This window comes from Podarcis cretensis, assembly GCF_951804945.1.
Source record: "Podarcis cretensis genome assembly, chromosome: 7".
Taxonomy (NCBI): domain Eukaryota; kingdom Metazoa; phylum Chordata; class Lepidosauria; order Squamata; family Lacertidae; genus Podarcis; species Podarcis cretensis.
Genome location: NC_137176.1, coordinates 69,433,044 through 69,505,132, shown reverse-complemented (window position 1 = coordinate 69,505,132; position 72,089 = coordinate 69,433,044). Strand labels below are relative to the sequence as shown.

Below are 72,089 nucleotides of genomic sequence, written 5' to 3'. Positions count from 1 at the left end.
GAAGAGACTGCATACACATACCAACATATCCATGATTTTATTGTACATCTGTGTGGATTTTAATTGCAAGTGACTTTGTAAGCTAATCTTGGCTGAAAAGCAGGATATAACTCACTGACTCCTTCTGCTCTCTACTGTAACTAAGACTGAGCACATGCAACTGAAATGTTTCTCTGTTTACCCACACTTCACTCATTTCTGCTACTCCCCCCCCCGCACCCTTCCTCTGTCATATTCCCTGCTTAGAATTGCAGACTGTAAACTGGTGGCACTGTGGTCTAAACCACGGAGCCTCTTGGTCTTGCTGACCAGAAGGTCGGTGGTTCAAATCCCCACAACGGAGTGAGCTCCCGTTGCTCTGTCTCAGCTCCTGCCAACCTAGCAGTTCGAAAGCACGCCTGTGCAAGTAGATAAATAGGTACCGCTGCCGCGGGAAGGTAAATGGTGTTTCCATGCGCTCTGGTTTCCCTTACGGTGTTCCATTGTGCCAGAAGTGGTTTAGTCATGCTGGCCACATGACCCAGAAAGCTGTCTGTGGACAAATGCCGGCTCCCTCGGCCTGAAAGCAAGATGAATGCCGCAACCCCATAATCGCCTTTGACTGGACTTAACTGTCCAGGGGTCCTTTACCTTTTACCTTTTTACCACAGAATTTCAGACTGTAAGCTCCTTGAGGCAGGGACTTTTCCTTTTGTACTCAATAAAGGGCCATGCACATTGTTGGCACTAAAGAAAGGGCTGGAAATAGACTTGCAGAGACCTTTACAACAGGGATGGAGAACCTGTGGCCTTCCAGATGTTGTTGGACTCCAAATCCCATCAGCCCCAGCCAGAATGAACAATTGTCAGAGATGAAGGGAGTTGCAGCCCAGCAGTAGATGGAGAACCTCAAGCTATTCCTTCTCCGACTTCAGGACATGTGACAGCCATGACTGGAACTCCCAAATGTGCCGTTCTTTTTTCTAAAAGCAGCTACATTGTGTGCATGCCACAACTGTAATTCAAACCTCTCCCTGAAAACAATTATTAGCCACAGAGGAGGAAACATACAGGTGCAAGGGCCTGTGTGTTTTAGAATCATAGAATCATAGATTCATAGAGTTGGAAGAGACCACAAGGGCCATCGAGTCCAACCCCCTGCCAAGCAGGAAACACCATCAGAGCACTCCTGACATATGGTTGTCAAGCCTCTGCTTAAAGACCTCCAAAGAAGGAGACTCCACCACACTCCTTGGCAGCAAATTCCACTGTCGAACAGCTCTTACTGTCAGGAAGTTCTTCTAATGTTTAGGTGGAATCTCCTTTCTTGTAGTTTGGAACCATTGCTCCGTGTCCGCTTCTCTGGAGCAGCAGAAAACAACCTTTTCCCCTCTTCTATGTGACATCCTTTTATATATTTGAACATGGCTATCATATCACCCCTTAACCTCCTCTTCTCCAGGCTAAACATGCCCAGCTCCCTTAGCCGTTCCTCATAAGGCATCGTTTCCAGGCCTTTGACCATTTTGGTTGCCCTCCTCTGGACACGTTCCAGTTTGTCAGTGTCCTTCTTGAACTGTGGTGCCCAGAACTGGACACAGTACTCCAGGTGAGGTCTGACCAGAGCAGAATACAGTGGCACTATTACTTCCCTTGATCTAGATGCTATACTCCTATTGATGCAGCCCAGAATTGCATAGGCTTTTTTAGCTGCCGCGTCACACTGTTGGCTCATGTCAAGTTTGTGGTCAACCAAGACTCCTAGATCCTTTTCACATGTACTGCTCTCAAGCCAGGTGTCACCCATCTTGTATTTGTGCCTCTCATTTTTTTTGCCCAAGTGCAATACTTTACATTTCTCCCTGTTAAAATTCATCTTGTTTGTTTTGGCCCAGTTCTCTAATCTGTCAAGGTCGTTTTGAAGTGTGATCCTGTCCTCTGGGGTGTTAGCCACCCCTCCCAGTTTGGTGTCATCTGCAAATTTGATCAGGATGCCCTTGAGTCCATCATCCAAGTCGTTGATAAAGATGTTGAATAAGACCGGGCCCAAGACAGAACCCTGTGGCACCCCACTAGTCACTCTTCTCCAGGATGAAGAGGAACCATTGATGAGCACCCTTTGGGTTCGGTCAGTCAGCCAGTTACAAATCCACTGAGTGGTAGCATAGTCAAGTCGGCATTTTACCAGCTTCTTTACAAGAATATCATGGGGCACCTTGTCAAATGCCTTGCTGAAATCAAGGTAGGCTACATCCACTGCGTTCCCTTCGTCTACCAGGCTTGTAATTCTGTTAAAAAACGAGATCAGGTTAGTCTGTCATGACTTATTTTTCAGAAATCCATGCTGACTATTGGTGATCACAGTATTCCTTTCTAGGTGCTCATAGACTGTTTGCTTAATGATCTGCTCCAGAATCCTCCCTGGTATTGATGTCAGACTGACTGGGTGGTAATTATTTGGGTCCTCTCTTTCCCCCTTTTTGAAAATAGGTACAACATTTGCCTGTTCTCCAGGAATTCTCAAAGATGACTGCCAGTGTTTCTGAGATCACATCTGCCAGTTCTTTTAATACTCTTGGATGCAGTTCATCTGGCCCTGGAGACTTGAATACATCTAAACTAGCCAAGTATTCTTGTACTATCTCCTTAGTTAATCTGGGCTGTGTTTCCTCTGCTGAATCATTTGCTCCAAATTCTTCAGGTCGGGCATTGTTTTCTTTATCGGAGAAGACTGAGGCAAAGAAGGCATTGAGGAGTTCAGCCCTTTCTGTGTCCCCTGTTTGCATTTCACCATCTTCTCCTCTGAGTGACCCCACTGTTTCTTTGTTCTTCCTTTTGCTACGAACATACCCATAAAAGCCTTTTTTGTTGCTTTTAACCTCTCTAGCAAGCCTGAGTTCATTCTGTGCTTTAGCTTTTCTAACTTTGTGTCTACACGTGCTGGCTATTTGTTTGAATTCCTCTTTGGTGGTTCCCCCCTTTTCCATTTTTTGTACACATCCTTTTTTAATCTTAACTCAGTTAAAAGTTCTTTAGATAGCCACCCTGGCTTCTTTAGGCACCTTCCATGTTTCCGTCTCATTGGTATTGCCTGAAGTTGTGCTTTTACTATCTCCCTCTTAACAAACTCCCAGCCATCATGAACTCCCTTTCCTTTTAGTATTACTGTCCATGGGATCTCACCCAGCACTTCCCTAAGTTTTATGAAGTCGGCTTTTGTTATGTACTGATTTGAATAGGATCCAAACTGCAGCATAGGGTCATCTCCCGGGTCCTGGACTGGGTGTGGAGGGGATGGCCCAGCAGCAGCCCTGGGCCAGAATTCGCTGGCTACACAACCCGCAAACATGAACTGTCGGCCCACAAGGGGTGCCTGTTATGGGGAAGCAGGGTCGTTGTTCCCCAGCCCCTCCGCAAAAGGGTCCTCACAGCCCTACACGAGACACACCCAGGGGTAGTAAGAATGAAGGCCCTGGCCAGGAGTTATGTGTGGTGGCCGGGGATCGACGGAGAGATAGAGGCCTGGGTCAAACACTGCCAGGCCTGCCAAGAATCCCGCCCAGATCCCCCAAGGGCCCCAGTCCAGTCCTAGGAGTCCACCCGAGCACCATGGTCACGCCTGCATGTGGACTTCGCTATGAAGAAAACATTCTTCATAGTGGTGGACTCCTACACCAAATGGCTGGAAGTCGCACTGGTACCATCCACTTCTACATCCGCAGCCATCCGGGTACTATGCAGGCTGTTTGCAACCCACGGGCTCCCTGACACTCTCGTCTCAGACAATGGGACTGCATTTACGTCAGGAGAATTCCAAACCTTCACAGCGCAGAACGCCATCCGCCACATCCGTTCGGCGCCATTCCACCCTGCCACCAATGGCCAAGCAGAACACATGGTGTGGACCACCAAGGACACCCTTCGCCGCATGACGTAAGGGGATTGGGAGTACCGCCTTGCCACATTCCTCCTAGCACAGCACAGCACCCCCAGCTCAACGACTGGCCGGAGCCCCGCTGAACTACTAATGGGTCGGCGCCTTGCAATCAGATTGGACCGCCTTCACCCCGATAGAGCTCAGGATGAGGTAGTGGTGGGGGAAGGCAGAAACCCCCGGACCTTCGAGGCCCAGGACCCAGTGTACACAAAGAATTTTGGGGCAGGCCTAGCATGGGTACCCGCCACAGTCACCAGGGTCACTGGCCCCGTGTCGTACGAGGTGCTAACTGATGAGGGGGGGCAATGCTGGCGCCGCCACTGCGACCAGATACGGCGACGATTCCCGGGAGAAAACCAGGAGGATGAAAGGTCAGAGGAGTCCCAAGGGAACAGAGGGGCAGTGAGGCCCATAGAGCAGGAGGGGCCAGCAGGAGAGGCAGAATCAGTAAATACAGAGAGGACCCACGAGGCCGAAAGGACACTGGAACCAGAACCACGACTGAGCGAGCTGGTTGCGCCAGACCAAACAGGCCCATCACAGCCAGCATCCTTGGAACACAAGCCAGAACCTGAACCCCAGACCAGGGAACACCACAGGCCGCAACGCACATGTAGGCCGCCGGCATACCTCGAGGACTATGAATGCGACCTCCCGGGCAGGACTGGAACTTAGAGGGGAGGGGTGTTATGTACTGAGTTGAATAGGATCCAAACTGCAGCAGTCTGATTGGTCCTAGAACAATAGGATCCAAATTGCAGCACTCTGATTGGTCCTAGAAAAATAGGATTCAGAATGCAGCAGTCTGATTGGTCCTAGAACAATGCAGCAGTATGATTGGTTGGCAGGAACCACCCAATCATGCTCCAGATATAAGTGAATCCACAACCTGATTGGCTTACAGTAGAATTCCAGAATTAGCCATTCATGTGCAGCCCATTGTGTAAATAATGTATATAAAGCAGATACTTTGAGGGGACTTTCATTCATTCCTCCTCACCACTATGAGCTGAATAAAAAGCATGAAATCACTTTGCGACTCTGAGTATATTTCAGCTTTCTTAAAGTCAAGAAATGGAGTCCTAGTATGCTTGGCTGCTCCTTTCCGCTGTATAGTAAACTTCAGAAGAGCATGATCACTCGCGCCTAATGATCCTTCCACTTCTACCCCACTAACCAGGTCATCAACATTGGTTAGGACCAGATCTAAAATGGCTGTTCCTCTTGTTGCTTCTCCCACTTTCTGGACAACGAAGTTGTCTGCAAGGCCAGTGAGGAATCTGTTTGACCTTATGCTCTTGGCTGAGTTTGACATCCAGCAAATATCCGGGTAATTGAAGTCCCCCGTTACTACTATCTCCCTTCCTTTTGCATGCTTGGCCATCTGTTCCAGGAAGGCATCATCTATGTCCTCTGTTTGGCTTGGGGATCTATAGTAAACTCCCACAATGAGGTCACTGTTATTCTTCTCTCCCTTATTCCTCTCTGTGGCTAATAAAAACTCTAGGAAAGGGACAATTTGGGTACCTGAGGCAATGAGGAGGGAGAGAAAAGGGTTAGACCATCCCTGCACCACAGTCCCAATCCAAAGTGGGTGCCCCACAGATTCTTTGAGAAGAGAGGAGTTGCTGGATCTATGTGCACCTGCTCTGCAAAGTAGGGACAGGGTAGAAATTTGATTCACTTCCTGTTTAAAGGTGAGCCTGTCAAATCTCCACTATCTGGTACAATTCAAGTACTGAGACACAAGTGTCCTTCAAAATTCACACTTTTCTGAATTTTGCAATGCAGTTCTTCAGCCAAATAACATGGAGAGAAATGCATATAGTAGGTAAAGTGCCCATAAAAATGCATGTGTTAGTGAAAATAATATACAAAAATCGTAAGGGTGCAAGATTTCAACCCCAGGTGCTGCCTCAATCTAGCTGTGTGCTTCCGTCGCTGGGCTCCATTGAATACGCCTTCGCCATGCGAACCGATAAGTGTTCTCTCCAGACAATGGAATGACTCTTCTTTTCTTATCTCTGTGGCTGCAATCTCCTGGGTGACACGGATGCCGTTAGTGTTTGCCCCACAAGAGACTGGATACTGAAGGCAAACGTACACACAGACTGTGGTTCTTTATCAGGGAAAAGGGGCATAATGCAAAAGCAATTTCCTGACCCTTGAAGTGGTTACGGATCCCAGATCAGATAAACTGCAGTTTAGGAGGCCGTTCTATATAATCTGCCCAGCTAGAGTTAGGATGCCAGCTGTCCCCTCCCCCAGTGAAATATATTCAGGGTTCAGCTCTAAACGGTAATGTTTGGGGAAAGCACAATCTAAAACAGACAAATCTGTATGTGTTTAGGTTTTGCTTTCTTTCCACTTTTAAATATTAAAAATTGACTCCAGCTGTGGGGTAAAGTAACGCCCAGCCTATAAAGACATTGACAAATAAATCACAGTGCAATTTGCTGCGCATTTTTGCGAGGTCTAAACACCAGTTCTTGAAGGGAATTTTCCATTATTACATCTTGGGAAGAGGTCTCTGCCACCAACAATTCATTTGACTTTTATACTTCATAGAATCATAGAATTGTAGTGTTGGAAGAGACCATGAAAATAATAATAATAATCACTGGATTCCAGTGGGACCAGCTTCTGCCATTACTCTTCTGGAAGATGGGTCATTGTGTTCAACTCCCAAGCTTGTAAGCCAAACTCCACAGAGGTGGTCACGTTAATCTTCTGTAGTGAAAGCAACAGACAGTCTAGTACAAGGGGAGTTCATGTAGTGCCTTCTAACACCCACCAGCCCCAGCCAACATGGCGAATGGTCAAAAATTATGAGAGTTGTAGTCCAACAATATCTGTAGGGCACCACACTGGCGACCTCTGGGATGATGAGGACTCAGGACTCCTGTAGAAACGTACAACTGAAAGTAGGACCTTGAAGGTTTTTCTGTTTGTTCTTTAAAAAGGAACAAAAAGCTAGGAGGAAGTTAGGGCTTTCAGTTGCATGGAACCACCTACATTATGGGAGAGGAAGCAGCGGCTTTTTATGTCAATAATGTGAAAAGAAAAATCCTGTGAGATTCTTTGTGAAATTTCATTGTCAGTCCATATCATACATTTAAAGCATATGGCTCCTCCCAAAGAATAATGGGAATGTAGTTTACCCCCACAGAGCTACAATTCCCAGAATCCTTAACAAACAACAGCTCCCAGAATTCTTTGGGGTAAACCAAGTACTTTAAATGTATGGCTTGGGGGTGACCTAATATTGCTATTTAGTGACTTTTGGTTTTTGTACAGAGAACCTGTTTTAACTATTAAATAAGTCCTTTGCTTTGGTTATTTAACTTTAGGGAGGTTAAATATTCATAGGGAAGATTTTCCTTCAGGTGAGAGTGGGCTCTAATTTCACTGAAATACCTTGGCAATTCTGAGGGATAAAACTGACACCAACACATTGTACAGGTACATTGAGAACTTAAGTAGGACTGAGTGGGCCTGGGTAAGTCAGGCCAATGCTTCATCTAGCTCAGCATTGTTTGCACTCTAGGGTTTCAGATGGTGGTGGGGAGCATTCCCAGCCCTACCTGATGATGGCAGGGCTTGAATCTCTCCAGCTACTGCTGAGCTACAGCCCTTCCATAACTCTATGGCAGACCATTCATTTTTTCTTTCTTAAAAACCCCATAAACCACCATAAGAAAAGTTCTCAGAATGGTGTTCAAAGTTTATAAATTTCATCCTTCTCCCAATTCTGTTCCTCAGATGAACTTTATTATTGATCCTTTTCTACTGAAGATGTAGCTGAGATGATGGCTTCTTACTATGACTGAACTATTATTTGAATGGAGAACCAAACCCTAAACAATCTACACTGAAGCACACTCTTCTGAAGCTCCGACAGACAGACAGCTGTACAAAAGCACTTATCATCAAATCACTATTTTCTTTTCGTGTCCACTTGGATACGAAATGCAGAGTTGTGGGGAAAATTGTGCAGTTGGGAAGAGGATAGTGTCCAGACTGGAAAAGCGAGGGGTGGAGAATTAGACATGGTAGGTTTATGTGGTTATCAAACACTGAATGGTAGGCAATGTCAGCAACAGCATGTACACAAATTACATACGGGTAAAAAGGTAAAGGTAAAGGTACCCCTGCCCGTACGGGCCAGTCTTGACAGATCTGGGGTTGTGCGCCCATCTCACTTAAGAGGCCAGGGGCCAGCGCTGTCCGGAGACACTTCCGGGTCACGTGGCCAGCGTGACATCGCTGCTCTGGCGAGCCAGAGCTGCACACGGAAACGCCGTTTACCTTCCCGCTGGTAAGCGGTCCCTATTTATCTACTTGCACCTGGAGGTGCTTTCGAACTGCTAGGTTGGCAGGCGCTGGGACCAAGCAGCGGGAGCGCACCCCGCCGCAGGGATTCGAACCGCCGACCTTTCGATCGGCAAGTCCTAGGCGCTGAGGCTTTAACCCACAGCACCACCTGCGTCCATACGCCACATACGGGTAGTGTGCTCATTTTCATACTATATTAAAATGCCTTATTCTTCTGGGCCAGAACCACCGCATCATCTTGCAGCAGGTGACACCAGAGCAAGGACACCAGTAGAGATGATCAGCCACCTTTCCAGAAGGAAAATGTCTTGTGATTTGTGACCACACAATTCCAAGTCAATTTATATCTGGAATGACGCAACCTTTGCTTGTTTGTCTCCCAAAGCGAAGACAAATGAGAGAAGATCAATTGGTCCTTTCCTCTCTTTGTCTGGCGCTGATTAAAACAAAGAAGAAGTGGTGTCTGGGTTTTGGCTGCTCAGTGCTGGGATCAAAAGGGCACCCAGTCCTTTTAGTCAAGGATTAAAATGGGTGGGGCGGGGGATACTGTGAAGCAGCCTGCTATGATCTCGACTGTTTAAAATTCAGACCCTCTTTAGTGGCAAAGCATCATCTGCTCCCCACCATCTGGCAGCTGTGAAGAAAATAAAATTGCATGTACAAGTACTGTCAATTTACAATTTAAATAGGGTTCTTATGTATGGTTAAAAAAACAAACAAAAAAGTTGGGTAACAAGAGATCTGTTTATATTAGGTTAATTACGCTTCATATGTATCATGGGAGGTGAACACTGTTCCTTTATCCCAATTAGCTTTCTCTATGAGGAAAGGTTAAGCAATTTAGGCTTTTTAGTTAGGAACATGGGAACATAGGAAACTGTCTTAGACTGAGTCGTACCATTAGTCCAGGCATAGACAAACTCAGCCCTCCAGATGTTTTGGGACTGCAACTCCCATCATCCCTAGCTAACAGGACCAGTGGTCAGGGATGATGGGAGTTGTAGTAACAAAACATCTGGAGGGCCGAGTTTGCCTATGCCTGCATTAGTCCATGTAGATCAGTTTGGTCTCCAGCTCTCCAGCAGCATTCCAGGATTTCTGAGATAAGTTTCTCCTAGCTCTACATGGAAATACTTGGGACTGAGCCTGGGATCTTTGGCCTACAAATCACAAGCTCTGCTCGTGAGCCACAGCCCTTCCTACTTTTCATTTGGTTTAGAAAAACAGAAGTAGGCAAACAGGTTGTTTTCACAAACGAGCATTAAATCCCTTCAGTTGGATGTGTGATTGAAATGCAAGCCCACATTGGACAGAATGCCCATTTATTTTTGTGTTTGTTTATTGGGCACCCTCAATCTGAATAGTTCTTTACAATAGGGACTGGGAAATTGTGTCGTCGTCCCCCCAACTCAGATGTTGAACTACAGCTCCTGTATTCCCTAACCAATGAGAGCACCGGGATGAAATTGGGATGAGGCCATCAGGGTAGCCGCTAATGGACTGCCGGGGGGAAAAAAGAGGGAATGCATCACCCGAAAATGATAAAGGCAAACGGAATGCAGATTTGCATAAATATTTCCACATGCTAATGAATGCAGATTTGAAATTATTATTATCATCCTCTTGTAGGCTACATGTGGACTTTCTCGCGTGCTAATGGTTGGTGAACATGTTTCCAACCAAGCTCCTGTGCTTAAATATATACCAGACTTGGGGCAAAGAGGGCAGCCCTTCAAACAGAGAACTGCCCTCCTGACAGTCCTTCAAATCAAGAACTGTAAAGGACATGGAGGACTTATGCAGGATCTTGGAGAAGGCAGGAGAAGACAAACCACAGAAAATACTTCTTGACATCATAACAGGATGTTTAGATAGTTTTTTTTCACAGAGCAGAAATCATTAACAACTAGTTGTGATGATAGCTAAATTAAACACAGAAGTACAGAAGCAGTGTTTCTATACCACTGGAACATATGAAGCTACTTTGTACTGAGTCAGACCCACTAGTTTTTAGCATTGTCTATCTTGACTTGCAGTGGCTCTTCAGACAGGGAGTCTGTCTGAGCCCTACCTGGAGATTTCAGAGATTTGAAGGGCTCCCTTCTTTGTCCAAGTCTGGTTTGCCCATGATAAAGAAACACAAGAACAGTGGCCTGGAAGTTGCTCAGCAAGATCTATCTGGGACCTTCTGCATGGGAAACAGATGCTCTACCATTGAGATTGGCTCTTCCCTGCACCAGATGATGGGACAAACACCTAGAGATGGCCTTCACGCCCTGCTTGTGGGTTTCTGGAGGCATCTGGCAGGCTGCTTTTGGAAGCAGAAATACTAGGATAGATGGGCCTTGTTTTGTTCCAACAGGGAAGTTCTTATCACAGCATCAATATACATAATAGGGCCTGAATGTGCTTGTGTATGCACATTTTTTCATACTACCGTCATGAAAGATCGTGAAATAGCACCTTTTCTTTTCCTAGCCCCTCAACATGTGCATAATTTAAAAGGTGCACAGCAAAGGTTTTAAGGGGAAAGATGAAAGTAGTTGTGAGCTCGGAAGACAGCTCAGAAATATGGCTTGGGTACAGCAAAGCACATGTGTAGTTCTCTTCAAGTCCAAGGTTCCATCAGATGCAGAACGATGTAGATCAGATAAAAAATGACTGCCATGTATATATATGTAAAGATTACAAGTGTGCTTCGCTTGTTTGATGAGACCAAGAGTAGTTAGCATAGATGCTTTAAATGAACAGATAAATGAACAGATGCTAAGACAAATGTAGGTACAACTCCATCCATCCACAAAGCAAAAAGATTAAGAGGAACAGATTTCAGGGGGAAAGGCAGTGTTCTCTAGATGGATGTTATGTTGAGCATAGATTACAAGGTGAAATAGAGGGAATATGGGTATCAAGATGTTTAGCATGACTAAGGCACAGATCATAGAGAGTGCTGTGACATTTCAGTATGGGGGAATGAGATTTCCGCCATATTGCACCCATCAGCCCCTGACAACATGGTAAATGATCAAGGATGATGGGGTTGGAGTCCTAAATATTTGAAGAGCATTGCAGGAGACAGATATAGCCAATTCCAATGGATATCTGCAAAGTACTCACCCACAAATTAAATTCAGGGTGCAGAGAGAATACATGACTGTGAGGAAAAATGACCCCATAAAAGATTATGTCCAAGATGTTAAGAGGACATCTTGCAGACATCTTTACATGTAACATACACAACTATGTGCCACTTCAAGTGTTCCATGTTACCCAGGGGAAACATTATTGGGCAGGAAATACTGTGGTGCCATTGTGCAGATTATCTTTTAAACACATATGGACGTCTGAGAAGCCACAGCTAATTGGCGGCTGGTTTGTGATAAGATCTAAAAAGACGTAGCCCCTTTTGCTTCTGGGCACTCACTCCAAAGAAATGACTTTTTAAATCATCACCTCACAATTTTAGGAAATATATTCCCTTACCATAAGTGGTAGATTCTCAAACTACCTTTAGATCTCCTTAAGGCAATTAATTTATTAAAAATAAAAAAAGACATTTTGCTAAGTTCCACCTACGCAATAGCTGTAGAAGCCAAGTTTTGGGGTTGTTGTTTTTTTAAAGATAAATGGGGCCTTTGTTTTGTGGGGGTGGATTCATGGGAGCTACATTTACATTGAAGATCTGGATTTAGGGCCTCCAAGAATAATTCCCAGCAGCTTAAAAACATGGGAGCAAGCCCCTTCCTCGCATTTGCACAGCTGTGATCAGCGCTTTAAGTTTTTAATGATGCTGTTCTACCCTTGCACTCATATGGCTGCTGCTTCTGACTTAAAACCACTCTCTCTTTTCAATCTGCTTTATTCCTTTGTGGTTAGTGTCATGCACAATCTCATCAAGAGGAATCTCATCAAAAGCCACTTCAAAGACAATTCCCCCCTTTTTACAATGGTAACATCATCTCTCATGCTTCAGCAGCGCTAGCATGCACTGGAAAACATCTATGTGTGATGGGAGGGGTGGGGTAGGAGAGCAGAGAAAACACTGCATCACGGAGGGAGTCCTTAAAAGGCATCAAAACCAAACTGAAAGTCCGTGATTGCAAATGCTTTCAAGGCCTGGGAGTGGTGGACAGGATTCCAAGGGAGCAGCCAGATGCAAATATTGCTGCAGCTCTCAGTACTGAAGTTATGTCCCCATGGTTTTAAGCACCAAGATTACCATGGTCTGCTATGAGGCTGTCGATTCCCAGGGTTTTTTTTTAAATTAAAATGGGGTAAGTGGGAAGCATTCACTTGTTTGCAAGTGCAGGATGGATGGGATGGGAGGTGCTGGAGTAAAGGGTGTGCTATAGAGGTATCCTTTTGCAGTATTTTTCTGGGAGGAGAAGGTATACTATGGTAAATTATAGCATTCAGAAAAGCAGAGGGGGCAGTAATGGCTTCAGGCCATCTCCTCTACTGATCCTACCTTGCAGGTAACCTGGTGACTTGGCTACAGAGGCTCCTGGTCCGGTGCTGCTGCAATTCTTATTATGTGCCACTTCAGCACATAATAAGGCCATAGTTTAGCTATGAATGAGGGAGCTCACCTGACTTGTATAGCTGAGACCTGGGTGGGTGAATTGGGTGGAGTGGATTTTAATCAGTTCTGCCTCCAGCTACCCCCAGGTACTTGGTGCTAGAAGGCTGCTGTGGCCCATAAGACATCTATTCTGCTCACCAGAAAGTGCCTTTGTCTTGGAGTTGGCTTTTTACCTGTTGTGGGAAAGATTGGGGATGCTGTTGGTGTTACCCAATGTTCTCCTTTACTGAGCTGGCAGAGGTTAACTTGAGTGCGGTGTTGTATAACCCCAAGTCAGTGTTGTAGAACTGGCAACGTTCATGCTGAGCCTGCCTTGTCTGGAGCAGCTTGGGACTTCATGGCTGTCCTATGTTGTCAGTGGATTTGGTCTTCACTTCAGAGAGAGTGGGAGGGTGGTTTGGCTATTGGAAGGATAAAGAGCATCACCTTGCCTTGGCCAAAGCACTATCTGGTAATGTTTTGGCTTATGACAGCAGTTTTCTGTCCCCTGTCCCCTCACAGGAGCAGGGCCGTCTTACCCATAGGCACTAGGGGTGCGGGGCACCTGTGCGCCGGGCTCTCAGGGGCTCCAGGCCAAAAGTCTGGGGCCCGAGAGTTGAGTCGGGGGAAGAGCCCGCCCATTGGTCAGAGCACCGCGGTGGGCTCTTTTGCTGTGGGCAGCTCTGCGCCGCGAGTTCGGGGGTGACCGAGCCAGCGAGACGCTGAGGCGGCTGGCTGGCTCCGCCCTCCTGCATGCCTGGGAGTGGGCAACCTGGGGGGGGGCACTGGGCAGATCTTTGCCCCCCCAGCGCTGCATATGCTTAAGGCAGCCCTGCTCAGGAGGGATGGGGAATCACTTCAGGTGGTTCGTCTCCTGAGATATATAGAACTAGACAGAATCCTAAAGCCTCTCATGAATTTTCTTTCACCCAAAGCTGGTGATTCTGCTGAGGCATTTTAAAAATGAAATCCTCACAGGGCTCTGGCTTTGGCATTCGGAACCCCTGTTTATGTGCTGTTTATTTCATTAATTAAATGCTTTTATTCTTCTCTGTGATGGAAATGTTTATGCTGCGAATTGTTATTTTATGATATTGTGCTTTTAATTGGATGTTATTATTTCATGCTGTGAGCCACCCAGGGAAATTTTTTATTGGGTGGCTCTATTTAAATATAGTAAATAAAGAAAATAAATAGAAGAACGGAGCTTACATTGCTCCATTGCTTACAATAATGAAATAGTGTGAGGTAAGAATGGAACCACCTTTCCCTCCCTTCTGCCTGTGGACCAGTTGGACTACAACTGTCACGAAGAGTTGGACACGACTAAACGACTAAACAACGACGACGACAACTTCCACCAACCCCGTACATACTCACTGGCTGCTGATGAAAGTTGGAGTCCAACAACAACTGGAGGAACAGAGTTTCCCCACCTCTTTATAAACAGAACCTCATGTGCTTCATATGTGAATGTGATAGAAATGTCAACAACTGCCTCAAGACATTTAGTTTGGTTCTCCATCAGTCAAAATCCCAAATGGAAGAGGAAGAGTGCAAAACACAAGGTCATCCACCAACTGGGAGCGCGAATGCTTTCTGCAAACGAATAAGGAAAAGTCCAATTCACAATTGTCTTTTTGCAAAGACTCCCACACGCCAAGCTCTCTTTGTGTGTTCTCCAGCAAGACTAGAATTGATAGCCATCCCATTTCCAGAGGGCACCACTCACCCCTAATGTTGAAACAAAACCAACTTTAATAACTTTACTTTATATATACTCCATACTTTAATAGTGATTTTATAACCTATGATAATCAAATGAGAAATTCTTGAACTTGCCAAGCTGTGCCTGTTTTATGGAAGAGAAACTATTGCACTGGATTATATAGATTCGTCATGTATTTCTCCAAACTGCTCTGCATTGTTATTATTGTTTTTAAAGCCCAACCCAAAAATTCTCAATCAACTAGAAAGTGAACTTGCCTCCCCCGCCCCACCCCACTATGCATATGTGGTGGGATTACTGTCCTTCAAAAAAACACACAAAAACTTTTTCTTGTAAGAGTAAATTACAAAGCTAAAGAAAGCCTTGGGGGCTTGGAATTTGGGTAGATTCCATTTATTCCATATGTGTGAAAACTGGACATGGAACAAGATGATCCACAACAACCAGCTCTATGTGTTACGCCCATAAGCCTCTCCGATTGAAATCCCCATAAATCTTTTCCATCTATAATCAACTTCCTTGTCTGGTACAGCTTGATTTCAATTTAGGACTCTCTCTCTCTCTCTCTCTCTCTCTCTCTCTCTCTCTCTCTCTCTCACACATTATTCTTTCCATCATGTTTATACCCACAGTAAAAAGCCAATCTCTAAATACTGTATATCAAACGACCTTTAATACACACACACAAAAAGTTATTTTCAAAAGAAAGATCAGTTCCTGATGCCTAAACAAGCCAAAAAAGGGGACACAGCCATGAAATATGGAATAAACCACTGACCTTTTAACTTTAAAATTGTTATAATATGGTGGAAACATAATAAATATGATAAGGAATGTTCTGCAGATTCTAAACACAGAATCAAATTCATGACAAGAAAAGATTTACCTCCCCTGAAGGAAGGTAAATCTTGCGTGGCATTTCTGCAAAACATATTTTACATACCAATTGTTTTCAAAAAGGGTTCAGTAACATTGTTAACAGAAAACTGGTGTGTGGGTTGTGTGCCTGAGTGTGTGTGTGTCTGCACATGTGTGCTTGAAGTAAGCAAATTATGCACCTATCCAAGTCATTTCATTTGGTTTCTTACAGTGGGCTGCTCAGAAAGTACTCTGCCTTAAGGGAGCAGACAGTATAAACTGAAGTATGTATCTACATATGATTGCCTTGTACTAACAAATATTATGGTAGTGTCAGTGACATGATAAATCCCCCTGGCAGTAATTGGTTGAACCACTCAAATGTCACAAAGGGATGTGGCAAGCAGGACATAACAGAGGGGTAACCAAAGCTTAAGAAATGAATAGCCTGCGGAGGCAGCAGAATGTTACAGCCTCCCTAAGAGGCTACTGCCCATTGGGGCTGGTGGGACAGAAGCCAAGGAGACCAAAAGTAGATGGAACCAGAGCCAACAACAGATGCAAAAAAATAATAATCTACAGATGTAAACCATGGTTTGTACAAATCATAGTTTGCCTCTAAACCAAAACTGAAAATGCCAGTCAAATTATTTGGATGTAACGGCAAGCTATGGTTGGCCACAAAAGTAAAAGTGCAAGAGCAAATTGGTGTGTATGTGAGAGAGGAGAAGGAATTTTTTGAGCCCAAGGCTCATTCAAGTAATGTTGAACTATGGTTTGGTGTTATGTCTAAACAGAGCTAATGCCATGTCTCTGCCAGTCAAAGTAGGCCAGGCTTTCCCTTCCAGATATTATGGACTACAGATTTCATCATCCCTGACCGTTGGCCATGTACCTGGGGCTGATCAGGGTTGTAACCCAAAATTTCTGGAGGGCACCAAGCTGGGGGAGGCTGGTGTGGCCAGTTTTGAGCTAGATGGACCAAAGATCTGCCATGTATAAGGCAGCTTTCTGTGTTCTATATTTCAAAGCTTTACCCTTTTAAAAGTTAGCTCTGGACTACGTTTAAGCACATTCCACCAGGTTTAACTGCTGAATCAGAGTTAAAAAACACTGAGTTGCTGAAGAATTGTGTATTTTCAGGAAGCATTTAAGCATTTTGGTTTCACTGAGAAGTGATCAAGGTAGCTTGACAGTGCTTACCATCTCTCAAGGCAGCTAAACTCTTGCTACTTTGCCTGCACAGTGGGTGGAGTACAATGGCATGCTATGGCAATTGCTCCATCAGTGCATGCATATCAGCTTGCCAGATGGAACAATTCCCCCTCTCTTCCCACTGTGCACTGCATTGTGGGTTCTCCTGACCCCTGCAAGCCAACCTGGGGCTCATAGGGGGCACACAGGGAGGAGGGGAAAGCCCCATTGAGCTAGGGAAGTCCTTGCACAGGCTTCTTATAGCTGGACTCCTAAATTAATCTGGCCCACTCCCTTCAGGCTGCCCAAGCCCATTAAAGGTAAAGGGACCCCTGACCATTAGGTCCAGTCGTGACCGACTCTGGGGTTGTGGTGCTCATCTCGCTTTATTGGCTGAGGGAGCCAGTGTACAGCTTCCAGATCAGGTGGCCAGCATGACTAAGCCGCTTCTGGCAAACCAGAGCAGCGCATGTAAACGCCGTTTACCTTCCTGCCAGAGTGGTACCTATTTATCTACTTGCACTTTGACATGCTTTCGAACTGCTAGGTTGGCAGGAGCAGGGACCGAGGAACGGGAGCTCACCCCATTGCGGGGATCCGAACTGCCGACCTTCTGATCAGCAAGTCCAAGGCTCTGTGGTTTAACCCACAGCGCCACCCATGTTCCGCCCAAGCCCATTACTGGGGCTCATTAATTAGCAGCGTCCTGAAAGGGAAATCACTTGCCATTAGCCAAGTTTCCTTAGCAATAGCAGATCCACAGAAGAGAGCTGGGCATGTTCTAAGGTGCACTAGGGATCTGAGCAGATGAAGAGTTGGATGCAACATCCCTGGTCTTTACTCTGTGAGGCAAATGGAGAGCTCAGTCCTAGAACATTCACCATTCTAGAAAACAGCTGAGAATCCTTGCCAGCGCATGGGAATGCAGTGGCAAACATGCAGGGGTTCCTCAGTAGACAAATAAATGTAGAAAAATATTCTCTGAGTGCAGATTGTTTGAAAACCACCAGGATAGACAATATGGCTTGTATTTATATGCCTGCCATATGGCTCTATAGCTCCTTCTGCAAAGCTATTCTTATTTTATCATCTCCGTATTCTTCAGCAGAAGCGTAGAACTTCCGAATATGTTTTGCAGATTGGAGTTTCGCCGGAAAAGATGAAGGCATCAGCTGAGAAAGCTTAGGCTGGGAGAGCATTGGTTTGAAATCTACCTGGACTGTTTTGCATATATATTCAGGCTACATAATGTGTGGCATTTGATATATGGACTGAGGCAATCTTCTCTCTGTGGGGCAGCACAGAAACAATCCAGTTTGTCCAAAAAGAGGGACAAATTTGCACAACTCTGCGTGGATGGAACCTGCTTTGCTTTTAGGATTTCACTGTGAGAAAGTCCCATGTTTCTTTTTAGTCAAGTAGTGTATGCTGACATCTGGTGGCACTAGGGAACCAGGTCTTTGGTGAAGAAATAGAGCACGATAGGCTTTCAGAGGCTCCTGTTCTTCATCCGTTTCTCATTTATTATTCAGCAGTTCCTTTTTTTATTATTGATTTCAGAACTTAGTGCTGCGATGTTAACTGCATTGTGCTTAGAAGCAGTGAACTAGCTTAATGATAGTAAAGAGTAAATTGCCCCAAATCCAACTAGCTTCAGCTGAATGCATGACATTGGTTAGAACAGAATTTTTGCTGGGAAGGAGCATTCAGTTACGGTATATATGAAAGGACTGCACACCTGCAATCTAAAGTGAGACAAAGGATGCTGGGAATGGTAGCTTGCTAAGGATGTTGTGAGTTGCCAGGTGGCCCCTGTATCCCTTGCAGAGCTAAAGTTCCTAACGTTCCCTTGGAAGAGGTGTTGCTTGTGAAACCATTCTGGAAAAGTGGAGCCCTGAACGTGCATTGATAAAACAAGGCAACCAAAGACATCAAGGAGGTTACAATTTCTCAAGTTTACAAAAACCTCTCAACAAAGCCCAAATAATTATCAGATAAGAAGCAGTACAGTTTGAGGAATATATTTATAATACTATTCAAACTGACATTTTAAGACACCATCTGAATAAGAAGGAACCTTACCATTTTGCTTGTTTGACAATCAGTTGTCAAGGTTTACAAGAGATCCATTATAGGACTGTTTCTTGCATTAAATTTTGGATTAACGTTACATTTAAATATCACTTCCTTCACTCCTACCCTGCTTTTGATTAGCTTTAAGAGTAGCTGATGGTCTTGTGACTTGGATTTTTTAAATTTTAATATTTTGTGTACATGGACTGGAATTTTATATGAAATTGTGGGTTTGATCTCTGACCTCTGTTTACTAGAATACTGATTTCCCACTAATTTGATAGCATAGGTCCCTACCAGTATAAGGGTCTACTGTAAACAAGCTGCTCACTTTACATAGCTGTGTTTGGCTCCTAAGTGAAGAAGTATGCATGGTGTATACTTTGGATACTGTAGTCTACTACAGGAATAATAAAAACCACATAATAGCTGTTCAGCTTCACAGGTAGCATACACATTTGGGGGGGAAATGCTACATGACTGTTAGGGAGAGAAAGATCATTTTCATACAGTCGGAACCTATGATTACTCAGAAGTAAGTTCCACTGTATCGAGTTCAATGCGGTTTACTTCCATACAACTGCATGTGACGTTTCAGCCTTAGAACTCAAGCATATGCATATTTGCACAGAAGTAAATCCCATTTAGCTTGATAAGCCTTACTCTCAGGTAAGCCTTAGTCGCTTGATGGTGGGATGCTTGAGAGCTATAATCTGCTTCATTTGTTTGTCATTGGGATGAGTTGCTGTTGGCATTAGCCAAAGGAGGAAAACAATGCAAGGACTAGCCAGAAACAAAGAGCTTTGAAATCTAATATAATCAGCTCTTGAAGAATAGTCTTTTCTCATTCCTTGTTTTAGCTGCACCTTGAGCAGGATGGGGAACCTGTGGTCTTCTTGATGGTTTACAGCTCTCATAACCCCTGACCTTTGGCCATGCTGGCTTGGACTGATGGATATTGAAGTCCAACAACATCTGGAAGGTCACCATCCTTGAACTTGAAAGTCAAGCTGATCTTGGTTAGCTATCTGTGCTTTACCAAGCTCAAGTTCTCTCATGTCCATCCTGACCTTCTGGTTGGCCAGAAGAAGCCCTGTAGGAACCCCTCTCGGTCAGCCTCAGTTCTGAACTTTCTCTCTGCATCTCCTTGCAAAGAAAACAGACCTTCCTTGCCTAAGCCTGTGCAACCGTTCCATCTTTTTTTCCCTTGTGACCTTGCCTTCCATTTACTTTTGATATAGATTCCCTCTCTAACTGTGACTTCAGTTTCCAATTAGCTAAAGAAGAGACCTCACAAATCTGACTCAGCTACTAGACTCAGGTACAAAGTTAACTGGAATCTGTTGGCCAGGTTCCTGATACTACCTGCAAGCATAGTGGCCAACTCCCTGAAGCCCTGGGTGTCCGAGCACCCACAAAATTCCCCATGAAGTGTCCGGGCACCCACAAATTCCAGTACCAGGGCCATCCATGCTGCATGGCACTCATGGCCCTGGGCACCCACAGACGTGGGGCCAATTTGGGACTCCTGACTGCACAGATTATCTAGATAAGAGTCAATCTTCTGATGCATTCTAATCAATGCAGGTGTGGAAAAGAACAGGTAATTGATTGCACCTCATGGGATGGGCAGGGACCACCGTCAACAGAAATACTGTTTTTGGTGGCATCAATGTGCTTCAATGAAATGGTAAAAAGGAGGATGCAAATGAAAAAATCTTTTCATCCTTTTCTCACATTCTTTGTTTTTACCTCTAAGTTTGGCTTGATTTTCCAAAAGGAGAAGAAGAAGGGTATTTAAAACAACGAGGCACTTTAGATACTGCAGCTGCAGTGAAAGGAGTTTAATAAGAGGTGACAGAACTGGTCCAAGATAGGACTTTGCCTGGGGTGTCAAATTCCAGGGGCACCAAGTTTAGCTATGCAAATGTATTGGATGGAGAGTATCACTGCCTCCATGTTTAGAAGGTGTGCACAGTTTAGCAGTGCATGTGGTGGTTAATATCCTCTCTGTTCAGCAGGCACTGTGGAGTGACATTGGGTAGGAAGACACGGCAGGCTGTACAAATGAAAATGAGAATACAATATCCCGGTCAAGGCTTGATCATTTAATGGGCTATTGTTATGCTCAGCATAAAATAAGGCACAAGAAGGCAAACCTTTTAATATGCTGCAGGGAAGGGCAGCCATGACTGGAGCCAAATAGCTTGCAGTTTATTAAAGTTAATGTGACCCTCCTCTGGGGTCATAAGCTGGTTCTCTTAAGAATATATTAACAGAGTTTTGAAACTAATCTGCATAAGGTGCCAGAGTCAATTTAAAAGTGTCAGAATACTTTCAAGGTTTTAGCAGCGAGGAGGCTGGGACTGAAGTACCTGAACTGAGGTTACACTAAGGGTTTGAAGTCGACTTCATTAGTGATATCTCACTGAAAGCAAAATGTTGTCTGATGAATCTGGCAACTTGTAATATATAGTTGACATTGGGGACTTTTAGTTTGTTGTCTCCAATCCCAGCTGCATGACCTACCACTGACCATTTCTATCAGATCTCACCACTCTATTCAATGAGTCTTACTTCAAGTTAACCGTGTAAAGGATTGCAGTCTAAGGGGACAATACAATACTGCTGTTTTTGTCTTTCCCTTTTGATTTAGGACTTCCAACCCCACAACACAAATGCTGGTGTTTTTGGTAAGGTAAAGGTAAAGGTACCCCTGCCCGTACGGGCCAGTCGTGTCCGACTCTAGGGTTGTGCGCCCATCTCACTCTAGAGGCCGGGGGCCAGCGCTGTCCGGAGACACTTCTGGGTCACGTGGCAAGCGTGACGAGGCTGCTCTGGCGAGCCAGCACCAGCGCAGCACACGGAAACACCGTTTACCTTCCCGCTATAAAGCGGTACCTATTTATCTACTTGCACTTAGGGGTGCTTTCGAACTGCTAGGTGGGCAGGAGCTGGGACCGAAAGACGGGAGCTCACCCCGCCGCGGGGATTCGAACCGTCAACCATACGATCGGCAAGCCCTAGGCACTGAGGTTTTACCCACAGCGCCACCCGCGTCCCTTGGTGTTTTTGGTAAAGGTAAAGGTAAAGGTACCCCTGCCCGTACGGGCCAGTCTTGACAGACTCTGGGGTTGTGCGCCCATCTCACTTAAGAGGCCAGGGGCCAGCGCTGTCCGGAGACACTTCCGGGTCACGTGGCCAGCGTGACATCGCTGCTCTGGCGAGCCAGAGCCGCACACGGAAACGCCGTTTACCTTCCCACCAGTAAGTGGTCCCTATTTATCTACTTGCACCCGGAGGTGCTTTCGAACTGCTAGGTTGGCAGGCGCTGGGACCGAGCAGCGGGAGCGCACCCCGCCGCAGGGATTCGAACCGCCGACCTTTCGATCGGCAAGTCCTAGGCGCTGAGGCTTTAACCCACAGCGCCACCTGCGTCCCGGTGTTTTTGGTAGATCAAGGCAAAAGGAATATTCTGTTTCAGAACATTATCTGCATTAAGGTTGCGATCTTACAGAGCTTTCTACTGCATATAATTGTGTGTGTGTGTGTGTGTACGTACTCCTTGTTTACACCCTTTCGACTATTTTCACAGCATGACCCGTGGAAAATTCAACCTAACCAGTATTAACATATTGGAAGCGGCTCTGTGTTTCTTGATTTTGAATAACCTTTCACTGACTTTTTATTTTATTTAAAAGAGTATTGAAATGCATTTTTAGATTTTTAAAAAATAATAATGTGTAAACAGAAATATAAACTTCAAAGGTATTTACACAATGGAATTGTAGCCAGGGTGGGAGCCACCATTGTTAGACCAGAAGTAACTTTTCTTCTGACATCCCACCCTAAAAACAAATCTTCCCTGTGAATATACTGAGTTTTAAAAAAGTATTGTACTGTCCTTCTCCAATCCAGAGGTCAATGTGCAGTCTTGCAAATAAGGGTCCTTTTCACAAGTGGATATCCCCACCCACTTTAACGAAGGGAGCAGCTCTACACAAACATCCCTTTGCACATCTGGGGCTGTTGAAGCAACTGAGAAATCCTATAGAAGTTCCTTGAATGCATTGGATTTCATACCCCTACAAAACACTGCTGGATCAGGATTATATTGTTTGCCTTTCATATCCAAGAGATGTACTGGCATTTTCTGGCAGGGATATTAACCTTTGTGTATTTTTAAAAATATATTATTTATTCCTTGAGTGCCCCAAATCTCTGAGAATTCAGCACCCAATTTGTGCAGCCAACGATGAGCAAGCTGATGATGCATTGAGGGCGCTTCAATACAGGAACACCTCAAAAGCATTAAAGGCATTGTCAGAGGGGACTGAGAGTGCGAGAAAAAGGAGCCGGGATTAGCCAGAACAAGTCATGGTTTCTTGGGTCATGTCTGAGACTGAAACTTGGCTTAATGCAGGCGTAGGCAAACACGGCCCTCCAGATGTTTTGGGACTACAACTCCCATCATCCCTGACCACTGGTCCTGTTAGCTAGGGATGATTGGAGTTGTAGTCCCAAAACATTTGGAGGGGCGAGTTTGCCTATGAAGAGTTTGGGTTTGATATCCCGCTTTATTACTACCCGAAGGAGTCTCAAAGCGGCTAACATTCTCCTTTCCCTTCCTTCCCCACAACAAACACTCTGTGAGGTAAGTGGGGCTGAGAGACTTCAAAGAAGTGTGACTAGCCCAAGGTCACCCAGCAGCTGCATGTGGAGGAGCGGAGATGCAAACCTGGTTCCCCAGATTACGAATCTACTGCTCTAAACCACTACACCACACTGGCTCTCTGCCTAGCTTAATGTGAGCACAGGTCTCCAACACTGGCCACAACCAACCAGGTAGCTCTGGGAAGCTCAGGTAGTGAGTGTGTGAGAAATAACAATTCCCTATAGTCTGTTCCACTCGCTATCAGTTATTGACAGGCCTGCCTCTCCTGAATTTGTCTAATCCTTTAAAAACCCTTCTAAGCTAGCGCAATTATCATCTACTGCCTAACGAAAGCACTTCCTTTTGTTTGTTCTCTTCTGTTCTCCTTCCTCTCTGTTTCCCATCCAAATTGCTCTCGCGGCGATTCCTCAATAGTAATATGTGCATTCATTGCCAGTGGAGCCATGAGTCTTTTCTCACAGTAAATGAGCAGAGATGTACTAGAAGGGCATGCTGCTATTATTACGGCTGAATGGCTTGTGTTTCTGGGACTATTGCCCAGTAATAATAATAAGCAAACCTGGAATGGAGCAGAGAAAGAGAGCAGGCTGCCAACCTAATTATTCAATCAAAGAGTTTTGCTTGAAAATATGGTCTCCCTCCTGTGCCAGTTTAAGGAAATGGCAGCAGCGTTCTGGCTTTGGAGCCGCAGAAGGCTTACAGGTGGGCGGTATTAAACATTAAGGGCCAAAGAAAATGGGCACTTCTTCTGAAGGTTTCATACCCTTTTCAGGCAGCTTTCCCACAAAAAAAAAAAAGAGAGAAATATTAATATACCTAAATATAAACCTGCCATACCCAGTAAGCACGCCAATGGCTGCCTTCATTATGCTGTAACCTGGGGATAGGGCATCTCTGGTCCTCCAGATGTTGTTGGACTACAGTTCCCATCCTTCTTGACTATTGACCTTGTTGGCTGGGGCTGATGGGAACTGGAGTCCAGCAATCTCAGAACACAGGTTTCCCTACTGTAACCACATTCCCTCGGTGTCCCTTTAAATATTAAGGCTCCCTTTATAGAACAGTTGGAGAAGCTTTGGACATGATTGACATGTTTAGGTGGGTGTACAGAATGTGAAATTCTCCATACTTCCCCATTTCACACTTCTCTGCTGCATGCAAAACAGAGCATCAGATCTCTCCCAGTAATTAAATGTGCAACATAGGAAGCTGCCTGGGTTAGAGCGTTGATCTATCTAACTCAGTATTGTCTACACTGACTGGCAGTGGTCTTCCAACATTTCAGACCAGGAGTCTTTGCCGCACCTACTGCAGATGCTGTGGATTGAACTTGGGACCTCCTACATGCAAAATGGATGCTCAGCTACTGAGCCATGGCCCTTCCATGGGTTTCAGTTCTTAAGAGATAACTTGGAAATCCAACCCTGGGGAGATTTGTGCAGCAGGAGGAGGACTCCCCAGCTGGTTCCTCCCACCATTCCTCTGCACCCAACCGGTCAATGACATTGGGCTTATACTGATTGGATACCAGTGTGTCCAGTTCACATGATCAACCAGCTTGCTGTTTGGCACTTGTGTGCACATGTGAGTGCACATACAGCCACTTCTTACTTATTTAGGACTTTCTTACCTGCTTTTCAGCTGAAAAGACTCCCATCGGACTGGCCCATTGGTGGGATTTGCACAACGTCATGCTGGTGTTGCAGCATGATCTTTTGCAATAACCAGACAAGAGGCACGATGAAACTAAAGACATTTCATGTGAAACAACTCAGTGGTGCTGGCCAGATTGCCCCATGTGCCAGATCCAATTGGATTTTTACATATGATGATGAACATGTGGTCTTCATGCTCAAATGAGTGTCAAAGTGTTGGTACTGACCTTTAAAGCCCTAAACGGCCTTGGCCCAGTAGCGTCTCCACCCCCATCGTTCAGCCCAGACACTGAGGTCCAGCGCCGAGGGCCTTCTGGTGCTTCCCTCCATGCAAGAAGTGGGGTTCTAGGCAGAGGGCCTTCTTGGTAGTGGCAGCCACCCTGTGGAATGCCCTCCCTTCAGATGTCAAGGAAATAAACAACTATCTGACTTTTAGAAGACATCTGAAGGCAGCCCTGTTTAGGGAAGTTAATGTTTGATGTTTTATTGTGCTTTTAATTCTGCTGGGAGCTGCCCAGAGTGGCTTGGGAAACCCAGCCAGATGGGCGGGGTATAAATAAATTATTATTAATAATAATAATTATCCGACACTGTCCAGGGAAAAATATTTTTGCCCAAGGCACTATGAACTAACAAGAAAGCAGAATTCAGCATAGTAACTTAAACTCATCCATTGCCAAAACACAATACTACTTTGATAATACTTTCTGGATTTAGTCTACATATCGCTGCTTTTCTGCTCCCAGTCTGCAGGATCTCTCTCTCTCTCTCTCTCTTTTTTTTTTGCTGAGGACTTACAAACAGTGTACTGTCCCTTGGCTTAGCCTCAATGCAGTCCAATATGCCCCCATTCAGAAGGAATGTCTTGGGCGCTTGCATTCCCATGGCCGTTGGGAAATCCACTGCAACCCTATGGCCGTTCGCAAGGAACCGATGCATTTCATTGGGCGTTTATTTGAACATGCCCCCTTCCCTCTGATCCAACGGCCTTTCGGTGTGATTCTTTTCTATTGTGTCCTCCGTAGGTATTGAAAGAGTTAAATGGCAGGCTGCTGCAGCTCAAACAGGAGGTAGGTGGGGCTGGGATATACGAAACACACAAGCAGCCTTCAAATCTACTCTTGCGCTGCTGCAGAACTGTCCACAGCTACTTGCAATATTTTCCTCCCTCGCGCAAAAAGAATAAAAGGAAAACACCCAAACAAACAAATAAATAACGCGCCCCCCAAATCTCAGCAAAGGTCCTCTCTTTTGCCAAGAGCTCTTTAAAGCACCTGTGAACTTCCGGGCAAAAGAAAACAGTAACCACTTCTCTCAAAAAACAAACAGTCCTTTCTTCTTCCTCCGCCTCCTCCTCCCCAAACAATCCTAGACCAGGAAGTGGGATAAAAGTCTGAAATCCGGTTTCCTTTGCTGCGATCGCTGATGGCGTTGCTTGGGGCGACCCGGTTGTCCGAGGCGCGCAGCTGAAGACCCCGGAGAGCGCTTCCAAAAGGTCGCCTTGACAATGGCGAAGGCGCGCTTGGCGCAAAACGCCACCCTCGCGCGTAAAGAGAGCAGCAGCGGGTTTCTTTCTAGCGGGTGGTACTACTCAAACCAGGTAAGCAAAATGTTACACAGAAGTCTTCACCTCTGCCCTAAATAAGGGACTTTTAGGGCCAGAAGTGTGCATCTGGCACACCGATAATGTTTCATGTTGGCCAGGAAAGCAACAAGAAGACCTCGGCAATTCCCTACTGCAAGATAGCCTCGTTTTGTCCCTCTCTTTGCACCCAGCACCATAAATGTATAGTCAACGTTACATACAAAGAGAGGTGGTTGTGACGATGCTATAGGGCAAAGGAGAACCATTAATTCTTTGGAGAAGGGGTGCGCTAAGTGTGCAAACCTCGTGGGCAGTGTGCAAAAACCAACCAACCACTGGGACACCAGAAACAACCAGAGGCTGTTTTCAGAGAGCGATTTGGCTGGTGGAAATGTTTCAAAATCTGGGTGGCTGTGGTAGCTCTTCTGTGGGGCGATAGGGATGCCCGAAATGTGGAACCACTGGTGTCAGATGCTGCGCCCTGTGGAATTGTGGGAAAGAGTGCAGAAAGGCAAAGAACTTCTCCTCACCTTCCCTTTCTACGGGTGGTAACCTTCTGCTTGCGAGGCAGGCCTTCCACTGAGCTACAGCCCTTCCCTGAGGCAGTGACTAGTTCAAAATGACTTAGCCAATGAGCAAAACATTTCTCCTCTTCGTTCCCCAGGCAAAAGTGGCTTTGCCACCCTAACAGCATAAAGTAGATACGAGGAGGTGATGGTGGCAGCTGTATCCTTCAGAAATGAAACACATGATGTGGCCTCATTGCAACCAGTGTTCCTCATTCTTTTGCAAGGGGCAGACAAGTGAGCTGAGGTGGGGGAAATGTTGAGTGTTATGATGTCAGGTCACACCACTTTTGTTTTACTGGATGTTACCATGGCAATGCACGGGAACAATGCGGTTGGCCATAGCTACGTCTACTCAGTAATGTCTAGTTAAGCCTTTTTTAGGACAGTAGAACCTTGGATTATTACCAAATGCTAATCAAACTGTAGAATGTGAGTAAACAGCATTAACATTTTGAGATCAACTTTCTCTGGACCCAAAATGTGAACAATGGCTCCAAGAGAGAAGTTTTTTGATGGCTAACCCCTCCATCTTGGGGACTTATCAAAAGTCTGAGATCTAGTTCCACCCAGACTGAGGTCACATTGCTTTGCATGGGAGTTCAGCACATGCTTAACCCTTGCTCATTAAAATCAGCAGGATGTAAATGTACTTAAATTTGGCTGGATTATGCCCACAGTATTATTTTTTAAATCGAAATTGGCATTTTATCTTCTTGGCTTTATCTTGTTTTTATTGTTCCTTTGTAATTATTGTGACATATGTTATTATTCTGAACTTCAGTCCATTGGGATGGGGTGTAATATACATGAAATAATTTTTTTGTGATGGTCTAGAGAGGTTGTTTAAATGCACATTTGGTGACTATTGTGTTGCCAGAGGAGCTAGGAAACGCTTGCATTTAGTATACATACATTATCCCGTTGGTATTTCTGTTAATGCAAAGCAGAAACAAGAAACAACCTCCCTTTAGATCTCAGATTATTTGTAAAGAATTCGTGCGAAAGCTTAATTACAATATTTATTACACCAGATCTTATTATGTGTGTATTTATTATTTATCTTCCATGATCCTCAAAGGTGCCGCTAAGCTTTTTTAGGTGCCTTGCCCTTTTTATTATTGAAAATGATGTTGTGGTCTTAACCAAACGACATCTGATGAGGTGTTTCTCTTTTTATGATAACACAGCATGGTACTGCCCTAATTTTTTCTTGTTTGCTGTTGCTTTGTTAGCTATAGGTGATCTTCAACATTAGTAATACTCAGAGTAGACCCATTGAAACTGAAATCACTCCAGTTGATTGATTTCAGTGAGTCTGTTCCAAGTATCATTGGGTATAAGTAGATTTTGTGGGTTGGTAAATAAATATACAAATCCAGCAGTTAACACAGTTATATAAAACTTTCACCCTGGGCATTTCAAATATTCTAACCTTGGTTTAGTTCAAGCCAGCTAATTTTTTTCTCTCCAAACTTCTATAAAAATTCTGAATGGTTCTTTCAGAAAGGTTTCAACCTTGATATTTTTACGTGTCAAATCTAGTAAGGTACTTATATTCAGCAAAAGCTGGAGGACTTAAGCAATGCAAAACTAAAGCTGGAATTAATCCAGGGTTGTTGTTGTTTTTCCTTTTAGGTGGTGCTTGCATTTAAACTGATCTGTTGCTTTTGAAATATAGTTAGGAGTCTAGGAAGTGTGACAGAACACAGATATTTGGCACGGAACCTTGATATTCTCTCTAGAAGTGCCTTCATATTCAGTCATGCTTAAGCCCATTTCTGCCAGCAGAAATAAATATCCGTAACAGGATTAAAACCCAAAAGTAGCAGGTTTCCTGTGTCACTGGTGTGATGTGGTGTCAAAGGAGAATTTACTGTATTTTTCGCCCTATAGGACGCACTTTCCCCCCTCCAAAAATGAAGGGGAAATGTGTGTGCGTCCTATGGGGTGAATGCAGGCTTTCGCTGAAGCCTGGAGAGCGAGAGGCGCCGGTGCGCACCGACCCCTCTCGCTCTCCAGGCTTCAGAGCTATCTGCAAGCCTTGGGAGCCCGGCGGGAGTGCCCGCTGGGCTCCCAAGGCTTGCGGGCAGCAGCCTGCAGCCTGAAGCACGGGGCGCGCCCGGTGCTTTGCACAGATGTCTGCAAGCCTTGCGAGCCCGGCGGGAGTTCCCGCCGGGCTCGCAAGGCTTGCTGATAGCAGCCTGTTCTGGGGGCTGGGGTCGGGGGAAGCTTCGGCTTCCCCCGCCCCAGCCCCACGGCTGGGGGGGAAATAATTTTTTTTATTTATTTCCCCCCCAAAAAACGAGGTGCGCCCTATGGGCCAGTGCGCCCTATAGGGTGAAAAATACGGTACCTTTTCTCGGGGTCACTTCCATGACAAGTGGATTGTCATGGATTCTTGGATTGTACAGCCAATTCTGATTCCGTACTGTCCAGTGGCACACCATTGTGGACTGACGTTCAGTGTAGGCTCAGCTGCACTGAACTGGTGCACCCTATCCATTACATCAGAGCCTACTGTGTTTATCCTGTGGCAGTGTCTCTTCCATCAGGCTGGAAGCATATCTGAGCAGTAGGATATATACTGCCTAAATCATCTCTTGTAACCTTGGGTTACAGACGTTTCAGGTTACAGACGCTTCAGGTTACAGACTCCGCTGACCCATAAATAGTACCTCGGGTTAAGAACTTTGCTTCAGGATGATAACAGAAATTGCGCGGTGGCGGCATGGCGGCAGCAGGAGGCCCCATTAGTTAAAGTGGTACCTCAGGTTAAGAACAGTTTCAGGTTAAGAACAGACCTCCAGAATGAATTAAGTTCTTAACCCGAGGTACCATTGTATATGTATAATGTTGGTGCAATGAGAAAGGCCTGTTACGCTGCTGTGCCAGGAGTGGGAAACCTGTGGCTCTCTAGATGTTATTGGCCTCCAACTTTCAATAGCCACAACCTCATGGCCAATCGCTCAGGATGATGGGAACTGTAGTTCAACAACATTTGGAAGGCCGCAGGTTTCCCATGCCTGCGCTATCTATATCACTTTGTATTGACATTAAGGAAATGTGGCTATTTGGGTAACATCGTGAGAGTCAACGGCATGTTCTTTTAGTTTTTTTGATGACCGCATATAGCATAAAAATATTGAGTGTGCTGTTGGTGAGAAACAAGTGGGATCTGAAACAAAATGCTGTAAGTGATTTCATTGAGTCATGCCCTTTCTCTGGTTCTTCATCCCTATTGCTATAGAACCTTTGGCTATAAAACTATCTTTAGGGAGCTGTTTGAGTAGCCTTAGAGGAAATGAGCAGTCAATCTTGGAAAGGTTTTGTTTCAAGCTTAAGCAGTGAAGCTAAGTTTATCTGAACAGTATGTTAGAAGTTTAGGAATGGAGCATGCTAAAAAAAATCCACCCTCTTGAAGCAGAGGTTGTCTAATGCATCTCTTTAGATGGACAGAGTAACTACAGTATATCAGCATCTAAAGAAGCACCATTGTATAAATATTTCTACTCTGCTGCCTTGTGATTTTAAGGACTTGGAGAAAGAGAGCGAGAGGATGGCTGTTACAAAACAGCCTAGTTAGATCTGTTGCCTTAAGCTGCATTAGAAGGAAGGTATAGAAATGTGCTGTACAGTTGCAGGAGCATCCTGCAGCCAATTGGAAGCTGTGACAGACGTTCGGCTTCCAAAAATTGTTCGAAAACCAAAACACTCACTTCTGGTTTTTGATCATTCGGGAGCCGCAACATACAAGTTCCAAGGTGTTCAGCAACCAAGGTACGACTGTACTTTGAATGTATCTCTCCTTGTAGTTTAAACCAAATTGAAAACTTTCTACATGTTGGTATATACTGTCCTTTATATATTTCTTTGAGAAAGCAATACCTGGGACAGATGTGTATACAGTTGCAAAAACTGCACATTTTCCTTTGGCAATAAAGTAATTGATGAGATAATAAAATTCTATAGAGAGAACACTGTGTTTTGCCAAGTTGATTCAGAATCTTAAGCTTATGCTGGTTTTGCATACTTTTGGTCAGATTTGCATAATTTATATACAGTATATTTTTTTCCATTTTAGTATTTGCTAGAAATTCAGAACTCTTTTATTTACTTATTGAATTCACATCCTGCACTTTCTCCCAAAGGAGTCCAGGGTGGCAAACCACAGATAAAATAATACAATTAAAAATCATTTTTTAAAAAAAGAAAATACTTAAAAGAAAATACTTAAAGCAAATAAAAATATGAGAAACAGTCACAGATTTTCACACCCAATCATTTCAAGTTGCTAGGAGCTGTATCTTTCAGCCACTGAATACCTGGGGGTTAACAAGAATGTTTTAAAATTCCTCCTGAAAGTTAGTAATGAGGGCGGGAGACACATCTCACCAGGAAGGGAATTCTACAAATGGGGAAGCACCTCTGAGAAGACCTAGCCAATGGGGAGCTTCCAATGAGAGAGAACCGCACCCCAATTGGTTCCATCACTGAACTGCGCCAGTATGTTGGCATTGTCTTGCATGACTATTTTTTTATTTACACAACAAGAACAACCAATTCTGCTTTCTGTATGATTCGGGCGTGGGGTGGGAATCAATGCTGGCAGCTCCTTAGGATTCTCAGTCTTTTTTCTTCTTTTTCAATAATTTTCTTTGTGGGCAAGATGGGGAAATTGGGGATCTGGTATGCAAGATGCATACTGCAGATGAATATTCAATATGTCTCGGGTACTTTTACCATTTAGGCTCTGCTGTTAGGATACGGAAGAGTGTTTATAAATAGCAGGCAACATAGCTCAGCCCTGCCCTTGAAAGAGCAGGAAGTATTGCAGCCCCAATCCCCAGCAAGTTACTGTATTCTATAAATGAATGAAACTGTGTGCATATTTGGCTGCTGTTCCACTAATTATCTGTATTACTGTACACAAATGTTTTGTTTCTGCAGACTTTGCTCTTAGGCGTCTTGTTGGCAATCGCAGGAAACATTCTCATTAGCATCTCTTTGAATCTGCAGGTATGAAAAATCTCCTTTGTATGGTGATTGGTAATGAGATCTAAGCAGCAAACTGTGTGCACAGGCTTCCAGCCATAATATTTAATGTTGGTTAATAGCGCACTTACATAACACAGCACTGAGCTACTGATTACCTTACAATATGCTTTGAGTTTTATTCCTCTGTTCAGGTATAAAAGCACACTTAAAGTTCTGCGACTTTTATATTTAATTCGTTGATATTTGACTACACAACTTATTTTCAACCTTCTTCCTGCGAATCATATTTAGTACTGTGATTTATTTGGGGTTTTTTTTTTGTATGCTAGGCAAAAGTTCCTAAGCATAGGAGCCACCATATCAAATTTCTGTATAAACAAGAGCCACATCCCTGTGCCTCCTTAACAGTTGCCACATTTCCTTCTCTTCGGTCCCTATACTTTGCCCATATTAAGGCAAAACGTCTGAAAGTGAGATGAGCATTGGCTTGCAGCGCAGAGCAGTGATCGGATTACCACTCTTCCATGAAATCAATGCTCACCACGCACTCAGTAATCCTTGTCCCGCAGTAAAGATCTTTTGACTACCAATTTGAATGTTACAGCTCCCATGTGGAAGCCAATGGAAACTGATTCTGTATGCGAGCGCTCGGCTTAATCGCTCTACCATTTGAAAGCAGCTTTTTGCCACCTTCCCCTCTCTTTCCAGTGTTCAGATTGTTGTTGTTGTTGTTATGATGATGATGATGATGATGCGTTCCTCATCAAGGTGACCCAAAGCAACTTACCAAAATAGGATAAATACTATAACCAATTATAACAAAACACAACCAATAAAAGCCCAAAAAACAGATGTATGCAAATATAGGTCAGGTCTTACAGATCCTGCACCACTAAAAGAAACCACAAAACATAGAATTGTAGGGTTGGAAGGGACCACAAGGGCCATTTCAAGTCCTCGCAATGCAGAAATATTTTGCCCAACATGGGGCTAGAACCCACAACCCCGAGATTCAGAGTCTCATGCTGTAGCGACTGAGCTATTCCAGGTTCAAATATCTGAAGCCATTCAAATTAAGGACCAAAATCCTGGGTAAAAAGGAAGTGTTTTGCCTGGCAGCTAAAAACCAAAAATGTCTCAGGACATGATGTCTCCTTGTGGAGAGTGGGGAACTGACAAGGTGTGTTCTCATGCTGCCATCATTCTGCTCATTTAGGACCAGGTATGTGTATGAAATGGAGGGCAAAGCAGAGAACTGCATGGGGCCCACTGTGTCTGTCAAGAAGCTGTGCCCCTTCTGTAGCAATTTAGTATAAAAAGGTTAAGGTAAAGGGACCCCTGACCATTAGGTCCAGTTGTGGCCGACTCTTGGGTTGTGGCGCTTATCTCGCTTTATTGGCCGAGGGAGCCGGCGTACTTCTTCCGGGTCATGTGGCCAGCATGACTAAGCCACTTCTGGCAAACCAGAGCAGTGCATGGAAATGCTGTTTACCTTCCCGCCGGAGCGGTACCTATTTATCTACTTGCACTTTGATGTGCTTTCAAACTGCTAGGTTGGGAGGAGCAGGGACCGAGCAATGGGAGCTCACCCCGTCGCGGGGATTCGAACCGCCAACCTTCTGATCAGCAAGTCCTAGGCTCTGTGGTTTAACCCACAGCACCACCCACGTCCCTTGCAGTTTAGTATAGTAGCTGATTATTGCTATTCATTAGTAATACTATTTTTGAAAGCACTATCTCAGAGCTTATCCAGACTTACCTTTTGCCCCACTCTTTGCAGGCACAGGTCCACACTTAAAAACTTTGTGTCTGAGCGATTTGGGGTGGGGTTTTTTTGCCCCAATCTTTACCTGTGAAAACCTACTCTCTAAAGCTGAATTGGAGCAAATACCAATTCAGGTTTTCTGCAAATGGATGTTTTCTCCAATTGAGCTTTAAAGAGTAGATTTTCCCAGGGAAAGCCCCAGGGCAAAAGAAAAGATTGCTGCGATATGGAGCTTTTAATCGTGGACTGTGCTTGGAGAGAGTGTTAAGTCTGGAGAAACCCTCAACAAATCACAGATAATCCTAATTACTGATTGTGTGAACCGAGTTTCCTCTGTCCAGATCTAAATAATTCCATTTAGAGCTTGCTGCCAAATAAATCAAATATTAATTTTGGTCATTTGGTGGTCTCTTTGTATTTCTGGTTACATGCAGTTTCTCACCTTCCCCACTTAAGTGAATCTAATGTCTTATCAGTCTTATTCAGACTGGCACCTGGCTGGGTCTTTCATTCTTTTTGGTTTCTTGGCATTGACACCAGGATGTCCCTAAGAATACGAAGAGTTTTCTGAAAAATTCATTATTTTGAAAGTAGCTCCAAAGTCATGCATTACAAACCACCTACACAGAATGCTAACTTCAGCTCATGCTGTCATTTTTATTCCAGGAGTGTTTATTTAGGGACTGGAGATTTATATAATTTCTTCAGCACTGATAGCAGGATGCACAAAGCTTCTGCAATGCCATATTGATGTCAAGTACAATATCTGTTACATGCATGCAAAGCCATGTCTTTCATTCACATGTTCTCCATCACATCTAACTTTTAGAAATACTGTCATCTTCGACTCATGCGTCAAGGCAGTCAGAAGCCCTTTTACAGAAGCAAGCTTTGGTGGTTCGGCATTATACTCATGGGGACTGGAGAAATTGGGAATTTCGCCGCCTACGGATTTGCTTCAGTCATGCTCGTTGCTCCATTAGGAAATGTGGCTGTCATAGGTAAGATGACCTGACCCCCGACCCCGTCCCTTATTCATTGTCAAAGAACAAGCCAGAAGTAACTCACACAGTTCAAAGTTGGAGATAACTCTTTATTACCAAAAACACGACTTCACAGACTCAGCTAAGTGTCAGGTCTAATGAACAAAGCAGCTCATTCGTGGTAGGTCTTACCTCATGAATCAGTTGCCGAGACTGACAGTCTCCATCTCCCCACAGCTGCCTTAAGTCTCCTCTTCTCCAGAGTTTTCCCCCCAAGCAATCAGAGACTATGCCTGTGTGCAGCCAAGCTCTCCTCCGCCTTTTTCTTGCCTCTTCTGGTTCTGGGCATAGCTGTCAACCGTCCCTTATTTGGCAGGAAACTCCCTTATCCCAGCGCCATGTCCCACTGCTGTCCCTTATTGATGATGTCCCTTAAATTTCCTGGGTTTCAAAGGAAGCAGCTCCTCTCCCTCCCTCCCTGCCGGCCAGGGAGGAGGGAGGCTCCAACTGTGTTGCTTGGCTGCGTTGCTCACCCAATAAGGAGTCTAAGAACGACTGGGGGGTGGAGCTTGCATGCCTTGTGCCGATCAAATTGGCTGTGTTGCCTGAGGACTCACCTTTGCTCAGCGCTTCCCAGCGGAGAGGTGACAGTGGTTTTCCTTGCTGCATCCCCTTTGCCGGGTTGCTGCGCTGTGGGAACCACCGCTTGAGGCTTCGTTTGGCTGCTGGCTGGGCTTTCTGCCTTTGCCTCAGAGGGGCTCAGAAGTTGAACATACCTGTGCCTAGAAAATCCCTTATTTTGGCTGCTGATCCTTTGTTTTCAAATCTGTAAGTTGACAGCTATGGTTCTGGGAGTCAAGGGGGGAGGGCAGGAGGTGGAGACCCTCGTGACTTTTCCCCAGTCTGACACATTCCTGCCTCTTGGCTGCCTCCCTACAACTCTCTTGCTTCAGCTTCTGCTTCTGAGCCTGGACTACCTCTCTCTGCCACAGATTCTCTCAGCTCACCAAGCCCTGTTACGTCTTCATCTTCGAACACCTCCTCTTCCCAGTCTTCTCCCTCTGAGCACTCATTGTCCTGCCACCACTCCCTGGGATTTGAGCCTTCGTTCCTTAGTGGTTCCCCAGCTGGTTCCTTTCCTCTGTGACATCCATGGAGATTTTTCTTTAAATTATTTGAGATAATTGCACTAATGGTTAAGGAAAATTAAGAGGCATGTAAGAGAGATCCCTGGAGAGAGATATTTGCTAGAACAGGAAGTATTCCAGTGGAAGGGATGTGCTATAAAATCTCTGTGCTTTTTTATATTATAACATTATCTTGGATTCCAAGCTACTGTTGCATGAGCATACTGGATCATGGGACAGAACAGCTTTCCCCAATATGGTGCTTTCCAGATGTTTTGCGCTATAACTCCCACCATCCCCAGCCAACATGGCCAATGGTCAGGGGGGATTTGGAGGGCTCCAGGTGCGCCATACCTGCTCTGTTTGTATAGCTTTGTACCAACATTATGAAAACTGGCTATTTGGGTGGTATTATGGGATTCTGTGATGGCCTGGGATTCCGATTCAGAGGCTGAACCAGAGGAATCCCAGCCTGCACAGGAGTCCCTGCCTCCAGGGCCGGCTGAACTGGGGCAGGGCCTTGATTCTGAAGCGCCTGCACCTGTGCCGGATCCTCAGGAGCAGGCACCAGGTGATCCCACTCTGGCTCCAGAGGTGGTTGAGGACTCAGTGCCTGCAGGTGAGTCTCCCCCTGGGCCTAGTAACCCTTTAGCCTCTCCGGAACTGCAGAGGCTCAGGGCAGAGAGGCGAAGGGAACTGGTTTCTCCCAGGAGGAGTGCTCGCCTTAAGGCCAAGAGAGGCGGGTCTCCTAGGGGCCGGGACCGCCCCTGGCCTCAGAACAGATAAAGGCCAGTCAGCCCGGTCCCAGGTTGTGGGAGCAACGTCGTTGTTGAGTACCTGTTCCTGCCCGGACCCAGACCTGACTCTTCAGTGCTCCTGTCCCCGCCCGGCTTCCCACTTCGGACCTCGCCCCGCTCCTTGTGGACTGATTCCAGGCTAGTGACCCAGGACCGGACTTTGACTACGCCAACGGTAACCTTCCCCCCGGGATCAGCACAGATTCAATTGCATGAACTTTTCATTCTATGATGACTTCATATATGGCATAAAAATATTGATAGGCCTGTTAGAGAGAAACAATTGGCACCCACAACAAAAAAGTGTAATTTGCCTGTTCTATCCAGTCATGCCCTTTGCCAGGATATTCCATTTCCTTTGACCCTCAGCTTTCTGACTCTCCCCTCCCCAAGTGGAACAGCATTTCTGCTGAGCATGTGTCATCCTCATGGGGCTGTTTTGAGTTCACCACTACCTTAAGGGTTTCCCCCCTTAAATATATGCTGCATACCTACATACATCAAGATTTCCCAAAGTCTGCTGATAGCTTCCTCTTGTGTCTGAATAGCACCTTTTCAGATGTCATTAGTGTCTATGATGAAGATGAGTTCTCATGACTAATTCCAGCTGTGACAGCTGTGGGAAAAACCAATTCTGAGATGATATCTGACTGCTTCAGCCTGTACCAAGCCAAATTCTGCTTTTTGCTATGTCACAGTTAAGTCAAAGCACTGCATGGCAACCGGGTGCAAATGACTAGCTCCATATAGACTGAAGTAGCTGCAATTCAGCACAGGGTACTTTTTTGTGTCGGGGGACAGAAATGCTTGAGCAAATAAACCTTATGTCAGTTAGATAATCGTTATAGCAACTGTCTCGGTACCTTGGTGATATTTGAAAGACCCAGCATCAGTTTCAGGCCTAGTTTTTCCACACAGAGTAAAAGAATTTCAGGGGGGAAGTTTGTCCCTTTCTCCCAGTGTGGGGGCTGTTTTTCATACCAGAGCATTTAGTCATGTGTTCCCCATCCCTCCCCAACCACAGTCTGAAGTGGTACCAGTGAGACAGAAGTCTACCACCATGAGGCATCATTGAGAGAAGTAATTTATATTCTAGGTGGGTTCATTTCCCCCTGCCTCAACACACGCACGCTATTTTTCAGTCAGAGAGCTGCAGTTTTACAAGATGTTGCTTGGATACTAGCACTTTCTGCTCATGAAAGCTGTCATCCTAATATTTCACATGAAATGGTAATCTTAAGTTGATAGGTTTCTTAAGTGCATTTTAAAAAGACCTTTGCTATTATTATCCTCTCGTCATAATTTATACAGCCCCCAGTAGCTCATTATAGCAATTATACTTAAATTATTTCTAGGGAGAAGAAAGTTATGTGTCCTCAGGGGGAGGTTTCCTGCTGATGAAGCAAGTGTACACACTCCTGTTTATCTCTTTTTAATCCCTTGACAGCATTTGAAACAGGACACTGATTTTAACAAATGTTTTGCAATGCTTGGAAGAACCATATGTGAGTTTTCTGCTGCAAATGCCATTTTCTTCATTGGCTGTTTCTATGGGTCATTGACAAAATGGAAATATGCTAGATTTACTTTTATTTTTTTGAGAACAGCAGAAACTTTTTTAAATGTTCCGTCAGAGAAAAAACTCGCTACAAATGCAACACAAGCCCATCGGGTAGTGAGTTGCACCAGGATATTTGTCTGTGCTGTTTATAGGTACTACTTCAGGATTTTAACCACTTCATTTGTAAATTAAGCAAGTCTCTGTGGGGCTGAGATACTGCCTGAAAGGAATTTCCCATGGTGCATAATTCATATCCCTGTTGTGACGCGTATACGTATCACCTCTGTGTACCACCTAACAAGGTCTCGTAAGAATGTTCTTGTGGTGTGACCACAATAAAAGGGCATTAAATTCTATTGAGCAATGGGAACCACAATGCCCCTGTCCATGTATGGCAGGGATTAGAGTTGGAAAGAAGCAGAAATCATGGCGGAAATGGCACATATCAAAGCCTGTAAAGTCATGTGGAAGGCACTGTTGAAACTCCACCACCATTTGTTGCCAGGAGAGTGCCCAAGTTATGTATACAAAAGGAGAAGTGGGTAGTACTGGTGGCAGTTTAAAAGCCCCCAAATAAGAGTGTTTGAGGGATGTGCTGTGGAGAGCGCTCCTTTCACAAGCCCTGTCTCTTGGGTTGTAGCCAGTTTACCATGGGATTATTTTTTTTAAAGTGTGTGGAAATAAACTAGGAGTCTAGTTCCAGCACCAGGATTTGCCAGGATTATATTGCTGATGTGGAGGCAAATGGGTTCTTTTCTTGTTATTATTGTTAAGCAATGTTATCACAGGCGACTTCATCATCTTTAATATATTCTCTTATTATGTAACATTTAACAATGACTGTTTGTTCCCCAGGTAGTGCAGTTATTTCTGTCTTATTCCTAAAAGAGTACATAAGATCCGAAGGTATATTAGGTAAGTAAATGATTCCTGCCAGTCTAATTCTTGGAGTGCTGTTTTGATAAGGGAAATAATGCTGCATGAATAGCAAGATATAGTTATGCCCCCAACATTTGTCAGCTGAAGATAAATACACTTATTTTAAAATAGGTTGGAACATAGTTTTAATAATAGGCAGGGTCGAGTTTTGCTCCAAAAAATGTTATGCAAGCCTGGATTTTAAACCCCACAGTCCATTGAATCTATTTTTTCTGGTAAGTTTTGTTCCTGTTCCAATCATAGACTCATAGAATTGTAGAATTGGAAGGGACCACAAGGGTCATCTAGTCCAACCCCTGCAATGGAGGAAACTTTTACCCAATGTGGGGCTCAAACCCACGACCATGAGATTAAGAGTCTCATTCTTGGCTGGGCTGTCCTAGGTAGACTTTTGTCTGTATCAATTAAATGGGCATTTTCTGTTTATGCTCATGTTTTTGCTTCCAGTTTTTAAATCGGGAGATAATACTTCAATATTTTACATATTTTGATATGTTTGACAACAGTAGGAGTCCTATCAAAAACAAGACATGATCTAATTGCTTGATCATTCTGCTCACAGCTCTTTTAATGTTGATATTTGCACACAAGCTCTTTTTTATAACATTAAAAAATAGTAACTGTTTGTTCCTTTTATACTGATTTGGTTATTTCCAAGAGCATTTCAGCAATGTTTTGCTGGCACACATGATCTCAGTTGCACAAAACATTGGACTTTATGTCTGCCTCAAAAACATTTTTGCAAATTAAATCTGCCTTGCTCTACGGTTCGTTTATTAGATATGTGACTAGTTCCAGCAGATATTTTGGTTGCTTTATGTAAGACAATGAGTCTATAGCTATTTTTGGCATTTGAGATTACTCTGGCCAATTGCTGCATAAATGTTGTTGACATATTTGAGATGGCTGTGATTCTCAAACTTTGTCACAATGCTTATTCCCACAGCAGCTGTCCATAGTCATAGTTCTGCTCGTGTGCTCTAAAACTCAACCAGAACACTAGGATGTATTCCTGGGAAAAGTATTGTTTTCCCTCACTAACCTTCACCCAATAAAAAGCTTTGGCACCAAATTCAGGAAACCAGCTGGGCAGACAAGTCAGCCCATTCTGGTCTTTGTCTCCACTAAGATTATGGATGGGTGTACCACAATGGGATGTGTCAATTCAAGGGGTGAAACTTGGTTTTTGCAAATTTATTCAGTGAGGGGTCTTAAAAATATGTTTTGGGGGCGTGAGGAATTCAAATATGCTATTATTTTTGTGACTTGACAACATTTAGCATGGCAAATCTTCATTTGATTAAAAAGCGCATCAACTACTCTTGGAAAACCAAATAATTTTAATTTTACCTTCTGAAAATGTTGGGTAATGCTGTAAAATTTTTAGTTTCCCTGCATAAAGCACATGCTACTAAGGATACACTGTAATCATAAAACAACATTAGAAACTAATGACATCGGCTAATAAGAAATTTAAATAAGTTTCATTAAGTCTTGCTTTGATTTGCTCTTGGACATCAGCCTCCGACTTGCTTCTTGGCCTGATTTAGCCCTCACACTTTTTATGTCCATATACCCTGGCCGTTTAACCCACAGCGCCACCCAGGACGCGGGTGGTGCTGTGGGTTAAACCACAAAGCCTAGGACTTGCCGATCAGAAGGTCGGCGGTTCGAATCCCCGCGACAGGGTGAGCTCCCATAGCTCAATCCCAGTTCCTGCCAACCTAGCAGTTTGAAAGCCCGTCAAAGTGCAAGTAGATAAATAGGTACCGCTCCGGTGGGAAGGTAAACGGTGTTTCCGTGCGCTGCTCTGGTTCACCAGAAGCGGCTTAGTCATGCTGGCCACATGACCCGGAAGCTGTATGCCGGCTCCCTTGGCCAATAAAGCAAGATGAGTGTCGCAACCCCAGAGTTGTCCAGGACTGGACCTAACGGTCAGGGATCCCTTTACCTTTACCTTACCCTGGCTGTTGCCTCTGCAACTTGTTTCACACACCTCTCTATAGAGGCCACTGTGGAATTTGCATGGGCTCGTCAGTGAACTTCTCTACTTCCTCTGTAGTAAGTTTACATGTCAAAGGAGGTTCATATATCCTGTTAGACCAGTCTATCAGCTCCAACAGGGACAAAGCACTGGTGTTGACAGAAGGTGTCTTTCTAGACATACAGAAAGATCTCCCAGTGTTTCATCATCTCTGCCCCTCAGGTCAATGATCTTCTGGACACCAGCTCTCCTCTTCTCATTGTCATAGGAGCATGAGAGTGTATGGATTATTTCGCTGAATGCATACCACGCTGAACGCCAGGCAGTTGTCAAAACAGCATCTACCACAGCCTTCTTTTGCAGCCTAACTCACCACAGCTGAAACAAGAAGTGGTGTGAGCCTTCTACTCAAGGAGTGTTTTACTTTGCTGTTGAACCAGCAGGGATACTACACACAAATGATGTATTCTATTAACAGCCTTTAAGTTGTTGCGGGATTTGCCTTTAAAGCCATGTTCTGGAACCCATATGCAGCAAAACCTGTTTGCTGTTGTTAACCACCTTGAATGGCTCACTGGACCAATTTCAAGAAGGGCCAAATCCATGGGAAGGTTTCCCTGTCCTTATGGCCTGTATGATCCAGTACCCATATGCCTGATCAGTAGACAGATCCCTTATGACATTGTCACTCAGTGAAGCAAGAGGCTCTCTAACTGGGAGTTTGGTGGGTGAAGGATCAATTTCAAATTCCGTAGCAACATCTAGCAGTGTTACCTGTCCACTTGTTGTTAGACAAGGTCTTCCCATCAACTGCTTGTGAACAAGTGTCACAGAGGTCATTTGTTGATGTGGAGGGCTCAAAGCAGCCAGATCAGTTTACGACTAAGCTTGACCTCAAAATAAGTAAGTAAGTAAGTAAGTAAATAAATAAATAAATTTTTATTTATACCCCACCCTTCCCGGTTCAGAAAACCGGGCTCAGGGTGGCTAACAACAAATTTAAAACACTTAATTGATGCAACAAAAAACAGCATAAAATACAGTATAAAACGTGAATAACAATAAATTCAATCCATCCAATAAACATTAGATGATCACCAGGGCTAGCTGGCTAAATTAGTCCTATTTGGGCCAGTGAGGAGACTAGGGGAAAATAAAAAGGGGAAGAAGAAGGGAAGGAAGGAAGGTATGATATATATTAGTGAAAATAACATACAAAATGCACTGTATTGCAGATAACTGTTTCCAAAACCTGTGTATGTTAGACAAAAATTGTGTTTAGTAGGGGATATTTGCACTAAAAGGCCGGTGGGTTTTCATGAGGCTGGTTTTTGTTTTTGTTTTAATTGTGAACTAGTATGTGAATTTCAGATTAGAAAAACAGGAAACAGGGAATAACCAAAACTGACAGAATTCACCCATCCCTAGTGACGATTTGCATACTTTTTTCCTACGCAGAAGTGCTATCTGTGTGGGAACGTCTATCTTGTCTGAAGTGCCTGTCATTCGTGCAAAATGAAGAGGATGACTGGGCTCCCTGCGCAAATAAGCAGGCAAATGATGCAGGCTGTTAGTGTAATGATTGTACGGTAATTGCACAGCTGTTGTGGGCGTTTGGAGAAAGAAATTCAGTGCTGCTCCAATAGCCCTATAATATTTAGTTATTTGGTCCAAGTGATACATGGAGAATTCATCCCTCAGCTGATCATGTTCCCCTTCAGCCTTGTACGCTGCACAATGTTTTAACTAGAGTTCTGGGCTGATTTATTTTATTTCTGCGAGTTTGTCTTTGCCATGGAGGTTTTTTAACAATGTTGCTGCATTCCATTGGAGTTAGCTGTACCATGGCAGATACGGTGATTGTTGGGAGGTTTGTGCAAATACATAAATATAGAACACTGTGGGGATTGTTCCCCCCCCCACCTCTAAATTGCAAGTGTGCTATTATGTCCCATTGATGTTCTATGCAGTAGTCTGTGCCCCAGAAACTCACGTTCCACATTGATTTATTGATTTGTTTTATTTTATTTTTATGGGATGGGACCTCTGAAATAAAATTAAAAAGCAGCCTAGAAACCGCATAGACCAATTTAAAATTGGCATTTGGCAGCACCGAAGAACACAAGACATACTCATGAAGAAAAGCACATGTCTGTATGCACTTGCACGTTCAAGAACACTCTGTCACAAGCCCACATCCTCTTTTCAATGAATGCAGTTACCACACAGCCCTTCCACGAGTGATGTAAAGAAAGAAACTGCTACCGAAGGAAGGGGAGCAGAATTCCTCACTTTCCTGTGCTGCGATCATTAATTTTCACACTGCTCCCCGCTTCCCTTGGAAGTGATCTTGAGATATCAGAGTGCTTTCTGAAGGCTCTGTGCATACGTCTTGCTGCCTGGGAAAATCCCCTGTGTCCACAGGCTTAAGGAAGAGTTCTGGCCACTTGCAGAAGCAGTAGCTATTAGTGGTGAGAGGTAGGAGGGCAATGTAACTATCCCAAGGCATCAGAGCTGTGCTATGCAACTACCAGCTCTGCATTCAAACAACTGCTACATATGCGGTTGCATCCCTGATTACAGTGATATTTACTTTCCCCCTAATCCAATTGACCCTCAGCCCACAATTAAGATACCTGGCCCGGCATGTGTCAATGTTTCACGTCATCCTGGCATCTAGAGGCAGTATTATGACAGAGGGTTAGCATACCAGATGATGCTAACCAGTTTGCACCAGGTAGACACAAATACTGGACAATGAGACTACCAGCATGTCAGAAGGAGGATGGTTCAATGAGTCAGTGTGTCTTGCTGTTAAGCAGAAGGTTGGTGGTCTGAGCCCACCCAGGGATGGCTGTGGACAGGATTCCTGCATTGCAGGGGGCTCGACCCTCAAGGTTCCTTCCAACTCTACAATTCTGTGGAATTGTGTTCTCAAATAAAGTTAAAATGCAAGCAACAAGAATCAAAAACATGCAAAGCAGAACGGAAAGACCACCAAATTAGAAGAAAGGGAAGTTCATTGATTATATTACTTGGTATATCATGGGTAAACTTGGGGAGTAATATGAGTAAAACTGCCTAAGACAGTTTGGATGTATATGCAGCCGAATCATAGTCAGGAAAACAAATGCTCTCATTTCTGCAGTCCTGGTAGTAAAGTCCATTGAACTTGGTGGACTTCTGAGTAGACATGCATAGAATTGTGCTGCCTCTGTGGTTGGAATGTGACCAGGTCATAGGAGATAAATGGAGTTTGTGCATAATCATGGTCTCCTAAATTTGATCAAACTGCTGCTGTTTAGAAGGTTCGCTCTGGAGACTTCCAGTTACGTGTTTTGTAAAAAATAATAAGAAGAACAACATGTTTGTCTACATGTATTTATTTTGAAAGGTGGAACTGTGACGATGGCAGGAACATTTTTGGTGGTGACCTTTGCTCCCCGCGTTACCCAGGAAGTCACGGCAAGAAAGATACAGAATGATTTAGTTAACTGGCAGTTCCTGATTTATGTGGTGAGTACAGTATGCAAAAGTCGCTGTTTGCAAGCGGGGTCTAGAACAAAACGTCGCAGCGAGGAGTGCTGTGATTCTGGAACACAACCAGATGTGCCTCCTTCCAGCATCCTCCAATATAGTCCACCTTCCCCTCTGCGCAACAGTCATTTGGCATTCTGTGGCCATTGCCGTTTCCACAAGTCCACTGCTACTTTCCTGTTGTGCATGGAAGGTACCATTTTCGACCACATAACGATCAGCACTCAGAGAATGAGTTCCCTCTCAGTATAGTCATACCTCAGGTTACAGTCGCTTCAGGCTGCGTTTTTTCGGGTTACGGACCGCTGAAACCCGGAAATACCGGAATGGGTTACTTCCGGGTTTCATCGGTCATTCATGCGCAGAAGTGCTAAACCGTGCTTTGTGCATGCGCAGAAGCACCGAATCGCAACCTGCGCATGCGCAGACGTGGGTTGCGAACGCTGCGGGTTGTGAACGTGCATCCCATACGGATCTCATTCGCAACCCGAGCATCCACTATACAGGGAAATTCAGGCACTCTTGGTTTGCAGAGTCAACAGGTATTTCTCGTGTGGGAACCGATTGTTCTTTCGGTCAAGGATGTTTCTGTTTGCTTACTTCAGCTTCTACTCCTTCCACATTCCTTGGGTCAAACAGAGTGTGAATTTAAGAGTGCCTTTCCAAACTATAGGGAAATGAGCATAGAAAAAAAGGCAAGGCCGCTTCCGCAGTAAGCTAAAGGCTAGTGTAACAAAACTTTTTTTTCTACATGTAGTGTAAGTTTGGGTTTGATACGTTTTATGTAAAATGCTCTCAAATGAGAGAGCTGGCCCAAAGATGCTGCAGCATTCTGCACTAGCTGCAGAAACTGACTCTGCAAATGCTGCCTTGGACTTTCTGGCATTCAAGAAAGGGTGAGAGTAAATCCATACTTTTAGAAGCATGTCATGATGTGCTAGATGTCAGAGAGGGAGGCTCTGCTTGTGGTGGCCTTTGAGTGGAAATGCCTGTTTATGGGAATCTTGACAGAGTGGAAAACGTGATTTATGAGTCAGGAATGCACAGGATTCAGGGTATAGTTCAGCACAGACCCTTCATGTCTTGTAATCCACTCCTGAAAGACAAGAGGAGTTTGTTTTTAGTTTTTTTGTGGGAGAAAGACTGTTCTAGGTGGATGGATTAAATGTAGCTCAAAACTGTTTCTTTACTCACATCTGTTCAGAGGTCCTTAATCTTTGGGGACTGGTGAACGCATCTGGAATGTTGATAAAGTGTTGTGGGCGCTGTCACAAAATGGTTGCCATTCATAAACATGCTATGGCATTTTAAAGCAGTATCAGAATCACTTCTGTGATCAACAGCATGCAACGTTTCAAACTTCAGTTGCATATTCTGGCTTGAAAATACGATTGGTGAAAGCACAACTCTGCAACTTCTTGGTTAGTTCTATAAAGGGAAGGAAAGGGAAATTTGCATATCAGAAAAGAGGGAAGCCAGCAAGCCCATAGTACACGTAACAATTTCCTAGCCGTCATTAAAAGCCTGGAGCCAAAATATCCACTATTCTGCTTCCCCCCACCCCCATTATTTTAAGCAAGTGCTTTGCCCTGCCAACATGTCCAGTGTCGTTTCTTCCTCAATGAATAAAAAAACTTTCTTAAAATTGTGAACTTGTTAGGGATAAATACCTTTCCTCACCTTCTAAAGCTGTAGGCTGCAGTCCAGGGAAGCACTTAGAACACCCATTTGAACATGTTTTCAGAACATTTACTGGCGACCTATTTTTTTTCTGCGAGAAGTAAAAAGGGGAGTTTCCAAATGTAACTTGCTGCTCTTTATTGACTTGAACAGATTGAGGGCAGTTTTAGAATTTTAAACCTACAGTTCCAGATTTGGAAGCTGGGATACCAAAGAATGCCCATACCTGATTGGCTGTTTTATTTATGTATTTTCTTTAGGTTTTATTGTTTGACCATAAGCCATAACAAAACTGAATATGCAGCACAGATGTCTAAAATCATAATGGAACAGAGTAATCATATAACAAAACACAGATGATTAAAATCAACTGTTTTTTTAAAGAAATGAATCTAACCACATGCTTTTCTGTGCAAATGAGGAAGAGGAAACTTTTTCAGTTACCAAACTCTCCTTACTCACAGGAAATAAAAAAAGGCTTCAGAAATATATATCAGTAATAAAAGTTGAAAAGCAAGGTCCCCCCCCCCTTTCATAGTGGGGGCTCTTCCCCACCTTTCCTCGGGTTCCTTAAGAAAGACTTGTGTGCTGGGAGGGAAGGCAGATGGGACTAGGAAGCCTGTGCCATCTGTGTTGCAGAAGAGACCTAATCAGTAGTACTGTATTTTCCCATAGGGGAAAGGCCATAGCTGAATGCTAGAACATCTCTTTGCATGTAGGTCCTTGGTTCAATCCCCAGCATCTCTAAGTGGGGCTGGGAAAGTTCCCCTGCCTGATACCCTGGAGATCCACTGTCAGTCAGTGTAGGACCAATGGTCTGACTCAGTACTGGGTCCCTATGCATCTCCAGCTAAAAGGATCAGAGAGCCGTTGCTCGTGAGAGTGCAACAGGGCTTGGTGGACAAATATTCTTACTCAAAACAGCTCAGTGATATAGAACAACTCTTTTGCCTGCAAAAGATCCAAGGTTCAGTTTTCCTCAGCATCTTCAGGTAGGGCTGCAGTGACCCTTGTCTGAAACTCTTGGAGATCTGCTGCCAATCAGTGTAGACAATATCAAGTTAGATGGACAATATCAAGTTAGATGGAGAATATCAAGTTAGATGTGCAGATGCCTGATGATCGTCTTCCAAAGCAACTACTCTATTCCGAACTTAAAAATGGAAAGCATAATGCTGGTGGTCAACAAAAGAGGTTTAAAGACTCTCTCAAGGCAAATCTAAAAAAATGTAGTATAAACACCGACAACCAGGAAATACTGGCCTGTGAGCACTCCAGTTGGAGAACAGCCTTTGAAGACGCTCAAACTCAGGATGAAAGGGAGAGATGTGCTAAGAGGAAGGCACGCTTGGCAAACCCTCACCATGATCAACTCCCGCTCGGAAACCTATGTCCCCACCATGGAAGGATGTGTGGATCCAGAATTGGCCTCCACAGTCACTTAGGGACCCACTGTTAAAACCATGTTTATGGAAGACAATCTTACTCAGCTACGAGGGATCACCAAAGAAGAAAAAGATGGATCAATGGCCTAACTCTGTATAAAAAAGTTTCCTGTGTTCCTATGTAAAAGTGCTCGATGGGTGAATAGTATTACCTAGCATAAGGGAATACTAGGTAATACTATATTAGGTCAGGACCAGCGCAAAAGAGTTTTATGATTAACATAGCCACCGCTTCCAGGTCAAAGAAGCACCCACCACATCCCAACATCTGCATTGGAAAGTGGAAATTCACCCCATGGAATGTGTCTACTAAGCAGCAATCTCTGGCCCATATGGAAGCCGCTTTGGAGTGGGGCTGCAGTGCATGTGGGGGTGTTGCTGGCGATTATGAAGCAGCAAGCCCAGTCTGCGTGCAGCGTTAAGGAAATCCCATCTGCAGAATGTCTTGCAAAGCAGCCTCTCCTCGCGTACCATTAACTCTGCTGGTATATTTTTCTTTTATGCAATCTTTTGACAGGTAGTTGGCTAGGCAGTGATTGAAAACCAGTGCAGAGTTACAAATGCATTGCAGGTGTTCTGAGCAGAACTGTGCGTTCAGTCCAAGTTTTATTGATGAGGGTGAAGGAACAGAAGAGTAAGTGAAGGTAATTAATGCAAGCGGTAAGTAAGATAAGCCATAGATTGGGCTGCAATCTTCAAGTCACCTACACCAGAGTAGTCTCGTTGCAATTGGACAATGGCACTGCTACATACAGTGGTGGCTCAGTGTGATTATACATAGCTAAAACTGGATGTCTTTGCTTGCCAGATTATTACTGCAAGAACTCTCTCTCCTCTCTCCTTTGTTTTAAATCTTTTCAAGGCTGTAAAAATAAAGTAGGCACTTGAAAGGGTAAGAGAACTAGACAGCAAAATGTGAACATTTCTTAGGAAAGGTTTATAGGAATAATTGTTTGATAAATGGTGGTGAGGTTACCCCTCTTACTCATCCCTTTAAAGGGGGAGATAAGTATGTGACATCTTGTTAAAGATTTTGTCTGAAGCTTTTATTCTGCATTTTAGCAACTTAAGCCTTTTACGCTTTTTCTTTTCAGGTCCTGGCAGTAATAGCATTCTGCATTCTTTTGTATTTCCATAAAAGAAAGAAAGTGAATCACATTGTGATTTTGCTAACAATGGTAGCAGTGCTAGGTAAGGCTACGGCTCATCTGCAATGTTTTGTGCTGATCATTCCTTTGTTCTCTTTTGTTTTGTGGTGGCTGATCCCGAAACTTCTTGCAGGGCTCCAGAATTTTGCCCCCCTTGCCCCACTTCCTCATGCTAACTTATGTGGGTCTTGAGTATCCATGCAGCAGAATGCCACATTAGATATTGGTTCTACATCAGGCTACAGGTGGAGAATACCGCTGTTGAATCCTATGCCATATCACAAACTCTTGGTGAGTAGAAAGCTAGCACAGAAGGGGACAGGTTCCTGCTGGCTTTCTATTTGCAGGGAAATTTTTAACACAGATGAACATCCATAAATTGTATGTCCAGCCTACGGTCTGAAGAGTGCAGACCATTCAGTCAAATCAGAACTCTGTCCACATCTTTCTGCTGCAAATATACACTTGGGGAGAGATTATACGTAGGGCAGCCAGTTCATGGAACATAGGTGCCAAGACTCCACTGTTGCCTTCTCTGAGCTATGACATGTCATGAACATTTGCCCCACTGAGCATTTCTGGGAATGCTCCTTGATCCATCTTTGTCACTTGAAGCACATAGGGGCACAGTGGCTAGGGATACCTTTTATCAGCTTTAGTTGGTAAGACAGTTATGGCTGTTCTGGACCACTTGATCCCAGAGAGAGTGAATTAGAGAGTCTGTCTGAAATACCTTGTTGCTTGAAAAGAGATTTCGACCAGCACTAGCTGAAGTAAACAAACCAATAACTCAAGCATAAAAGCCCAAGCCTATCCAAGCACTTTGTGGAAGTGTACATAAGCTGTGTGTCGAGATGGGCAACAGGAGACCTATTCAGTTTTCGTCTCTCATTTGCATACATATTTTCCCCTTAGAGTTGGAGTCAAAGCAAATAAAAAATTTAGTATTGTACATTTGTTTGCGTTTTTTCATGGTGCACTCAAGCTGAAACATATTCCATTGTTTGCACAGTAAAACAGTCTTCAGCCTAGAAGAATAAAAATTATGGATATATGCCACAGTCCCTGGGGAACATTCCTTAGTAAAAACCATTGAATTTAATGGAACCCAAGTTATACACTATGTCTTCTGGAGGAGATTGGACTTGGTGGGCTATGGTCATGGGCTACAGGTTTTTTAAAAACTGGTCGTATTGATGATGTTCACGCATTGCAATTACCAGCTTGGATTTAGGTGACTCAGTGGAGTACATTTCACACAACACTTATGTGTGCATTAGAAGTTCTCATGTCTCAGTATTTTCTTGGTGACTCTGGGTTTGCTTCTTCCCTCTTTATAATGATACCCAGTTTGGAAAGTGCTTGAAGACATTTAAGGGCCTTACACTGCAATTTTGTACATCTCTACCCTGGAATAAGTCCCACCAAACTCTAAGGGATTTCTAAGTAGTTATGCATAGGATTCCAATATTGATCTGTATCTTTTATGTTGAATTAATCCTCTCCTATTGAATTCAGCTGGAGCAAGACATCGCGATCTCAGAATAGCTCCAGTTTACACAGAATTTCATGCCTAGAAATTAACTGGTATGCTGCTGTTTCCTGTAAAACACACGTGCAGAGTATGAACAACAGCCATGTGTCCATAAGCACCCATGTGTGAGAGCTCTGATAGGTCTGTTGCCAATACACGTAGAGCAGCTTTTAAGAGCACGTGTCCTGTCTTTTGCACTTTGCTACAGGAAACACCACTGCATTTGCGTGTTGAGACCTTTAAACCTCATCCCTAAATAAATTCAGACGTGACTCAAATTTTGGTTTTTGGCAGAATTTAGGCCACAACTTTATTGATTACAGCAAGTGAATGGTTGCATAGGCTCTGGTTCGACTAGCTCCCTGCACCATTGCAGATAGCACTGATCCAGGGCACCAGCATAGGTCACCCAAGGGTGAATACCTGGATAAGCGGAAATCTGGGAACAGGCTATCTCCGCCACCCAAGTGCCCTCCCCCCTGGACTCAGGCATGGGCACAACCCCCTCACAGAGGTTGACCAAACCATTGAGTCCCTGGATTCCTTAAACGGAATACCCTTCACATAGGGATGGCGAGAGCATCCTCCCATCCCTATCACCTGAACCAGAGCCTATCTGCAACCTTACAAGTTGTGATGATTTGCTACGCGGCAGGCAAAACCCAAATGGCAACAGCCAATCAGCCAAGTGGGGGAAAATCCTGCCATGTCCCTGTCCCAATGACAGACGACACATGACAGCATAGCAAGGTCAAGCACGCAAGCCCTAAATATAGAATCATAGAATCATAGAGTTGGAAGAGACCACAAGGGCCATCGAGGTGGGCGGGTATTCTGATGCACGCACCGAAAGAGGAGCTCTGGGTCACGTGCATAGGTATATATAGGTCCCTTGATCCACTTAGCCTGCATCCCATTGGCCTGATTGAACCCTGCATCAAGGGACCTACCAATCGGGCGTTGTGGCTATCTAAACGTGCCCACCTACAACACAGGGTTAGGTTGCTGCAATATGGGTCCTCTTTAAGAGAGGACCCGATTTGTGGCAGACATGATAGTTGCATAAAGTACAGGCTGGAATCATAGAATCATAGAGTTGGAAGAGACCACAAGGGCCATCGAGTCCAACCCCCTGCCAAGCAGGAAACACCATCAGAGCACTCCTGACATATGGTTGTCAAGCCTCTGCTTAAAGACCTCCAAAGAAGGAGACTCCACCACACTCCTTGGCAGCAAATTCCACTGTCAAACAGCTCTTACTGTCAGGAAGTTCTTCCTAATGTTTAAAAGGTAAAGGTAAAGGTACCCCTGCCCGTACGGGCCAGTCTTGACAGACTCTGGGGTTGTGCGCCCATCTCACTTAAGAGGCCAGGGGCCAGCACTGTCCGGAGACACTTCCGGGTCACGTGGCCAGCGTGACATCGCTGCTCTGGCGAGCCAGAGCCGCACACAGAAACGCCGTTTACCTTCCCGCTGGTAAGCGGTCCCTATTTATCTATTTGCACCCGGAGGTGCTTTCGAACTGCTAGGTTGGCAGGCGCTGGGACCGAGCAGCGGGAGCGCACCCCGCCACAGGGATTCGAACTGCCGACCTTTCGATCGGCAAGTCCTAGGCACTGAGGCTTTAACCCACAGCGCCACCTGTGTCCCTATCTCCTAATATTTAGGTGGAATCTTTTTTCTTGTAGTTGCCTGCAACAACTGCACAAGCAAATTCAGTTTGCTTTCTGACGTCACAGCTAGCCAAATATGTACCAATCATGATAAATATGATATCTGTATGGTGTTGTTGCTAGTTTGCTTAGACCAGGGTGTCATTCAGTAGCTGCCAGGAGCAACTGAAGCAGTAGAATAATCATGGCTTTTTTTCCCCCAGCCGGAACTTGCCGGAACTCAGTTCTGGCCCCTCAGCAAAAATAGCACTGAGAATAATCATCGTTCTAGGTTGGAGGGTGAGGAGATAGAACCACTTGACAAAGTCATTGACTGCAATTTCTGACATTTCCAACTTGTTTTCTGATTGCCAAAGAGCATTTTGCTTTGTAAACCATCACAGGAAGGGTGAATCTCTTTCCCAGTCATTCAAGAATAGCATCTTTAATATGAGCAGCTAAAAATCCCAGAGCTGGGAATTAGTCCTTATAAATGTGTTAAGATGATGTCCCCGTTTGGATGTCTTTTTAAATGGAATTTAAGGAGAGTCCTGTTGAACCAGACCAGCTCCATCTAGTAGTCCAGCATCCTTTGGGAAGCCCATATGCAGTGCATGGAATCAATAGCCTCCTTCTGCTGTTGCTACCCTGCAGCTGGTGTTCAATGGGATACAGTCTGTGAACATGTAAGTTTCAGTGTAGCCATTGATAAACCTCCACGAATTTGTCTAATCACCCTTTAGAGCCATTTAAGACCAACACACTTTCCTACATTCTGCCTCCCCTCAGGGCATGATGTGTAAACCAGCAAGGAACTATGCTATAATATTTTATTGTGAAAGAGTTGTTTTAGTGTATGTCCTCCGTTACCCATATGTACAACTCACTAGAGGTGTGGTATGGTTTGTGGATACTTTCATATATTTGTCACATCGGTCTTAATAAGCAGAGAGATCTGTGTTTCATACATTTGGGTTCGCTTTTATTTCCCCCGGAATAGGAGCAGGGAAGTGTTGGTATAAATCTGCAGGCGCTTTGGGCGATGCAGCTCTGGAAACTGACTCATCGAGAGCACCTTGCTTCATGCCTAATCTGGAATTTACAGTATGGTAGACTGGAGGGGTGAAATGGGAGAGACCGAGCAGGATTTCTGCGTTTCCTGCTGTTGCAGATGATGTCACTTTTCAGCTGCTGCATTGCTAGCTAAAGGGGATCTGTTATCGGAGTCAGCAAAAGCCGTTTGTCCCTCTTTGGTGCTGCGTTAACCAGAAGAACAATTTCTGCATTTAATATTTAAAGAGGCTCTTAGGGGCTTCCTATGCCTGGTTGTTAAACTTATATAGAATCTGGGTGGAAAGAGTCCCGCCATCTCTGATAATACTGTCAGCTTTAATATATTCACCTTCCAGCAATATAGCTGTCAGCAGGAAGGACGGAAATGGCGGGTTTTATTGGAAAACTTTTATTTTACACCATTTGACTCTGTTTCCACATAGCTTCGTGCCAGCACTGAACTTGCCGAGTTTATCTCCCATTGTTTTACCTTGGCGCTTGTGTTGGACAGATGAGGTACAGAACAGTATAATTGCCTCTGTGAAATAGATGACAAAATCATAGAGCAGCCATAGAGCTGCGTTGCTAGGAGGTTTGTTTCTCCTCTTTACCCAGATATGCCCATTGTATCTGCCCACGTCACATATATTAACAATGTCACTTACTTCTCACCATGTATTTGTGATAGTCCCTACAAGACATAAGGCTTGTCCACACTAGAGCAAAATGTGGATTTGCACCCTCCAGTCTCCCCATTGATACAGGAGGGTCCACAAGACATCCTCCCCATTGTAGTTTTGTCTTGGACTTTTCCTTCTTTAAATGCAGGGGGGGTGTGTGTGCTGATCCTTGGAAAGTCCAAAGTGTCCAGGATCAAGAAACTCCGCATTTACAGGGGGAAAGGTTCAGAACAACAGTGGGGCAACGTCTGCTTTTTGCTCTGATTCAGACAAACCCTTAGGATCCAAGCAAGTTACTTGTTTTCCTGTGTGCACCATTGGTGAAGGATGAATTTAGGCTTAGTAAAATATTTCCAGTGAGCTATACCATGTTGTACAGGGAAATGTGAAAGGCTGACTGGTAACATGGGAGACTTTCTTAATGCAAAATATCAAGATCAGGTGGGTGAATTTCAAGTCATTCAAAAAATAAGATATCCAGAGGTTTATGGGTAACTATATAGGACTGGATCCAGATCCCATTGGAGTCAATGGAACAGGTTAGCCATACCTAAGTGTAATGGGATGTATGTGGGTTGCTCGTGCGTAAGTTGCCACCACTCCTGGCTGGGTAACTGGTTAAACCTTTCCTGACTGGACAGCCCTTCACTTCGTGGCTGTTCAGTCACTGGCAGAATCTGTCAGTGGGCGTCTCTTAAACTTCTTCCAGCACAAAAGCTCTTTGACGCCAAGTCTACGCCTATTTCCCTGCGCGGAAGTCTTCTGCGCAGGGTGGGTGTGGGCAGAGGAGGACCTGTGCTCTCCCCGCTGGTCTCCAGCGAAGAGTCCTGCAGACCCCTCTCCGATTCCCCCAACCACCCCCCTTTATCCCTGGTGTTACGCTGATTTCCTTCCCCAGCCGATGAGTTCCCTCTCTCCCTGCTTGGCCCTTCTCCGGCATCGCTTGGGAGCCCTGCCTCCACTGCTGGCTCCGATGTCAGTTCCCTGACACTAAGTTCCATTGATTTCAGTGGTAGTGAAGTGCAGCTAACATGTGGAGAAATCCTGTACATGTCTGCTCAGAAATCAATCCCTCTGAATTCAGTGGGACTTGCTCTTATATAAGTGTGTGTAGGTTATGCCAGCCTTAGGGTGTGTACACATTAGCAGCTTGAAACACGGTGAGATCACTCCCCCAAGTTTAACACTGCTTTCTTGGATTCCTGTACACACTAGAGAGGGAGCAGAGATGTCTTCACCCAATGCCCAATACTTGATTTGTTTCCCCACACCAAATTCCAGTTCACCATAGCTGTCATCTGCGCATGTACTATCACCTGCACATGTGCAATGGCTGCTTGAAATGTACACATCTTGCCTTAACTGTGGCTTCTGTTTTATAATTGGATGGAAGCTGGTCTCAGGGGAATATTTCTCAAGAAACTACAGGATATGAATGAATTGTTGCTAATGTCATGTGCATTTAGCTTTAGACACCAGTGTTGGGAGCATGCTGGAGCCAGAGTAAGTGGTAATGTGCACACAGCCTAAGTATGGATCCAATCCAGAGAAATCAGGCCAAGAAACCAATGAATAATATATGCCTGCCCATTGATAGATATTTATAAAACATCCTATTGGCAAGTACCCTCACTATATTGTTTTAGATGCCTGCTGTAAACCTGGGATGGGGGTGGGATGCCCAGCCTAGCCAGAAACATGATTTAGCTACCTATATTGATTTTTAATTTTTTATATTTGATTTTGATTATGGTTTTCCTGCGTATTTGTTTTTTTAACTGGTTTGTGGATTTTAGCTGTGTTCTGTCTATAATTTTATTTGCACACCACTTTTTTTATCAAGCAGTTTCTAACATTTCCAAGTAAACAATAAATACAAATGAAAGCAACCAGAAATGAATTCAAACACAATTGGTTCCGCTCACTTAAAACACAACACTTTTCAGCAGTACCTATTCAAGACATTGAGGCAGGAGTCACTGAGAGAGAAGATATTCAGATAATGTGCATGCATGAATCAGCCTGTTTTGTTTTCCAGCATCTCTGAACGTCGTTTCAGTAAAAGCCGTGGCAACCATGATTACACTTTCTGTGAGAGGGAACATGCAGCTAACCTACCCTGTTTTCTATATCATGTTTATTCTGATGGCAGTAACATGTGCTTTCCAAGTCAAGTAAGTTTCTAACATATTCACCTACCATCTTATTACCCTATTAACAGCCATTTGCTAATTTCTGTTCCTCTAGTTAATGCTTCGTGTCATAGCGTAGCTTATACAGCCAACTTCTAACAGGCCCTCTTGGCCCAACTGAGTGCTGATGGTTTCAGGCCAGATGCATTATTATGCGCTCACTTCTAGTTTTGATTTATGAGCGCGATGCTTTATTTTGCTGTTAACTAGCCATGCAGGTTTTTCTAAATGCACTTTTACATTTGCTGAGGATTTCAGACCAGATGAACCTTGCTGGTTTCCTGCTGCTTTTTCATTCTGACATTTTCCACAGCTTTTACACCCACTGCCAGTCACTAATAAAACTAACACCCTGCTCTGCTTTCACTAATTTCGCCATCTCGTTCCCCCGTGCTGCTTTGTATTCGCAGGTTGTAGCAACACAATTTCCCTTGTCCGTTTTTATTATTATTACTATTAAAGGGGAAGGGGCTTAATCTCCCCAGAATACTCATATAATTATGTCTTCAAAAGCGTTCTTCTTCCAACTGGGATTTCCTTCCTGTCTTTTCAAGGTCTATCCATTGATTAACCTGGCTGTGACGATAGTTCTTACAGAAGACAGGGGGCTGCTGCCGATAATAGCATTTCCGTGTCTAGTTCTCCCCCAAACCTTTAGACTGTCTAGTAGTTTAACTCACTCTATGCTTTGGTATCATTATGCCCTGTGTTTCCCCACTCTCACCAACTGCAGGCAATGTGAACACAACCTGACGTTGCTATTTTAATAATAGCATTTATTAGCATTTTTGTTGTTCTGTTATAAGACGCTTTGAGCATATATCTATGGGAAAGTGGAACGCAAAATTTAATAAACAAACTAGATGGACTTTTGGTCTGAACTAGCAGGGCTTTTCTAATGTTCTTAGGCTTAAACCGCATTTTCTAATGTTCTTAGGCTTAAACCGCATGTGAGCCAGTGTGGTGTAGTGGTTAAGAGTGGTGGACTCGTAATCTGGTGAACCGGGTTCGCTTCCCCGTTCCTCCACATGCAGCTGCTGGGTGACCTTGGGCTAGTCACACTTCACTGAAGTCTCTCAGCCCCACTCACCTCACAGAGTGTTTGTTGTGGGGTAGGAAGGGAAAGCAGAATGTTAGCCGCTTTGAGACTCCTTTGGGTAGTGATAAAGCGGGATATCAAATCCAAACTCTAAACTCTCTAATCCAACTCTATTCTACCTCCGTCTCTCGAAAGTATCCTGGGAAATGTGGCTTACCCCTCGCAGAACTGCAATTCCCAGCACTCTTAACAAACTATACTTCCTAGGATTCTTGTGTGTGTGTGTGCTTTAAATGTATGGTGCGTATACAGCCTTTATGGTGGCTTTCCTAAGACCACCTGGTGCACTGATATCAGAATTAAGATTCAAACCAGGAACTTTGCAGCTGACACTTTTACTGCTTTTCCTCTTGTAGCCAAACATAACTCAAAACATATTTTAGTGCAGGGGTCACTAACCTGTGGCCTTCGGTACGTTACTGAACTACACCTCCCATCAGTTCTAGCCAGCATGGCCAGTGGTTAGGGATGATGGGATTTGTGGTCTATCTATAGCTGGAGAGCCAAAGTTCTGCCATCCCTCTTTTAGTGACTCATTTGAACAGCCTTTTTTATTTCAGGAGAGGGGGTAGCATCTTCATGCATTTATGTTGGATTTTTTTTCCCAGAGTGTCATTGGTATGACTGGCCAAAAGTAATGAGGTGTCTGCAGTGATTTTGAAATCCTGACTATGCCATGAATATGCAGGATTTTTTATTTTATTTTTAAAGCTCCATGGAGACTGCTCAACGGTTGCTAAAATAACCTTGCAGTCACTCCTAATGTCTAAAACAGATTAGAAGCTGGACTTTAATGTTGTATCAATAGGCCATTTGGAGGATCGCTCTTTTTAAAGGATGCACAACATTTTCTACATGAAATTAAGACTTCTATATTCAGCTGCTGATCCAGCTTTTTGGGGATGTGGTGGGTGTCCCCCAGTGTATTTTTTTAAAAGCGGCTCTTTTGTCAGTTGATAAAGCAGAAATGGTTGGAAGCTCTGATGGTCAGAAAAGATTCGACATTTCCTCACAAAATAAAATATTTAAATTCAGGACTAAATATTAAATAACAGGTTTTGAAACGAGCAGCCGTGCCTACCCTAATAAATAATAATATAATATAACTACTGTTCTTAAAATACATCAACATTTTTATGTTTTGGTGATGTGCAACCCTCTGTTATTTTATGAAATGGCAGTACAGAAATACTTTTATTAAATATAAATATTGGGTTGTTTTTATTTTTATTAGGTATTTTGTGGTTTTATATCTTGATTTTATTCTGTGAACTGCCCTGAGACCCCCAGGTATAGGATGGTATATAAATTCAATAAATAATAATAATATACAGAGTAATTCTTACAACAGCCTTTTAAGGTAGGCCAAACATTACCTTGGGAACATAGGTAGCTGTACTATAACATGATTGTCCATCTAGCATAGATTGTTTGTCCATCTAGCATAGCATTGTCTACTCTGACCGATAGCAGACCTCACAAGATCTCAGGCAGGATCCCCATTCTGTATGATTGGGTCTACTAGACAGTAGGCTTGACTTGAGCCTGCCTGGTGAGTTTGTGGCAGAAGTGAAATCTTCACCAGGAATTTCCTGAGCCACTGCACTAAATGAGTTTTTCCGTGCCGTCCATGGCCAAAGGTGCCCAAGGCTGAAGAACATGGGTGATTTCCTTAGTTTCCTCCCTAGAAAGATAAGTAATGGGAAGGGTGGGAGGGTGTGGTGATTTTGCTCACAGGCTTGTTCATCTGTGTTATTCTGCACTGAGTAATGCTCATGTTTTGAAGTACCTGCCAGGAACCAGAGTATTTTGTAACAAGTTCCATATACTCAAAGAGGCTTTTGGCTTGGGTTTTTAAACAGCATTTATTTATTACATTCATATCCTGCCTTGGTTCTTCTGTTTGCTTCTCTCACTGCCCTTTTATCAGCATAACATCCCTGTGAAGTCAATAACGTTGACAGAGATAGTGGCTGCAAACACACCAGTCATTTGAAGGGACCCAAACAGTTCCTCACAGAACTTCAATTTCCAATATCCTTAACAAACTATAGATCCTAGGATTCGCGGTGTGCACTTTAAATGTATGGTATATATGCAGTCAATGACTGGTCCAAGGTTACCTAGTGAGCTTCACTTCTGAGTATGGATATGAACCTGAGTCTCCTCATTCCTAGACTGAGATTCTACTGATAATACCATACTAGCTGATACTGCCAGGCAAATCACTTTAGAAACATTCAAGAGTCGCTTATGATGTAGCCTGGAGGTTTGCTGTTCAAAGAAAGACATTTTTAAAAACAACTGAGCATGCTGCCCAAGCCTGTTAGACCCCTGGCTGCAGTATTTGATATTTTGATTTTAACCTAATGTAGTTTGTGGATTTAAAAACATTTTTATTTAACCCCCCCCCTTTTTTTGCGGACTTGTTAAAATAAACTTCAAAGCCTAAGAGTTTCCCATAGTTTTGCAAGGCTGCAATCCTGTGCACATTTATCTAGGAGCAAGCTCTGTGGAGCACAGAAGGACTTCCACCTTGGTTGATGTACAGAGGAGTGTGTTCCAACTCTCTATGCCAGGGGTCAGCAAACTTTTTCAGCAGGGGGCTGGTCCACTGTCCCTCAGAACTTGCGGGGGGCTGGACTATATTTTTTTTTGGGGGGGGGAAATGAACGAATTCCTATGCCCCACAAATAACCCAGAGATGGATTTTAAATAAAAGGCCACATTCTCCTCATGTAAAAACACGCTGATTCCCGGACCGTGCGCAGGCCAGATTGAGAAGGCAATTGGGCCGGATCCGGTCCCCAGGCCTTAGTTTGCCTACCCATGCTCTATGCCAGCGGTTCTCAACCTGTGGGTCCCCAGATGTTGTTGGACTACAACTCCCATCATCCCTGAGGTTCCTGTGGATGATGGGAGTTGTAGTCCAACAACATCTGGGGACTCACAGGTTGAGAACCACTGCCTATGCAATATGAAGAGCTTTGGTTCTAGGTCAAACTTAAAAGATCAGAATGTCATCTGCACCAAAAAAAGGGGGGGGGGGGGACTGAGGTCTATGGAAATAGAATCATAGAATCTTAGAGTTGGAAGGGATACCAATGGTCATCTAGTCTAACCCCCTGCAATGCGGGAACCTCAGCTAAAGCCTTCATGACAGATAACCATCCAACCTCTGTTTAAAAACCTCCAAGGAAGCAGAGTCACCACCTCTTGTGAGAGTCTGTTCCATCCTGAACAGCTCTTACTGTCAGAAAGTTTTTTCGAATGTTGAGTCAGAATCTCCTTTCTTGCAACTTGAAGCCGTTGGCTCAAGTCCTATCCTCCAGAGCAGGAAAAAACAAGCTTGCTCCCTCCTCCATGTGACAGCCCTTAAGATATTTGAAAATGGCTATTATATCTCCCCTCAGTCTCCTCTTTTCCAGGCTAAACATATCCAGCTCCTTCAAGCGCTCCTCATAAGGCTTAGTTTCCAGACCCTTGGTCACCTTGGTTGTTGCATATATGACGAATGCTGATACTTTGGATTTTTCTGTTTTTTAGTAATGGTGGAAAAGCAGCCCAGGAAGAGCTGATCTCAAGAGCATGCATTGCGTCTCCTTGGAGCGTTGGAATGCCAACTGCCCAGTTGTTGATAAATGTTGGCTGCCCTGGCCTGTGAATTCTTATTGACGTGACTCTAAAAGTGCATTGACTTTCTTCTCATAGGTTTTTAAATGAAGCAATGAAGCTCTATGGTGCAGAAGAGGTCATCCCAATGAACTACATATTCTTCAGCATTAGCGCTATTGTGGCAGGTAAGTAGGTACCCTTGTCAACCAAATAAAGGCATCAGAACTGGGAGCTCCATTGTGTTCTTGTGTGCAGAGCTCACAAAGATTCATTGTGACTCCCCGCCCTCCACCCAGGGGGCCCTGAAATATATGGGACCTCTCTCTTTTCCTCCGGCTTACCAATGAGTATTTGCTTAGCATCGTATGTGGCAGTCACGATGCAGTCAGAGTTAATCACTTTGCAAGTTCCATTGACGGCAATGATAGAGAGTCATTTGACATCTTTCCGCAGGGCCTGCAAGATGGAGTTCTTCCGCCAGGCCTTTGGTCAGGGCTCAGCCTGACTCCCCTTTTGTTTTTGTATAAGAACTAATAGGAAAGAGGCCTCCCAGCACTCTCACAGGCCCATATAAGATCAGTGTAAACAGTTGGGCCAGTGAGCACTTACTGTTCCCAACCCTAACCCTGCGGAAAGCCATCTAATTAGACTTTAATTTGATTTTTTAGGAGGTAATTTAATTCTTGTTTGATTTTATACTAATGTTATATATCTGATGTTAGCTGCCCTGAGCCCGACTTCGGCTAGGGAGGGCGGGATATAAATAAAAGTTGTTTTTATTATTATTATTATTATTATTATTATTATTATTATTATTATTATGTGCTCAAGTCTCTCATTGAAATCTATGGGATGTAAAAATGCTCCTTTGAGGCTGGAGCATGCCCAGCGTCCAGAGATGCATTTTGGTTATGACTTAGAGGGGACAAAAGTCTACTGTCATCAAAATGTCGTTTTCTCAGGGCTGACATTCCCCATCCATCCTGCTTTACTGGTTTTATTACAGGTGCCTGCAGTGACATACAATGAATGTTTTCCCCATGTGCACATTGGCTTCTCATTCTCTTACCTGCTAAAGTAATTTCAGCAATGAAGCAAGCCCTTAAGATAACAACCAGCTGTGCTCCTTAGCAGTCAGAGTGTATATTCTGTTTCAGCAGGCTTTCCGTGCTAGGCTACAGTGAAGGAATTAGAATGAATCCAAAGCCATTTTAAGCTATTAACATTTTATCCTGGGTGAGAACTTTTGAACTGGATATGATTGAAAAGAGACTCCAGTTCCCTGGGATTGTATGGTGTGGTAAGAACAAGCAAGCAGAGTGGGACCAATATGCTGCCTTTGCAGTGAGCCAAGAAGTTATTGTTACTATAACTTTTATGACCCCTTTAACACACACACAGGGGCCTCCTCTGTCATTGGTTTTCAGGAGATCTGCATACAGAAATTCCATTAGTTTATGTCAATTACTTATTCGGAGCTCACCAAAGCTTAAAAAATATGGATTGGTTCAGCAGCTGGATTAAAATAGGCTTGTGCTGTATGATCCAGAGGAAAGATTGACCCAAAACAGCTGTAATGATGTAACCAAATGGAGAATTTGATGGTGTGCACTTCTGGGCCAACTGCTAAATATCCTTACTCATACTGAATTTGACCTAAACAAAGTCCCATTAAAAACTAAAATGAAGGGACTTACCCATCACCCATATATGCCAGGTTTGTTAACGTAAAACAGTTAGCATTGTTATTAATTGTTGACCCTGTCAAGGGCTCCTTTGCAGATCAATTAGCATTAGGAAGAGTTCCCAGCCTGCTGCCATGGGAGCCTGCCAGGTTCATGCAGTTATTGGGCAATTAGTAAAATAGCCTAGCAAGCTATAAGGAACAGAAATAGACATTTGCCCTTGGCAAATCTGCAACTGTTATTCTGGGCCAGGCACTCTTATTATTAAGATTGTGCTGGACTGGTCATCTGAAGTTTAGCACTCATTATCTTTAATACTACATGACCAATCGGCATGAAATTTGGCATAGGAATTAAAATTTCAGGCTGTAATCATTCTAATTGTTGTAACTAAAATTTTAATCATAGGTCAAGATGTATCCCCATTCAACCAGTGGAGCTGAGAAGCTCAGTTCGCACGTAATGCTAAGCCAAACTATGGCTTGGAATGAATCATCAAGTATGCTAGTGGTGCACATTTAGCAAATCATGACCAAATGTGTGGGCAGGCGGAAGAGCTGCTGGTGGGTTTCCCACCCATGGAGGCTAATGGAAAGCTCCAAAACGCATTCTGAGGATGCTGGCTGGCAGAGATTTCCAGGATGTTAAGCAGAGATTTCCCACATCACTAGCAACTGGACCATTTCAGCCAGAGATTCAAAAAGCTAAATTTAGGACTTTGTATAGGCAAAAACAGATGTTCCACCACTGGTACCAGTTGGCAATTGGGACAATGTGCCTGGCCTCCCCCATCTGCTGCTGCCACTTTGAATGGCCAGGATGCAGCCTCTGTGGTGGAAGCAAGCAGTTTGGATGGGTCTCTCCATATAGAAAAGAATGCCTTGAAGTTCCTGTCAAGTCTACCTGCTATTCAAGAGTTGCTGTTTTTGGTTTGTCTCAATCCAGGGGCCATATTTTATCAGGAATTCCGAGGTACTGCTTTGCTGAGTGGCTTCATGTTTCTCTTTGGGTAAGCATATTCCTTGAATACTTTACTCACATTGGTTGTAAGGCATTTAAGCGAATGTATCCATACTGAGAAAGGCAAGGATACATGGCCAATCCAATCCATGGGAGCAGGAGGGCAGGCTGGCTCTGCCTTTCTGCCTACAGCTAAGGAGGGCAACACTGGAAGGAATCACCCTGACCGTAGCTCCCATTCCACGAATGGAAGGAAATGGAACCGGTCATGTTGTAACCTGACAAAATGGCTAAACAGTTATGAGGCTTGTGCCAGTGAGGGTGAACTTTTCATTATGTTTATCAGGGATGGGGAATGTGTGACCTTCTGGGTGTTGGAGGAGTACAGATCGTATCAACTCTGGCCATTGACCATGGATCAACCAATATATATGAGCTTGACTACAGATTATCTCAACCTTAAATAGGCCACTTCTGGATGGCTGCAACTCACTTGTGGTGTCTACCATCTACAGCTTGTCACTTGAATCCTCCTGATGAACACAACAAAACAGAGAACAGTTCTCATGGATGCACTTCTCACTTATTGTAGCGCCACACGTTTCACAGTAAAACACTCCTTCAGGAACTTGAAAAGCTTACACCTTAAAATCTTTTTTTTTAAAAAAAACCCTTCAAGAACCAACTTGAAAAGTGGTAGATCAACATTTTATTCTCACTGCATTGATCATCCCAATTCAGGACTGGGGCTTAAGCTTAGCGGTGAAGCATTATGTTCTAGCATACAGAAGGTCTTGTTCAGTTCCTTGCATCTCCAAGTAAAGATATTGGGTTGCTAGTGATGTGGGAAGTAATTGCTTAAGACCCTGGAAAGCTCTGCCAGTCAGAGGTGATAGGGAGCCAGAGGGACAAAATGGTCTGACCTGGTGTAAGGCAAGTTTCTGTGTATTTAATTTGTGGAGGGTTTGCACACCAATGCTGGGTAGTGATGGGGACAAGAAAGATTTGTTATGTATCTGAAAGAAAGCAAGGCACGATACAAAGCAAAAGACAGAATTAAGAGCAACAAAATCCTGATCATAAGCTTATAAGTTTATAAATGTAGTGCTGTTTTACTGTTTTATTGCACTGTAATCTACCTTGAGATTATAGGATGAAGCTCTGAAAATTCTCTTATAAGTAAATAATCTAAGGAAACACAGGAAACAGCTTTTTGTTGAGTCAGACTTTTGGATGATTGAATTCAATATTGCATTGAATAACACTGGATCTCCAGGGCTTTTGGGAGATGCAGGGCAGTGAACCTGAGGCATTCAGTGTGTACACCATGTGGTTTTATCATTGAATTATGGCCCTTCCCTAAGAATACATGTTTACTCACTTTAAAGCACTAGGACAGAAATGCAAGTCAGTTGAAGAGATGCAGTCTCAAAGTCCAACTGTGGTAATCAAATGGTGAATGTAGCACACTCTGAGAAACACTGGGAGGAGGAGGAAGAGAGATACTAAATGCTGTTGCCATGGAAAATCTCTGCACAATAGGGAGGACCCGGATTGCCAATTGTGCTAGATGTTGGAGCCAGGGTGTGAAGAGAAACCAGGTGGAAGCAACTTCCCCAAGGGAACAAGATACCGTGTAAGACTGCCTTAAAAGTGCTGTGTGAGATTTTGATCTCAGTGAGTGGAAACTAAGCTTCCACTTGCTGATACGTTCCGTTAAGAAATCTCACAGAATTATAGCTCAGCTAGTAGAATTCCTCAGACTGCATTGCTTCACACATGTCCACAGACAGGACTAGAGCTGGAGGAGAAATTCACATTTGAAAGCAAGCTTATTAATTCTTCCAAAACAAAAAGCGAACTGAAACACAGCTATCCTCCAAAATTCACACGTCCCTGGATTTTACAACACAGTTTCCCAGCCAAGTAAAGTATACGACTGTGTATGTACTGGGGAAACTCAGCATAAAAAGGCATGCATTAGTGACAATGGCATACAGAAATGCATTGTATTGAAGAAAGTTGCATACAAAAATGCGTATATTAAGAGAAATTCAAACTAAAATGCTGATGAATTTCCACGAGGACTGTGTGTGTGTGTGTGTGTGTGTGTGTGTGTGTGTGTGTGTGTGTAAGAGAAACCAAAATTGACTGATTTGTCCATCCTTAGACAGGGCAGGTGCTATTTATTATCCCACATACCCCCTCACTTCTCACATACACATGCATCAGTGGCGTAGGGTAACACAACATGAAGGCTGTGCTTTCAACATCAAGCAGCACACTCAAGTTCTCCAGAGGTGAAACTATCACAGCACCAGACAGTGGCTGTATCAATGGCATTTCACCATACAAGTGAGCGCTGGGCACAATTTTGGCTTTAGGCACGATCCCTGGAATGCAACCCTGGCGTATGTTGCAGACTTACTATATGCCAGCTGCTTCACATACCAACTGGGTGGGTTTAAAAGAGGTTCAAACAAGTTCGGATCCTGCTTGAGGGCAGATCCCACAGGCAACTGTTTGGCCACCCTGAGAACAGGATGCTGGACAAGATCCCGCAAGCTGTTTCTGTGTTCACTTGCTGGAGTAATACAATAAATGCTTGGACTTTAGTGACCAGAGCAGGCCTGGCACCCTTATCTTTTATGACAGACCCCTTAGTTTCTGGTTTTAGAAGGTTATGAGGCTAAAATGGAAGAGAATAGGGGGTCTGTAGATTTCATTAATCAACAAACTTATTCCCTCCCTCCCTCCCCATCATTTGGAAGAGTTGTGTCACAGGCTCCTTCCACGTGGCCTAAATCTCCAGACCTTACTGAAGCAATTTGGCTTTCCTTGCCAGCAGGGCCCATAGTTATACTGCGGTTATCTTGGGCGCTCTCTTTTCATATGCAAACCATGGTGTTGCCTGACTTCATGACTTTGACAATGCTTCCACAGGTGTTTTCTGTCGTTTGTTGGGGTTTTTATACTCACACGGAAAAAAGGCAAGGAATGTTTGAGAAGTTTTTATATCGACTATGGACAGATTCCTGGTAAGTTTTATCCTGGAAATATTTTGCCTGTCATCCCTATCCACACAACTGAAAAGCATCCATGAGCAGAATAGTCAAAGGGGGGAAAAACAAACCCACATCAGATAGCTCTTCCAATCATGTTTAATAAAAATTGCTTCCCCTTAATTTCTCATCCCATTTCCAGTAGGTTTTTCTTTTTTAAAAACCTCCGAATGACTTCCATCCCATTGCCACAGTCTATCATAGCAAAACAAAATGAAGCCTGCAGTGAGAAGCCTTTTAAGAGGAACATAATTAAACTTGTTAGATTTGATTTATCATTGTTGCTCCGAGTCCTTTTTTTATTATTATTAAACTTCTTCTTTTAATCCCACAGGAAAGGAGATGAGGAGTAAAATACAGCCAGATTCAACCAGCTTATCCTACGGCTCTTTATGTAATGAAGGTGACTCTGTAAAGACTCAAAGCTAAGAGAATAGAGCGTTTTAAATTCCAGTTAACAAGAGCAGCTTTCCATTTATTGGCTCCGTATTCAACACCACCCTTTTATCACACTTGTTCATTACGTGTCAAGTTATTTTATCCTGACAGTTCTTATGGTTATTTAATCCTCTTTGAGGATCCCCTGGCTATCACAAATGCATTGCGGTTTAAGCCAGCTATTGTGCCTGAAAAAAAGAAGCAGCAGCAGGCAAGCAAGCAAGCAAGGAGTCATTAAATGGACCCAGGGTGTTTTCCCTCTGCAGTGGATCTTCCTTGCTTTTCTGCAGCCAAAGTGGCTCGGGGCAGGTGGGGATGAGATAGACACACAATTGTGCAAACATTCTCCTTGATTTCCATTTGAGTGGAACAACGTGAGGGCAGCAAATCAGAATTGCGCCTGACCCTGCTCCTGCCAACCTAGCAGTTCAAAAGCACGTCAAAGTGCAAGTAGATAAATAGGTATCACTCTGGCGGGAAGGTAAACGGCGTTTCCGTGCGCTGCTCTGGTTCGCCAGAAGCGGCTTAGTCAAGCTGGCCACATGACCCGGAAGCTGTCTGTGGACAAACGCCGGCTCTCTCAGCCAATAAAGTGAGATGAGCGCCGCAACCCCAGAGTCGGCCATGACTGGACCTAATGGTCAGGGGTCCCTTTACCTTTTTATGGTGGCCACTGAAACATCACACATACCCCCCCCCCCAAATGCATCACAGAAAGGACAAGAGGACACAGATTTTCATTAAAAGGGCATATGCTAATTCTATGTTTAGATGCAAATTTAGAAATCATTTCTGTAATTTAAATAGAAAGATAATACATCTTGCCATACTGGGGAAGACTGTCACAAGGTGACTTGTCTGCCTGCTCAGGCTGCTGTCCATACTGCTAATTGTTGGTGGGCTTAGAAGACCCTGTTGTCCCTTTTCATGGTTGTCTTTAATCCAGACTTGGACCAGACAGGCCTTCAGACAGAGGCTTGGCTTGCAACCAGTCTTCAGACGCAGCACCTAGAAGGTGACAATTCATCCCCAGCCTTTGAAGAAGAGGGGTATTCTCTGTAAAGTAAAAGCATAAGCCATCCTACGAAGAGCATATCCTCACAGTGTTAAGTCATTTGGAATAATTACTCCTCCTGGATCCAGGACTTGCATTGCCCAAGCAATCCTTCACATCTTGGATGATCTGGAAAAAGGCAAGCTACGTAAATCCAAAATTGTTGTTCTGCTTATGCAAGAAGACACGAAGGCTCTTGAGAACTGCTGTAGGACCTACCAATTATAGTGCTCCGCAAACCCTTAAGCATTTGCAGAACAGCACTATTTCCCTTCCAATCACAGTTTCTACGCGTCCAAGTTTGGATTCAAAGCCATGTGTAGAAAGCAATAGGATTTTTATTTTTTTTTAACCCCTATCTTTAGTAACCTTTTCCAAAATCATTGGCTGGAGATGTTTCCTCTGTGGTGGGCAGCTTTGCCTAAGGATTTCCTACTGACCGGCCCATGAGGTCGGGGAGATAAGTGGAGGCATCTGCACTATGTCACAACCAGCCACCCCTGCATTATTAGAGCCAACAGCATCAATTTTGATGGTGTACGAACAGGGTGGGACCATCACACACACATTACCACTAGGTGCTGGCTGTGGAGATTTACCTTAATTGCCATAAATGGAATTGCTAACTTTCCAGGATTTCCCCCATAGGCAGCCCAAGACAATACTATATACAAGGAAGATAATGGGATGGAAACCTGGCAATTCTGTTTAAGATGCTTGATATATTTTTCACATAGAATACAGCTCATCTGTGCTTCAGATGCTAACTAAAATTCAGAATGTTTGCGATGCATTTACTGCCTGCCAGCGGCGTTCATATGGCACTAGTGTTTCTCATCCACGATCAGTTTTTTAGCTTGCTATATTAAAGAGACAAGAGTTTAATCATATTTCTGGGCATGCTGAGCCGTTCAAAGAAATGTGCTGTTCTTAGTGCCAATGTCAGGGGTTCAGGAGCAGAAGCACAGGGAAGAGGGGAGATGGAGAGCGAAGGGGAAGAATCTGAGGGCAGCGTAGGAGAAGATGACAGTGGCCCGAGAGATTCCATGAGCCTCTCCAGCGAATCGGAAGATTCACAGAAGGGGGCGCCGGTGGCCAGGGCAAGGGGGGTCCCAAGGGGGACACCCCAGAAGCAAGGGGCCAGCGGGAACTCCCAGAGCAGCAGCTGGAAATCAGGACCAGCTTCCCCACCAGAGCATAGTGGGGGGGGGGGGAAGAGTCACAGGCATCGGGAGTAGCGTCTCCCCCAGCAGGGAGAGGAGAGGAGTCAGGGCTGACCACGCCTCCATCGGAGAGTCAGACAACGGAGGGGAGGTCAGATCCGGCCAGTATCCCGGAAGAGGGAAGCAGTGACAGAAGTAGTGTAACGGTCAGGAGGAAGGTCACTGGGTTGGCGCGAGAGGCAAGTTCAAATGTACAGGAGCGCGGGACAGCAGAGAATGAGGATTGGGAACCGGGTCCTAAAGCCCGCCGGAGGCAGGGGGAGGAGCTAAGCGACTCAGCGTCAGAGGAGTCCAGAAAGGGGAATGCCCCAGCGGGCCGGAGGACCCAGAGGAGGAGAGAGCAGTGGAAAAGGTGGAGCAGGGCTAGGATCTTAAACTGGTGTCAGAGGGGAGGAGATTCAGACGGGACTTCGCTGATCTAGGGTTTAAGATGTAGGGCTGCGCGCTGCAGCTTTGAAATGGAAATTGAACTTCAACAAAGACTTTTGTACATTACGACAGCCTAGCGTTGGTCCTCTGTGAGCTGGGACCTAGAGGCAGCTCTGACAGCCAAGTTTTCCGTTCTGAATATGTGCCTATGGGTATCAGCTATCAGAACAATTGCCAATTGCCATGCTATTGCTGTAGTGGACAAATGTTGTAAAGGCAGCCACAAGCAGATTCGTCTAGGGCAGAGGAGGTTTGCTCCAGGAGCAGCAGAACTTGTAACTCCAGGATTGGCAAGTGCATGCAAGGATGCTGAAGGTTGAAATCAACATGTTCACTTAGAATCTAGGCCAGAGCTTTCCAAACTGTGTCACGACACATTAGTATGTCAGCTGCAGTGCGTAGGTGTGTCGCACAAATGCTCCCCACACTCCTCCCGGGGCTGGTAAAGGGTTAGGTTTAACCTCCGGTTTGCTAGTAAAACTGAATTACTGTGTTGTGAAATGATGCATGTCTAAAAAGTGTGTCACCCACACGAAAAGTTTGGGAAGCTCAGATCTGGGCCTTGACTTCATCGCTGAAGCAAAGGCCGTGTGCCACTTCACACAGAACATCAGAGTGGTAGCGACTAACTGCATTCGGCATCACGCCAACTGCTCCGTCCCTTTCTCTGTGGCTTCCTCGCTGGAAAACTGCCTGCACCTTTTAGCACCTCCTGATTTCATGGTCAAACGAGGTCATGGTTTGTTTCCTACATATTGAATATAACCTGTCATTATAGTGAAGCACTGTGAGTCAAAAATTCTCCCTCTTCTAGTGCGATGGCTGAAGCTTATCGTCTGGTTCTGCTCTGTTGCTGCAGCCCCAAAAAGAATTACTGCAACCTCACTAGCACTGGCTCACCCTTGTGTTGGCACAGTACTACAGGCTTGTCATGTGTGTGTGTGTGTTTCTTAGTTGTGCCTGTGCCTTTCACAGAAGCTTTAGCTGCAGGAATCAGTAGGTGCATGGCATGGAGACATGGATTATCACCTGCTAGCAGGCTGCAGGTTACAGCTACTATTAAAAGGCACAAGAGAAGAAAAAGTGGCAACCTTTTAATATGCCAAAATGCCTTGTGCTGATTGCCCTTCGCCTCACTTTTTGGTTGCTGCTGATCTCCCCTGAGTAAAGTGGTGGGGAGGGACCAGAGGCACCAGCTTAGGCAGGTGATGGGGTGGACCGACATCAGAACACTGGAAGGAGCCAGGGGTGGAGCTGAACACAGCAGCTGCTTGGCTTCAGTGGCTTGTGGCAGTGCCACTGGCAGGCGGCTATTTCAATCCTCCTTCCCCTCTGCGGCAAAAAGAGGTGAAGGAGCCTCCATGCTTTTTGGACATGCCCAGCCCCAGCCCCAAAAGCATAGGGGGTCAAAAGGGCTTGGGCCCCTGGAGCTGGTGTCCCTAGGAGGGACATACAGACTGACAAAAGGGAGAGGTATCCATCTCTGTTATTCTGACATTTACTCCTTCAGACATAGCACCAAGGCACATAGCCTGCTGCTACTTGCAGAGTCATATCTGGGTGCTGCCCTTTCCCAGAGATTGCTCAAAGCTAATGTGCATTATATTTTACCCTTCTAAATTTGATGCATTGATGCTTCATGTTCTTAGCTGGAGAAAGATAGTTTTATTGGAGCTGCTTAAATGTGTAATTCATTTACTTCTTTGACGTTAGGTGAATGATACATTTAATTAATTCTGTAATCATCATCACCACCACCACCATCATCATAAAGAGGGACCTGAAACTTAGATGCGGAAACATCTAAAAAAACCAACCATGTACTGGCAGCATTGCAAATTCACCATTCAATCCACAACCATGTTGGCTCTTAAAAAGTCAGCACCCTGATCGCCCTGCAGCTCCTCTAACATAACATTAATGAATCTAGGGTGTGTGCTGCCATACGATGAACTATTTTACAGAAGAGATTTAGGGGAGTTTCATGTCATCCTACTGGCCCCAACACCAGCAGTCCCCATCCTGGAAGAAGAGCCACATACTGAACAAGAACTGGGCACAGGAAGAGCAAACCGGAGGATACATGAGAATGCCATCCTATATTATTTTTGTTTTCTAGGCACATGGGGCATATTCAATGAAACAGTTGGGCCTATGGTAGCCAGTTCAATGAGTCACACTAGCACAATGGGACTTCTCAAAAGCTTGCGTTGACAGAATGACTGCAATAGCGCAATGTTGACTTCCGCCCATGGGGTTGTATCCAATTCTAGCCCTATTCAATGTAAACCCATTGACATGA

The 72,089-nt window shown here is 44.3% G+C and overlaps 1 protein-coding gene and 1 long non-coding RNA gene across 4 annotated transcripts; both read left to right on the top strand.

Annotated features, from left to right (window-relative positions):
• The first annotated feature begins 15,852 nt into the window (after window positions 1-15,852).
• LOC307219899 lies at window positions 15,853-18,090 on the top strand. The gene is made up of 2 exons (XR_013840652.1): window positions 15,853-15,993; window positions 17,732-18,090. It is a non-coding gene; the product is annotated as an uncharacterized lncRNA (long non-coding RNA).
• Window positions 18,091-26,130: 8,040 nt separating this feature from the next.
• NIPAL2 (NIPA like domain containing 2) lies at window positions 26,131-67,104 on the top strand. Of its 3 annotated transcripts, XM_079984751.1 has the most exons (11): window positions 26,146-26,596; window positions 32,098-32,166; window positions 34,740-34,911; window positions 39,234-39,293; window positions 44,696-44,817; window positions 49,058-49,154; window positions 56,069-56,204; window positions 61,033-61,121; window positions 63,567-63,630; window positions 66,525-66,619; window positions 66,978-67,104. In XM_079984751.1, exons 1-11 carry the CDS (start codon window positions 26,504-26,506, stop codon window positions 67,070-67,072), a joined length of 1,092 nt encoding a protein of 363 aa, XP_079840877.1. In that variant the 5' UTR covers window positions 26,146-26,503; the 3' UTR covers window positions 67,073-67,104. The 3 variants fall into 3 exon arrangements, with proteins under 3 accessions (XP_079840878.1, XP_079840879.1, XP_079840877.1); XM_079984752.1 differs by lacking the exon at window positions 63,567-63,630 and having other exon boundaries at window positions 26,131-26,596; XM_079984753.1 differs by lacking the exons at window positions 44,696-44,817; window positions 49,058-49,154 and having other exon boundaries at window positions 26,144-26,596.
• Window positions 67,105-72,089: the final 4,985 nt, after the last annotated feature.

Excerpts from the sequence above, each read along its gene's own strand:
- NIPAL2 (XM_079984751.1), top strand. The coding sequence starts at position 26,504 with ATGGCGAAGGCGCGCTTGGCGCAAAACGCCACCCTCGCGCGTAAAGAG. Across the intron at positions 39,294-44,695 it reads AAGATCCGAAGGTATATTAG|GTGGAACTGTGACGATGGCA; the intron begins GTAAGTAAATGA and ends TTATTTTGAAAG. Across the intron at positions 49,155-56,068 it reads AACAATGGTAGCAGTGCTAG|CATCTCTGAACGTCGTTTCA; the intron begins GTAAGGCTACGG and ends TTTGTTTTCCAG.